The sequence below is a fragment of the Amphibalanus amphitrite genome, unplaced genomic scaffold, assembly GCF_019059575.1.
Source record: "Amphibalanus amphitrite isolate SeventyFive unplaced genomic scaffold, NRLGWU_Aamphi_draft 000286F_arrow, whole genome shotgun sequence".
Lineage (NCBI taxonomy): Eukaryota > Metazoa > Arthropoda > Thecostraca > Balanomorpha > Balanidae > Amphibalanus > Amphibalanus amphitrite.
This window is the reverse complement of record NW_024881781.1, coordinates 96,160-150,644: the sequence shown is the minus strand read 5'-3', so window position 1 is coordinate 150,644 and position 54,485 is coordinate 96,160. Positions and strand designations below refer to the sequence as shown.

At 47.7% G+C, this 54,485-nt stretch overlaps 3 protein-coding genes and 1 long non-coding RNA gene across 4 annotated transcripts; 1 reads left to right on the top strand and 3 right to left on the bottom strand.

Moving 5' to 3' along the window:
- Positions 1–18,008: 18,008 nt before the first annotated feature.
- Positions 18,009–23,571, bottom strand: LOC122387430. The gene is made up of 4 exons (XM_043377613.1): positions 22,629–23,571; positions 22,145–22,327; positions 21,758–21,885; positions 18,009–19,742 (listed from the first exon to the last, which is right to left on the bottom strand). The coding sequence occupies exons 2-4, from the start codon at positions 22,324–22,326 to the stop codon at positions 19,399–19,401; spliced, it is 654 nt and encodes a 217-aa protein (XP_043233548.1). The 5' UTR covers position 22,327; positions 22,629–23,571; the 3' UTR covers positions 18,009–19,398.
- Positions 23,572–28,631: 5,060 nt separating this feature from the next.
- Positions 28,632–38,827, bottom strand: LOC122387429 (degenerin unc-8-like). The gene is made up of 9 exons (XM_043377612.1): positions 38,599–38,827; positions 38,335–38,456; positions 37,925–38,088; positions 37,510–37,632; positions 37,146–37,287; positions 31,198–31,328; positions 30,702–30,845; positions 29,126–29,288; positions 28,632–28,941 (listed from the first exon to the last, which is right to left on the bottom strand). The coding sequence occupies exons 1-9, from the start codon at positions 38,715–38,717 to the stop codon at positions 28,805–28,807; spliced, it is 1,245 nt and encodes a 414-aa protein (XP_043233547.1). The 5' UTR covers positions 38,718–38,827; the 3' UTR covers positions 28,632–28,804.
- A 4,276-nt stretch (positions 38,828–43,103) lies between these two features.
- Positions 43,104–45,352, bottom strand: LOC122387428. The gene is made up of 3 exons (XR_006257586.1): positions 45,272–45,352; positions 44,919–45,098; positions 43,104–43,240 (listed from the first exon to the last, which is right to left on the bottom strand). It is a non-coding gene; the product is annotated as an uncharacterized LOC122387428 (long non-coding RNA).
- A 2,962-nt stretch (positions 45,353–48,314) lies between these two features.
- LOC122387444 (isatin hydrolase-like) lies at positions 48,315–49,184 on the top strand. The gene has a single exon (XM_043377638.1). The coding sequence runs from the start codon at positions 48,315–48,317 to the stop codon at positions 49,182–49,184; it is 870 nt and encodes a 289-aa protein (XP_043233573.1).
- Positions 49,185–54,485: the final 5,301 nt, after the last annotated feature.

Sequence of the window (54,485 nt, the reverse complement as noted above, 5' to 3'; positions counted from 1 at the left end):
CCATGATACTGATGGACTGAGAGGCCCTTCTATTCATACTGGCCACAGGGGACCCCCAAAACTTTCGGTCTGGGAGGTCCCTCAATCCGGCACCAGTCAGAAGAGTCACCTGAGACTGATGGCCTGGGAAGCCCTTATATTCACACTAGGCAGAGGAGGCCCCTGAGACTGATGGTATGAGAGGCCCTCATTTTCACACCAGTCAGAAGAGGCCCCCGAGGCTGATGGCTGTGAGGCCCTTCTGTTCATATAACTGGCCACTGGAGGCCCCTGAAACCGGTGGTCTGGGAGGGCCCTCTATCCACACTAGTCACGAAGAGACCCCTGAGACCGATGGTCTGAGAGGCTCTTATATGCATACTGGCCACAAGAGGCCCCTGAGACTGATAGTCAGAGAGGTCCACTCGTAATGAATCTGAGGGGGCCCTCTATCCACATTTACACTTTTCTAGGGAGGCCCCCGGGACTGATGGTCTGACAGGCCCTTTTATTTATACTGTCCACAGGGGCCCCCTGAGATTAATGGTCTGAGAGGCTCTTCTATTTATACTAACCAGAAGAGGCCCCTAGGATTGATAGTCTAACAGGCCCTTCTATTTATACTAGCCAGAGGAGGCCCATGAGACTGATGGTCTGAGAGGCCCTTCTATTCAAACTAGGCAGATGAGGCCCCTGAAAATGATAGTCCGAAGAGCCATGCGGCGGCAACTGGCCGTGGCCATATTTCGGCTCGGTAGGGCCCCACAGAGCTCATGAGAGCACCTCAAGGGCTCCTAAGTAGACACGCTTATCCCCATAAGGGTGCCACGCCGGCTTCTGAAGGCTTCTTGTAGGCATCTAAGGGCCCTTTCCGGCCTCTAACGGCTCCACCCGCCTGTGATGGCTCCACACCAGTGTTTATGAGCGCCACACAGCGGCGCCTTTGAGGGTCATACTAGTGTCTCTTAGGGCCCTATATCGGTGGCTCTGGGGGCCCCACACCGGCGCCTCTGTGGGCCACCACATTTGTGCATCTCAAGGCTCTATATGTACATCTGAAGGACCCACACCGACACCTCTAAGGGGCCCCACACCAGTATCTCGGAGCTCTGAAGGCCCCACACCGGTGACTCTGAGGACTCACCGGCTCCTGAGAGCACCATGTTGATGTCTAACGGCTCCACAAGGCCACTGAAGGCACCACACAAACTCTCACTGAGCTCTAATGTCCATGTACCGGCCTCTGAGGGATTTAACCTTCGCCCGTATTGGTGTTTTTCCAGCCGCGAACGTATAAGGGGGGGGGGGGTCCGTTGGACCCCCCCCCTCGCCGTTTCGCCCCTGATCGAGCTAGAGCTTCGCGGAAAAAACGATCGTGTTGCCCGTGACGAGAGGAAGCCGATGATACCTAATTTTAAGGTCCTAGGTCATTGGTTGACCTTGCAGGTCAGGTCAATGACCCAAAAGTCGGGAAAATCGGGACCTGTTAGAACGTCGTAAAGTGTGGCTGCATTAGGGTTTTTCGGGGCGCTGATCACGAATATCATGTTAGTTTTGATCACAGATAATGTCTTTATGCATTTAGTCCAGGTCGGGTCAGGTCAGGTCAGGTCAACCAGTAGGGGTCCTGCCGGGTATTCCTAGTAGGTGTCAACCGCCTCTGACAGCTTCGTAACATGTTACGAAGGCACCAAAACTACTTCGTAAATGTTCATATGGTTGCTAAATTCGAATTCAGCTCCAAAAACTGGCCTAGAAACATGTAAAACTCGAAAAAGTGAACCGAGGTCACCAAAGGTCATGACCTGACCTGACCTTCAGGTGACCTTGACACCCACCCTAATGAATGGGGGCAACATCATATCACATGTTTGAACGCTTGAAACCACGAAAAGACTGCAAACGCGCGGCTAATGCGAGCCGACATACGCCGAATCACGATTCTGGCCAAACATGGTCTCGAAAAGTAGGTCACAGGTCAAAGGTCATTGGGGTCAGGGTCATGAAATTTTCAGGGTAGGTGTAAAATTGATTAACGCGAGGGTACTGAATATTTCGTCGCGATCGGCCGCTTTTTACGCGAGTTATTCGCGAAAAACCATGGGGAGGGGGTCCGTTCGACCCCCCCCCCCCCTATACGGGCGAGGGTTAAGCCAGCGCATTCATAGTTCCACACCAGCAATTGTAAGGGCTTCACACTGAAGTATCTGAGGGTTCCACACCGGTGTCTCTAAGGGCCACATACCGGCATCTCTGAGGGCCCCAGACCGGCGTCTCCGAGGGTCCACATCTGGCGGGCACCCATCAGCGACTGAAGGTCCCACACTGTCGACTCCGAGAGCCCCATCTGCGTCTGGGAGCACCATGCCGTCTCTAAGAACCACAGCGGCTCCTCCGTACGAAAGATGGGTGTCTGCATGCCAAAGGGGAGCGGTTCTGAGACAGTAGGGCACCTACGTGCAATAGAGGGGCGCCTATGAAGCCCATAGGGGCGCCTCAATGCGAAAGAGGGGCGCCTCTGAGGCGTACATATATGGGCGTCCACATGAGATAGAGGTCTGCAAATTGCAATTGATCAATGCCATGGGGGTGCATTCATAAGAAACAGGGGCGCCGGCATGGCAAAGAGAGGCGCCTTCAAGTGTCCATAAAAGAGAGACGCCTATGATAAGCGCACATTGTATGCGACATTGTATGCGACTGTGGGACATATAGGGATGTCTCTGATGACTATAGGCACATAGGGCGCTTATATGCCAAAGAGGGCGCCTATGAAGCTAATGGGGGCACCTGGGAAACGAGGAAGACATTTGTGTAAGGGTTTTCAGGGGTCATGCGCCGTTTGCGGCAAATAGATTCTAAAAAAAAATCGGGGGGGGGGAAGAAGTTTTAAAAATGGTGCGGACTTTCCACACTGTTCGCTTTAGCGGTTACGCCCCTGGGTACATCTGCCCGATCTCAGAAGCTAGATTTGGAGGTCATACTTGAAAGCAGCCAGCAGAATGAGGCAAAAGTTGGAGGCCCCTGAAAATAGGAGGCCCCTGGAAAAGGAGGCCCCTTGACAGGGTGGCCCACCCACTTTTCATGACGTTCCTACGCCCGTGGGTTTCGCAATGTATTTGTGCTCATCTATGCAACATCTGGCCGTGGCTGTGCTCTTGATACCGTTTTAGAGACCTGTCGACGCAGAAGGGGCTCTCTCTCAGCGCAGAAAACAAGCGTACACCGTTTATATGCTATTTACTTCGACTGTCTAGTGTCTATTTCGAAATGGTTACATGCCCATACATAGGCGCGGGAGCCGGGGGGGCAGTGGGGGCAGCTTGCCCCCCCAACTCTGGGGCCGTGGGGGCGGTGCCCCCACAGCTTTGAGACGGAATACCACACTTTTTTTGCAAATGTTCTCTTTTTGTTGAAAAAGCCGAGGGGTGAAAAATAAGTGGCCTAAAACCGGTGAGAAAACTAGATTTGGGGGTACCCTAGGTTGATCTCTATTATGGTGTGCCCCCCCCCCCCCCCAGTCGGAAAGTAGTTCCCGCGCCCCTGTGCCCATAGGGTCGTGTCATATGAACTCTGCTGCTGGTGCCAGCGGGAAGGCACTTATTCGATACAGGCAAACCCCAGGTGCTGTTCATTTGTCATAAATACTCCATTATTGAGCGTTATTTGTCCGAAAATACAATGTCTCTGACCCCGAAGAGCTAAATGATATCTTATGGTTTAGCTAAGAGCCTACAACGAGCCTAAGATCAGACTTGAATGGACATTACCTAATCACTCGTCACCTGAATTCTGTTCGATAGTCTGTTGCATGGAAAGAATGGGACCATAGGTCGGCAGTGCCCCCCCCCCCCTTAAAGGGACCCTCCCACCTTAACATTAGATTTGAGTTGAGATAGCCAAAATGGGGTCCCTGGCTCACAATTACCGGTTTCGGCACTCACACCATCGAGAAATGCCTTAAATCGGAAATATTGAATTTCAAAATTGCAGCATTTTGATTCAGAGGGGCTAATGCATAGGAATACCCCTCTGAATGTGTGACGTCAGTGCAGATATCTAACGATTTTTAAATGTTTGACTAAAACGTTTTGTAGCACGCGGTGGTATATGCTGCTTTGCGCGCAACAAATGCCGCACTTTCAAATAAAGTCGCTAGGAACAGCGGGGATCCCAAAATGTAAACAAAAGTAAAAGTCTAATATCTTGAAAACCGGTGAATACTTTTCGATGAAATTTGGTAGATATTCGTTTTTGCTCTTTCTGAACCGAGCGACATCACTTTCATGCCAATTCATTAACTTTTTTGAAGGTAGGAGGGTCCCTTTAATTGAAGGTGTTCCGCCGCTACTGGACCTCCAGCTCTAACAAACCCCGGCTTAGAAGGCCTTCCAAAACCAATCGAATACGCGCAGGAATCCTTCCCAAGTCCTAAAGATGTTGACAGTTGATTCCAGTGACCTGGAGCCCTTCCGCAGCCAAGACGGCCCCACCTGGAGCGCCTCCACAGCACGGGTATTAGATCCAGCATACCAGCCGAAGGTAGTTACCTGCAACCCCTCCCCAGGCCCCAAGGAAGAGTGCTCGTCTTACCAGCTGACAATGGAGAAAGACGATACCGGTGTTCTTATAGGTATGCATGCTCCTAGATTGGAGCATGCTACATACACGCTTCGATGTGGTTGAACCGCCGTCGAATGCCCGTGATGTTGAGTGCCTGTGATGTATGGCGCATGTCCTGAAGGATCAACATTATTTTCAGTGCAACAAAAGATATGATCAAGTTGCGTCGAAAAACAACTGCCGCTGGGCTTCAATGCTTCAATGACCTGACATGTCCTCAACTCTCATGGGCATAACGTATGTTAAAGGGACCCTCCCACCTTCAAAAAAGTTAATGAATTGGCATGAAAGTGATGTCGCTCGGTTCAGAAAGAGCGAAAACGAATATCTACCAAATTTCATCGAAAAATATTCACTGTTTTTCAAGATATTAGACTTTTACGATTGTTTACTTTTTGGGATCTCCGCTGTTCCTAGCGACTTTATTTGAAAGTGCGGCATTTGTTGCGCGCAAAGCAGCATATACCATCGCGTGCTACAAAACGTTTTAGTCAAACATTTAAAAATCGTTAGATATCTGCGCTGACGTCACATATTCAGAGGGGTATTCCTATGCATTAGCCCCTCTGAATCAAAATGCTGCAGTTTTGAAATTCAATATTTCCGATTTAAGGCATTTCTGGATGTTGTGAGTGCCGAAACCGGTAATGGGGTTGGGAACTCGATTTTTTAAGAATGCATGAAAATGATCAAACTATTTTCACAGAATTTATGGTGCATACCATTGCCTCATAAAATCAATAAGCTGAGAGAAATGGGGGAAGAAAGATAGGAAACTTGTTTTGAAAAGTTCTTGAAAAAGATGCTCTTGATGCTGTTACGTCACATGTCACCTTCTGCGGTTGACAAATAATGGCGCATCTGGCGCACCACAGATTACATGTTATATCAATGGGTGAAAGATGTTGTTTGCTTCACTCTGCCATTCGCGCTGTTTTTAACTATAAATTATGCTAAAACATTTACGGATGAAATGTTCAGTGTCAAAAATTGATGTGTCTGCCGTGTACTATATTCCCACTTAACATGAGCGCGTGATAAACATTTTATGTACCTCGAATTTTCAAATGATAAAGATGATGAATCGGAGGATGCTGAAAAGCAAAAGCTCATTCCAATATTTGGACTACTTTACGATTAAAATGTTTACATTCCTGTCATCTTTGATCTTATTGATCATTTATTTGTTTTTTTTTTATGAAAATAACTTAAGGCGTTGAGAATCGAGGTAATTTCTATCTACCGTGCCTTAACTTACCAGCAACAGCAATCTATCTACGCCCTACGGTGGCAAGGGAGACTGTGAAAGAAGCGTAAGATGGATTCTAAACAATTCTTTTGTGATATACTGAAGGGCAAAGTGCAGAGAAGAGCGTACAAGTCCTGTTTTGTGCCAGGCTGTTGCAGTAGCACTTATGAAACTCCGAAAACGATCTTCGTTCATGTCCCAAACAAGGCATTACCCTGAGGAGATGATCGTCTGCAATAGCAGGAAGAGCTGATGCAAGTACTTTGAAATCCACTATCAAGTCGGTGCTATTGTTGTAATGATCACTGTGAGGTGAGATATTTTGTGCAAGGGCTGAGTGTAATGCCCAGGAAATGACCTCCATTCGCCCCCTGACCGGTCAGGGTTATAAAATTTGAGTGGATGGCGGTCCGTTTGGGGTTCAGATGTCAATTGTATTTTGTTCCTGTCAAACAATACATGTTATGCTGGCAGCGAATGTGTGTAACGTCGTTTTTCGAAACAGAAGTTAGAACTGTAACGGCAGAGTGCTTGCTGGTCTCATCGTAAGTATTGTAAGTGTTGTAAGCAAAAGCATTGTCATGTGAGCATTGATGTATGGTAGATATCACCTCACATGATCTCGGCTCAGATAACCCTCTCCGGTGTCCCTGTCAGTAAATGGCACCTGGATCATTACAGATAAGATAATTTGTCATAATTCTTAAAGAATTGGGTGGTTTTGACTCGTTTACTCGAGGTCGCATTTCAATACTTTTCCATAGGCTTGCAATGTAAAGGTCACGACTCTGACCTAACCTCAGGTCACAGATAAAAAATTCTGAGATATACAAACGACACATACTGCAGGTACTGTTTTGAAGACTTGATGAGAGGAAATAACTTCGTGAAAAACTCAAGCTCTGACGTGTTTGCAAACTTTTCTGAGGTGGGGTCAACAAACCCGCTCTGGTTACCTGACCTGACCTGACCCGGCATTTTTTTTTTTTTTTTTGCTGAGATGTGCGCAATGAGCATTTAGGAAAAGTCACCAAATATGAGCTGAATGTCTCGCGGCGTTTGGCAATTGTACAAGAAAATCCTGAAAGGTCTCCCCGTCCGAAATAGGGTTAATGTGTATATGAAGAGTTGCAGATGCCAAACATACCCAGATCTAAGACTGCAGTTCCCAGCGCCGCTGCAACGTTTTTAAAACAAACATACATAGGACATACAAACATGTTTATTTGCATCTGTTTTGGATAATAGCAACTCATGGCGCCATCACCCGCGATAACTGTTAGGATTTGAGATATATCTTTATTTAGGCCATTAGTTTGGCTGTAATGTTTATTAATATTAGTTGGGCGGAGTTTGGTAGTTTTTTATTTAACTTGTGGTATGTTGTGCTGATTGCGGGTTGTTCAAACCTTTCAAATGTAAGGACCTTATTGAACTCAACCCTACCCCTACACTACCCTACATACGACTGGACGCTTTCCAAGCCCACAAGCATCACGACGCCGAGATGGAATGTAGCCGAGAAATCACCCTCGCCATCTGCTCTAGAGCTAATCGTGTGGGGCGGCGTGTGGGGCGCCGCTTATCCTATGGGGGTGCACTTCTAGTGGATGGGGGACGGGGGTGCACCTGCACCCCTTTCATATGGGAAGTTACTTCCCTGATTACAGCTCCCCGTATTGCACCTAATCAGGGAACGGCCAGCAAACGAAGGAACTATTTCTGGATGACAGGCGAATAACCGCTCACGCAAGGAGCGGAGCTCCGCCCCGTCCAAAGTGGCCAACAAAGCAGAGACCAGGGTTGTATACCAATCAAGTCGATTGAATTGATTGATTTGATTCAACGCGTATTTTGAGTTGATTGGATTGAGTCGATTGATTTTTCGAGATGACTGGTTGACTGACTCGTTTGACTTTAGCGACTGGTTGACTGATTTGTTTCCCGAAAATTAGAGTGACTCGTATGATTGAGTCGATTGAATGGAAAGTTCAAATAAGTTTTAGTTGACAAAAAATAATGACACCAATTGATGACATCAAAGATCACAAAACTACACTGAAAACTGCTTGTCAACACCACTGCAATATGGGGTAGATGGTCAAATAAAGAACAGGGCCTAAACATGAAAAGCCAACTTTGACTTTCAACTGCAATAACTGCTCCAATCCTGGTGATAGAACCTGGCGAGGCACCTACCTACCTTTCTGCACTCAGCAGGAAACGTTTTTTTTTTTAATCCAGATGATAAAGTGTAAGGCCCTATATACTAATAAAGTGTGATTAATTAATAATTCACATCTCCACATCTCCTCAAGAAACAACCCACTGAACTCTATAAATATCTGAAACCCCTACAAAAATAACGGAAACAAAAGCGCCGTTTTCGTCTCGCTAAATTTGCTGCATTGTTTAATTTGCAGCAGAACGTTTGTTGATCCTTTTCTCCTGAGAGCCTAAGCATAACATATTTAATATATTTCATTTTCCTTAAAATATTTTACCGAATATTATAAAGTGGTTTTATTTCAAATGAAATAATAATTAAAACGAAATTGGTGTTGTACAACCGATTTATTTTATGATGATCTACCATACAACATGATTATCAATGACGTCATCTTACCAAAAAATCAAAAGACGTAGAATAAGGATTTATAAAAGCTTAGCATACTTGTTGGCAAAACGAGTCCCAACAGTTTCAAATTGTATTGCAATAAAATGTTTTGAATTCTTCACATATAACCTATCTACCTTCGCTGGTACTGTTGGTATAGCCAGTGACACATCTAGGCAGGTAAGTAGGTACCTACCTGCTTTCCTGCTGTCTTCATAAAGCATACCTAATGAAGTTGTCAAATTTGTAGCACATTTTCAACACTTTCATGTGGTGTCAGTGTGGCATGAAAAGCTAGGTTAATTATGTTTAGGGTTCATTTCAGAGAGCTCCTCATAACTCACATAAGAGACAGACAGGGGCTTTACATGGGGTAGATGGCTTGATGACTTAGCTGGAATATGGCCAAAATTAAATTGACAACTTTTAGATGAAAGGTGGTGATTTGGGTTAAGGGGCGAGTCAACTACTGGGTTATTTTGCACCCATTAAATGAAACTTCTGCTCCAATTCTACCCATTGAACCTCAATATCATGATCCACCTGTCCATCACTAGGTATCCTTCCTTGTTGCATAGAATCTTTGAATGGCATGGCAATTTATAATTTTAAATGACAATATTTTTATGTTTCTTCTGTAGGTAGGTAGGTAGGTAGGTACACCAGACTGCTATGGACACTTTTCCAAGTTGGTGGGGCAAAAAACCTAATGTATGTCTTGGTTTGAGTCGTTTGATTGAGTTGATTGATTCCTTTCATTGTCGCGTTTGAGTCGATTGAATCAATTCCCGAAAACTGCTCTGACTTGATTGATTTGATTGGTTTCCCAAATTTGTCGTGATTGAATTGATTGCTATTGATTGAGTCGTATACAACCCTGGCAGAGACAGAGGCAGCATCACATCTTCCATCAAAGAACTGGTTTCTGGCTTGGAAGATGAGCTCCATCTTTGCATCCGAGTCGGTGCTGTCAGGAATCAGCTGGTCTAATGGAGTGAGAGTAGTGAGACGACTAGCTATTGTATCAGAGCTGCCTGGTCTTCGTAGCATTTGCACCGATTCTTCTCGATCGGACTCTGAATTCTGTCCCTCCTGCGTATTACTTGAGGCATTGCTATGTAGCTAAGTCTTTGGCAGAGTTTCATTATCCATGCTTTGCAAACAGTGCCATAACAACACAGTTAATTAATCCCCAAGCTTCTTTGCAAGTTCCAATACAGTTGAATCGCACGCGATTTGAGTGCAAAAATCAAGAAAAGTGCCAACTTGTTCCCGTAAAATATTTTGAATATTGACCTAAAAAAAATGAGTAATTTCCAGATAAAATAACAGCGAAATCAGTTTTCGCTTGCCAATAAAACTCACAGATATTGAAGCTCCATTATTAAAGGAACATTTTAGTATATGCCATTCTTGATAAAACTTCTTAGCCACGCAATACCAGCGCAAAATAAAGAGACACTGAAAACACGACCAATCACTCCGATTTACCATAGGAAAATACATAGAAAATGTATGTCTCAACTGCGCCAAATATACAGACAGTTATATACCTACATGTGACGTCATGATTTGCCCGACCAATCAGAAGCAAGTTGTTTTCAGCCACAAATAATTAATTTCTGAACTAACTAGGCATTTTTATAACAAAGTGATTTTAAATTAAATCATTAAAAATTCTGAGCTTTTTTATTTTACCAAAACATACAGAGCATGCAGATAGGTCCCAACCCTATTGTGAGCCAGGGACCCCATTTTGGCTATCTCAACTCAAATCTAATGTTAACACGCGCACTGCAGGGGGGGGGGGTTGTTTTCAACCCCCCCTGTGGTTTTTCGCAAATTGCGAGAAAACGGCGGCGCGTAGCGCCGCCAAATTTTGCATACCTGTTCTCACAACTTTTCCACACCTTGAGTAAAAATTTTGACCCCAGGTGACCTATGGTCAGGTCACCAGGTCAGGTCAAGTGACCCTACCTCGAAACGTAAATTTCGAAGTTTGCAATCCCACCAAGCCCACAGTTGTTGAGATATGATCTTGAAACCCACAGGAAATATTAAAGTCATCACGAGCTACAACTTGTATATCTCGGAATTTTTATATCGATGACCTGAGGTCAGGTCATTTTTGCGACCGGCCCATTATAAGTCAATGGGAGAAATTTCAACTTACTCTGAATGCCATCCTATGACTTCAATACGCTCAGGATCATAGTATTACAGGTCCCTGTTGGTGATTTAACCGAAACATATCACTTATGACCTTTGGAAGGTGATCTCCAGGTCATCTTAGGTCACCTGAGGTCACCAGCGGTTTTTCTTCAATAACTTGAGATTGAGTAGAGATAGAGACTCCGTTCGACGTTTATCGTGTTTTTCTCGTCAATGCGGATCGAATGATATGCAACATGACCTATTTCGGTCAGGTCATGACCTTGACCTGAGGTCAAATTTTCAACTTGACCTTTCGAGGTCATATTATATATCATTCGATGCGCCTTGACGAGCTAAGAACGATGGCGTTCGAATCGATCCTCTGCCTTGTGTGCAAGACAAGTTATTCAAGAAAAACTACTGCGAAATTCCTGTTGTGAAAATCGTAACATTTTGTCTTCGGTGACCTCTGGTGACCTCGTTTTTGACCTGACCCAAAAATGATCTTTGTATTTCTTGTCGATCTCATCTTAACCTATCCAACGCCGTTTATCGCTTGTCGCTACGTTGCGCCGTTTTCGAGATCTCAGGGGGGGTTGTTTTCAACCCCCCCCCTGCAGTTCGTGTTCGGCTCAGACCCGCTGCAGTGCGCGTGTTAAGGTGGGAGGGTCCCTTTAAGTCACGGACTCACGAGTGCGACTTTTTGTTCAGTATTGTATATGATAGCGAGGAAAATGCACGTTGTTTGTCTGTGTTTATTACGACTTTCGTCTAAAATAGTCGCAGTGCAATTTTATAAAATAGTCGCAGTGCAATTTTATCACATCGACTTACGATGAATAGCTCGCCTTGGTCTTTGGTCAGCAATACATAAATTGAGATTTAACTATAACTATACCTTCTTCTCATTCATCCTTGATCCTGTCGCCTTTATCTTTCACTGAAACGTTCAAAACAACCGTTCAATCGGTGAAGCAATCAAAAGCACTTCAATTTTCCCTTTGCTTGTTTTTAAGGATTCTCGACGTGACGGTACGGTCCCTAGAAGTTTCAATGACTTGGGTCTAACTTATTCACATGTGCAAGTAAGGTCTATTGATAAAGGATGTCATTAACGGTAAACCTCATTACTTTGCCATTTTTTCGAGATATTCGAGAGCAAAACATGAAGAGCTCAATATCCCCACGGCGTGGGATAAGGTACGCCTCAGCACACCACGTCTCACTTTGTATTTCACGTGACACTTCGCATGAGCGCGTGGGGAGCTGGCGAGGGGAGGGGCGGCGCCTGTGGCAGATACGAGCAGCCACTGCACTGGCCTGTCAGCCAGCCGACCCGGAGCCACCGGACGCCACCAGCCCCCTCCCATCCCCAGCCCGGCACGGGTCAAACCGACGACACCGACCCACCCCTCCCCCGCGGCCCCTGCCCGGCACGAGACAAGCTGCCCCGGACGGTCTCCGGTAACAGCATGACACCGGAGACCGCGCCAGAGACACCGGGAGACGGCGCTACCAGAGACGGCGCCAGAGCACTGAGAGACTGGAGACAGCGCCGAGTCCGGCTCCGGAGTCACATTGGGAGCGTCGAACGGCGGCAACACGTGGCGTGGTGACACGGGTCATGCTGGTAACACGGATGTCAGGCACGGATGATGGTCACGGGTAGGCGCGCACACAGGATTTTTGAATGGAGGGGCACGACCTGCAAACTGGCCCCCTCATGCCGAAGGGCCCCAGGTCCCAGCCGAAAAAGTTGTCCTACATGAACTTATATGGGCCTGCTGGGGCCCGAGATGGGCCCTCCTGGTTTTCAATCACCATTTCAGCTCATTTTTAGACGGTCTTCGGCTTTCTTAAGATTAGGGGCCCATTTGTAGACAATTTGGGGCAGCCTTCGTGGGTCCCCTCAATTCGAATGGGGAGGACACAGGCCCGTGTGCGTGCCCCCCTTACCCTTGTGCGCCCTTGGTCACGGGTGGGAGATACGAGCACCAAGGGCGCATTTGTGATTTTTAAGGATCAGTTTAAAAAAAAAACTGGATTGACTGAATTCACTTTTCAAATCACGATTCATTTCCGAAAAGAGTACAGACCCAACGCAGATGGTCTGTCCCTCTGTCTGCCCCTCTGTCTGTCTGTCTGTCTGTCTGTCTGGCTGTCTGTCTGTCAGTCAGTCAGTCAGTCAGTCAGTGAGTCAGTCAGTCAGTCAGTCAGTCAGTCAATCTGTCTGTCTGTCAGTCTGTCTGTCTGTCTGTCTGTCTGTCTGTCTGTCTGTCTGTCTGTCTGTTTGTCTGTCTGTCTGTCTGTTTGTCTGTCTGTCTGTCTGTCTGTCAGTCTGTTTGTCTGTCTGTCTGTCTGTCTGTCTGTCTGTCTGTTTGTCTGTCTGTCTGTCTGGCGATGCTGGCTCAGCCCCAACAGAGGCGGCCGAGTCCGCTCGGCGATCTGAGAGGTCGAGCTCACTGGATCAGTGGGGATGGGGAGCGGGGGTGGGGCTCGAACAATGGCAGGACGCCGCTGCCCGAACCGGAGACCGGTACAAAGTCCGTCTGCCGCCTCAGCACCGGGTGACGCCCGCTGGCGTCGCCGGATCGGGTTGCCCGCCGGCAGCGACGCCCTCGGGGCACCCCGCCGGCACTCGTCAGACTCTGGAGGGAGCCGGAGGGCCGCTGACGGGTCACGAAGCTGGGACAGTACAGACGGGATCTGAAGTCTGGACGGTCTGCTGGTCGGCGGATTGAGCAGCAGCTTGGAATTCCGCCATGACAGGTAAGCAGCCGCAGCGACCTCGAAAGGCGAGACGCACTTCGCTGGTGTGAAAAAGAACACTTTTTTTTGACAGCGATGAAAAACATCTCAGTATTTATTGATCAAATGAAACATGCAGCTTGTCCGAACCGTAAGCTATAGCGAATCATGATACATAAATCGTACATAACGTTTTTCAAATCGCTGTCCATTCTATTATTGTAATTTTTAATTTCCCAATTACACTTCACCGGATCTTTTATAATGTTTTTATCTCAGTGCAATCTCTGGCTCGTAAGCACTTTTTCTTTAGCTTTGTGATCTGCTTTTATTCTTCGCTCATATCTGCGCGGACCTCACGTGAGATCCTACCAGTTTCACCATCCTCGGACCGGTGCAGCCTTTGGAAGAAGCCGCTTCAGCGATTGGTTCAAAGTTCATGGGTTCGGGTGTAATGTATCGTTATTTCAACTGATATTATGCTCGAAACTATGGATTTGATGCCATGCTCTCTGCCACAAGTCGGCAATCTCATCATCCCGTGAATCGCTCAGCGTTTGGCGTGGAGAACAGGCGGATTGACTGACTTGAAGAGTACGGATGGACTGACGCCGGCTCTCACCGCGAAAACCTTTACTTACATTCTCGCTCACACCCAGTTAAGAACAGTGTGAAGTGTGATTGAAATATTGCATAACCCGGCACATTCATTCATCCGCTAGTGGCCATTCATTCGCTGTTTTATTCACATTCACAGCGATGTTTTATAAAACATGGTTAATAATGGCGACAACCGGTGGGGCACGAGTTCCCACATATTTAGCCTTGCACAGTGTTTGCATCTGCATGATGGTGCAGGAGGCTCCGTCCAGCGAGAGCAGATCGGACTCATGGGTTTTGGCATGATAGTCGTTATTGAGCTGACATTATGCTGAAATTCGTGACGTCTGAGCTGACTCAAAGTCGACAGGAAGGCTGACTGTTGAAGGAAAATGCGGCTGTGGTTTTCCTAATTAATTTGGCAAGTTGCGATTTGATGCTTCCTTTGATTCAACTGAGCTTGGACCTTAGCGCAATGCAGTTAGTCTCCAGAGTTAAAATAATCTAACGTTTTTGTGGATGCCTTTCATCTGCATTAACATTTGATGCACACTAATTTCAAGAAATTTTAGATCCAAAGCTAGCAAGGTACAGATAACAGAACTGATTCAACATGAATAGAGTCGTCGAATGAACAATAAATTAACTGTAAAGGGCAGCTTGTCATTCTTCATGCATATTTTTTTCGCGTAAAACGTTTTTTTCTCTTGCGTTTCTTAGTTTTTCTTTCTAGCGTTTTCTTTTATACTTGAAAACATACTTTTCATTAAGTGGAATGAATGTGCATATGGACATTTGACAGGAAATAGCCACCCTGTCGTGGAGTGTCTGCTGACGTAAATTAGGTACCAATAGAAAACCTAAAGGGGCCCTGACACTTGTACGATTTCATGGCACGCATTGGCACGAATCGAATCGTGCCCGTGCGCATACTAGTCGTAAACTGACGTGAAGTGTGCGTTAGCTCGTCGTGACTTCGTGCCATGTCGGGGCGAGAACTTTGAAATGTTAAAAGTTTTGGTCACGACAAAATTTCGTGACCGGATCGTGAATTATGCGTAAACTGTTCGTGAAGTCGTCGTGAACTCGTCGGGACGATGCGGGAAGTGCGTAAACTATGTGCAAACTATGCGAAAAGTATTCGTAAACTCGTCGTACCAGCCCTTGCCAATGTGTGGATCTCGGCTTGCTTCGCAGCGCGAAATTTGGGATTGTTTGGTGTTTTTCCAGAGTCGATTGGACGCCTAGATGGGAAGTCATAACCGAAAATGTATTTGACGGGTCATTTCAGGTCAAAGAGGTCAAACTAGGTCACACGGGCTCAGGCTAGGTCACAAAGGTCAAATTAGGCCACACCGTGTCAGGTTAGGTCACAGAGGTCACCATGAGGTCACGATGGGTCACGCCAGTTCACAGAGGTCAGCCAAAGTCACGATAGGTCAGTCCAGGTCAAACTGGTCACATTGTCCTGACCGTAGTCAGGACATTTGTGTCACTGGAGCTCACGATGGGTCAGGCCAGGACACGGAGAAATTGGTAAATGGGAGGTCCCAAGTCGGCATGCCCAAGTCGGCACAAATTGCGCAAACTTGTCCTGCCAATGCGGGAAGTGCGTAAACTATGCGCAAGCTATGCGGAAAGTATGCGTGAACCCGTCGTACCAGTCCGTGTCAATGTGGACACTGATGGGCACGCATTCGTGAATTATTCGTGAAATCGTCGTGAACTGGTCGTGCACTAGACCCACCTTAAGATGGGTCACGCCAGTTGGGCATGCCATAAAACATGGTTAATAATGGCGACAACCGGTGGGGCACGAGTTCCCACATATTTAGCCTTGCACAGTGTTTGCATCTGCATGATGGTGCAGGAGGCTCCGTCCAGCGAGAGCAGATCGGACTCATGGGTTTTGGCATGATAGTCGTTATTGAGCTGACATTATGCTGAAATTCGTGACGTCTGAGCTGACTCAAAGTCGACAGGAAGGCTGACTGTTGAAGGAAAATGCGGCTGTGGTTTTCCTAATTAATTTGGCAAGTTGCGATTTGATGCTTCCTTTGATTCAACTGAGCTTGGACCTTAGCGCAATGCAGTTAGTCTCCAGAGTTAAAATAATCTAACGTTTTTGTGGATGCCTTTCATCTGCATTAACATTTGATGCACACTAATTTCAAGAAATTTTAGATCCAAAGCTAGCAAGGTACAGATAACAGAACTGATTCAACATGAATAGAGTCGTCGAATGAACAATAAATTAACTGTAAAGGGCAGCTTGTCATTCTTCATGCATATTTTTTTCGCGTAAAACGTTTTTTTCTCTTGCGTTTCTTAGTTTTTCTTTCTAGCGTTTTCTTTTATACTTGAAAACATACTTTTCATTAAGTGGAATGAATGTGCATATGGACATTTGACAGGAAATAGCCACCCTGTCGTGGAGTGTCTGCTGACGTAAATTAGGTACCAATAGAAAACCTAAAGGGGCCCTGACACTTGTACGATTTCATGGCACGCATTGGCACGAATCGAATCGTGCCCGTGCGCATACTAGTCGTAAACTGACGTGAAGTGTGCGTTAGCTCGTCGTGACTTCGTGCCATGTCGGGGCGAGAACTTTGAAATGTTAAAAGTTTTGGTCACGACAAAATTTCGTGACCGGATCGTGAACTATGCGTAAACTGTTCGTGAAGTCGTCGTGAACTCGTCGGGACGATGCGGGAAGTGCGTAAACTATGTGCAAACTATGCGAAAAGTATTCGTAAACTCGTCGTACCAGCCCTTGCCAATGTGTGGATCTCGGCTTGCTTCGCAGCGCGAAATTTGGGATTGTTTGGTGTTTTTCCAGAGTCGATTGGACGCCTAGATGGGAAGTCATAACCGAAAATGTATTTGACGGGTCATTTCAGGTCAAAGAGGTCAAACTAGGTCACACGGGCTCAGGCTAGGTCACAAAGGTCAAATTAGGCCACACCGTGTCAGGTTGGGTCACAGAGGTCACCATGAGGTCACGATGGGTCACGCCAGTTCACAGAGGTCAGCCAAAGTCACGATAGGTCAGTCCAGGTCAAACTGGTCACATTGTCCTGACCGTAGTCAGGACATTTGTGTCACTGGAGCTCACGATGGGTCAGGCCAGGACACGGAGAAATTGGTAAATGGGAGGTCCCAAGTCGGCATGCCCAAGTCGGCACAAATTGCGCAAACTTGTCCTGCCAATGCGGGAAGTGCGTAAACTATGCGCAAGCTATGCGGAAAGTATGCGTGAACCCGTCGTACCAGTCCGTGTCAATGTGGACACTGATGGGCACGCATTCGTGAATTATTCGTGAAATCGTCGTGAACTGGTCGTGCACTAGTCGTGAACAGTGCGGGAGCCATCCCAGTTCGTGCACGAAAATTACACGGTTTGCCACGACAAAATCGTGACCGAAAGTCGTGCAAGTGTCAGGGCACCTTAAGATGAAGGGGTAAAACGCCCTCCCCGGCGGCCGGCGTGGTCAGGGCTGATATGATGGTCATAAAGGGTCGCTAAAATAAACCGTTAGATATTTGAAGATCTTGTAATACTTGCTTTTTAGCTACATGTTTTTTGCGCGGTAGCTGAACTAAAATTTCAAAAGCAAATACCTACACAAGTCTCTGCATATGGTGCGCACGTAGCTCAAAACTGCCCGTGCGTAATCACTTTTTATGAAAAATTAATGTGTCTCAAAATTATTTCGATATAAGTTTGTGTTTTGTCTAATTGTCCATATTACATTTTTTGTCTTTGGTCACCAATTAAATTTATCAACTTCTTCACAATCTGAAAACATGGCAAAAAGAGGGAAAATGGCCGGGGACGGAGGCTCCAAAAGACGTCCAGATTCAGTTCAGCCAGTCTCAGCAGGATCTATTCGGAATGAGCTGAACTTCCTCTTCGAAACTCAGGAACTAAAGAAAAAGAAGGAAGCTAAGAGGAGTTTAAAACCAAAAGCTCGATTAAGAAAACAAACAACATCGACTCCTGCCAAGGGAAACAAAAAAGCACCGAAGAACGCAACCGATTTGAAAGCTTCTGAGACCTTGTCGAAGAAGTCGAGGGAAAAAGTTCAAAAGCTGTCAGCACAAGGTTGCAGTGACGAAAAAGAGCAACATAGTGTAGGTCTAATTCGAAATGGTGTCAAACCATCAGCGTCAAAGCGAGTTGTTCCTTCTCGCGTGAAACAGCTCAAGCGATTTTCAGTACCCGATGATCCCTCGTCTTCACCGTCAAACACGTCACTTTCACAATGGTCTGATTTCGTGCCAAGATCTTTACAGAGCCGTTCCTGCTCATCCATATCGAGCTGGGCTTCGGGATCGGGTAATGCAAGGCTTGATAGATCAAGACCTAGATATCAGGTAGTTCAAGAGACAATGCCATCTACGTCTGGACAACCAAGTCGTCCAAAATTCAAACGGCGCAACTCTCCCCATCCACGTCTTTTTAGAACAAAACGGGCCAAAATTCAGTCGTGCGTCAAACGGTCAAGGTCAGTTTCTACCACGTCTTCAGCCAGTAGGGTCTCGGGCACACCTCTGAAACGCAAGATCAAACAAGGATGCACCAGACCTATGAAGCGTGGTGCTAAATCGAAAAAAGCTATGGCCAGCAGAGCTCCAAAACGAGGCAAACAGTGATCAGTCACTTTTGTTATGGCTTTAATTTCTATTTATTTACTGTTCCAGTTTCAAGGTATGTCTTATAACAGGAAAGCAAAAGTATTTATGAAGAGCGATTAAGTATTATGACCAGTGCAAAATGTCATCACCGTAATATAACATCAAGTAATCCGTTTACTCGTAATCAATTAATAAACCAACGGATTTTCTAGTTAATTTTTTATTAAGTTTATTTAAAACGGTATGTAAGGGCGCACACCATAATCAAGTGATGATTGACAGGATAGCAAGTTGCAAACTGTATATACAAAGTAAAACGCTTTTTTATTTCGACAATATTCAATCACACCTCAATAAAGTACACACTGCTATATTCTCATGGATGGACCATTCATCCACGGAACAGTGAACACCTGTTTGTGGCTTTGATAATAACCGCGCTTATTAAACAGCAATGTCTGATTGGCACCGTGTCTTTCTTCTGCGACACTTATATGTCATTTATAATCATTCCCACGCCATACAGACGTCACAGACAGGCAACAAGAAATGCCACGATCCCTTTGCATCATTTTGAAGCATTACAATGGCAGCGTCGAAGCACCCCGCCAGAGTTGGCATTTTCGCTTAAATGCTGATGAAACACCCGAATTGAATCAGGTGACAGAGCTCATATCGCTTGACAACCACTCATTTATGTACTTTGCTGGCAGCATCGACAGCACAACTGCAGATCACATTGCGACAGCAGCAATAAATACGCGTCTCAGTCCACCTCAGTCCCAGCCTACTCGTGTTTCTTTTTATCATCGGCTTTGGCGCTCCTCAGTGCCACGACCTCCTGAGGCTGATCGGCGGCAGCGACCGAGTGAGGTTCATCGAAGGAGCTGCGGCCCAGCAGGGAGCCGATGATTCCTGTGAAAATGTTTCCGGGCCGGGGGCGGTAGGGCACCGGCCGCGGCCGCACCGGGCCCTCAGCGTAGTCGGCCGTCTTGCAGGTCTTGTGCCGGAGACAGACGTCGTAGCAGCAGAGGTCGACGGTGGAGCACTCAGAGTCCGAGTAGCACTCGGTGGGTGCTCCGAAGGCCGAGTAGACGCGCGTGCACACCGCAGGGGACGGCGGGCAGATCTCTACAGGCGCAGAGGGCCGAACGGGTGGGGGTGGGGGTACGGGTACGGGTAGGGGTGGGGGTAGGGGTGGGGGTAGGGGTAGGGGAAGGGAACTTTGCGTCAATCAGTCGACCTGTACCCAGATAAAACATCTTACGAACATATGGACATTGACACCAGCAACGCGTTTTATGGCATTCATAGTCATTCCACTGAAGCATGTTCTATTCAACTGCAACACCATCACACAATGTATTATCTGGCGCCCCTATTCAATGGCCCTTTTGATCACTGAATATTTTTTCCCTTGAAGGGGAAGTGAGATTCGCTATGCAAACTTGCATCGATCTTGACCATGCATATTGCATGCTACAAGGTTTTGGAAGGCAGCAATGTGCTTGACATTGATCAGGGAGAACAAAGGGCTGACAGACGACGGTTAGCGTCGCTATCGAACTTCACTCGGGCGGGGGCCCATGTTCGTTCGATCAACGTGCATAGCATGACTTCTTGAGGCCGGGGTATATTCCCTGGCGATGAATAAATATGTGCACGTCTAAGACCCCGTGCACAGGTTCAGGGTCATGGCCGTCAGATGTTTTATTTAAATGAGCAATGGAAAAATTAAAAAGGGCTGACAGTTTTGAATGGATTCTCATTGCTCACAAAATTTCCGGAATCGTGAAGCTGCACTGAAAGAAAAAATGACACCCTGTACGGGGTATTGACGGTCATGTCAAAAATAACACCCGAGTGGGGTGTTTTGAGGGGAGTCGCTGAGCTATTATAAATGGGGTGTTTGGCGTACACCCCAGGAGGGTTTTGACGCATAGTGGGGAGTCGCAGCCGCTAAAGGGGGGTCAGCGCCGGCCCACATGGGGTTCCGTTAGACTGCAGGTGACACCCCTCAAATATCAGCCGAGCACCCCTTTTTGGTCCCTAAGCACCCGACAGGGTGTCAAACTCCCAAATTAGGGTGTAAAATATAGCAGCTCAACTTCCCTATTTTTCTGATATAACTCCCCATATTGTTCCTGACCCCCACGCGGGGAACCGCGCGCCTTCAGCAGGGAATCTCTCAGAGAAGTTTCACTCCCCTATACTTCCGAAAAACTCCCGGCGAGGATTAAATGTCCTTCGGAACTTGTTTGTTTTGTTGGGTTAGGCCCTTTCGGTCGACAAGACCATTGCAGAGCCGGAAGGATGATAGGAATTAGGGGGAGACATTGGTCTGGGCAGGCACCCTAGTGAGTCGCCGGGGCTGAGCCCGTCCAGAGGACAGGCCACCCAGCCCCAAGGCACTCACTGCACCCGGCACGAGTGCCGGGTGCAGTGAGTTCCTTCGGAACGAGAATCTCAGACTATATTTATAACCGGGTGAGGAGTTACTCTTTCCGTTCGCGGCCTTGCGGCGCCCTGTAGTGTGCACGACCAACGTATGACACGGTAATCAGTCTAGATATCATCATGATATAGTTGGCCACTCTACGCTATGCACGCTTTTGCCTTAGCTCCAAACATGCACCAGCCATTCGTGAAAAACAGGTCCCGATTTTACCAACTTTAGTTTGCGCCATCTATCGGTAGGATTTGAAGCTGAAAACACGGGGTGTCACTCCAGGATAATGACACCCCAGAGGGGTTTCAACGGGGGTGTCTCAGCGACACTCCAATTTTTTGGCCTGCAATTTTTGGGGAGTTCGCTAGCCGAACCTCTCCCAAGGGGGTCATGTACATTTTTGCGGCGTCAAAAGGTAATGGGGCTCCCGTGTCGGGTGTCACAACACCCATGACATCCTAAAATCATGAAAACGGAGCCTAATTTAGGAGTATTTTGGAGTATGTGGTGTCAGATTGTAAGAAATGAGGTTCCCCGATTTTTTTCAGTGTGTGCTATTTTCTAAACTGAGACGACACCTGACTCTCCCGTCACCATGAAGAGCCCTTTCAATCGGTTCACACCAAATTCGTAAAATGCCGGCCGCTAGACCACAAGCTCAGGTGTTTCAGAAAGGGTTACGATTATGACTACTTACTCTGTCGCGTCGGGTAGGGGTACGGTGGCCTGGGGTAGACGACCGGAGCGCTGTGGTCGCAGCAGTAGTACCGGGTTCGGCCGTGGAAGAGGCCGGGACGGTAGTTGTCGTCATAACGGCACCAGTTTCTGTCGAGCAGATAATGGGAACGTGTCAGAAAGGGCACAGGTGGAAATAGTCACTGGAACACTTCAGGTCCAAAACTATTTTCGTAGGTACTGCTCGTAAGGTCTGAGACTAGGTTTCAATGTTCTCATTTTATTTTATATGATCGATAAGGTAGCGTGTTTTGGTTATCTATCATTTTTGTTCAACCATTTTTAATCTTCTCGCCACTCATGATGCTAGCGGGGACCGGCCGAGCATAAAAATTATGATTGTACGTACTTGCAGCCGGAGGGGCGCACGTAAGGGTTGCCGGTGCCCGGGTAGGGGTCTGGGTAGGGGCCCGGGTAGTGTCGATCTGGGTAGTAGCTGTCCGGGTAGCTCTGGGCGTGTCTCAAGGCGTGACGGTCTTCGTGCTCGCCCAGCACGACCACCAGACTCAGAGACAACAGCAGCAGCTTCATCCTGAAAGAAGATCACGCGGGCTAGATGTGAAGACTGCAGGAGCGAGAGCAGAAATGGTAACCTAGGGAAGCCGTAGGTAAATTATGACCCGAAATGATTTTTACAGTGTTTGTATTAAAAATTGCTATCAAATAAAGCGGCAGTTTAACTTCTTAGGTAGTTTTGATCAGAGTGCAGACCGCAGAGTGCTTTCCTAAAATGGCAAATGTTAGCGCCGCTCTACTGAAAGTTCAAGCAATTCTTACTTAAACCTTTGCTATGCAAGTCAATAGGCAAGCGGCACACGTATCCCGTACACTACCTGTTCGCTGTCTCAGTAGGTATGTTCTGTCTCTTCTGCAGCGAGTCACCTGCACGCCTCTGAGGTATCCACTGGCGGCCAGCGGACAGGTGCCGCCTTTATCTGCCCCTCTGCACGGCGGCGCCTGGGGTCAGGGCCGGCCCTGAACCGGCAGCAGCGCGACTGGGACTTCCAGCCGCGTGGTGACGGTCCTGGAACATCCCGCCCCCTCCCGGCGCGGCTGGACAAGGTGCGATGTTCCCCCTGATGACCCTGAGACGGCCAGTGGGCTACTGACCGAGTGCCGCCCAGCCGAGAACGATTGTATTCTCTGCAGCGACCGTCTGCATGGCACCGACCGGCATAGTGTGTAACGCAACTGAGCTGTAAATTTATCATCGCTCTTTCTCTTTTTTGATGCCATAACATGGATATTGACAACCATTTCAGTAAAATGTAAAACATGACCCAAATGCATTAGCATTGAAATATTGGTAAATGTATCTTAAAAACGAATAGGCACATTTTGAGTGCCTTTTAATCGCCTTAAAGTTAGAAAATAAAAATCGTAAGCCAAAATGTTACGTGCGACAGTCTTGCATTCGTAGAATGTTCGAAAAAATCATTTTCTTAAGCAATGATCCGATGACAAATTAACAAATACAACTTGAAATGAGGAACTGCTTTTATAAATTGTTAACACGAAAACGACCACCAGATCTTAAATATGGAGGTTCATCATCCATAAGTCATATCTCCATGGGGACAACGAACCCCTGCATCCACCGAACCCCTGATATAGCTATCTTGCTGTAGGTTTATTCCCGACTGCATCAAACCGGTGTGTACTTAACTCAGCTCCGGGTCAGACTGAGGCCCCGGTCCGCGGGGGTGCGGGGCGGCACTGCAACCTCACGCGACCTTGGTCACGAGAGGCCTCAGGTCACCACAAAAACTGTCCTCCATTCTGTCACTCTCTCTCCTCTCTCCTTTGCTTCTTCCTCTCCTCGTTCTCATTCCTCCCTCCCTGGCACCTGTTCCAGCTAGCTCGGGAAGTGTGGGAGTTTCCCGATGAGTGGCCATAGTACGGGATTTACGCGGCGTATGTGGTGCGAAGGACGTTGGCGACGGCGATGCTTGAATAGGAAGTGAGGGAGGCGAACACGTTTTTTTATAACGTAGGCAGTACGGCAGTATTGAGCAATGTGTGTAACTGGCACTGCCATTTCACTAAAATACTCAGTACCAATTGGGTATTGCAATGCAATCAGTAATCAACTATATTTACATTTTATGAATAGAAACTCACATTTACATTTTAAAGATATTATGAAATTAATGGTAATAAGATAACAACTGTGATGCATCAAAGTAAGGAATGGTGTATGTAAGTGACGCTCTGACTTCTATCTTGCAAGGCATGGCTGATGCAATAACGGCAATATTTGAAAGAAACAGGCAAGTCGCGAAGAGCTAAGACAGCCACACATTCCCACTAAATCGCAATACCAACAGGCAACACAATGGCATATGTTGCTCGTCGACCACCGGTCTTTATAATTGACCACACAAGTCGCATTTTAAAACGGCGGAGCTGTGCTGTGTGTCCTGCTGATAACAAGAAAAACGTCAGAAGCAGAAACGACAAAACAAGGTTGGATTTCTATTTATGTAGAAACTGCCTCTGTCCCAAGCTCTGTCCAATGTCTGTGTATACGTGAGGTGGTTATTGTCTAGCAATTTCGTCCTTTTTTCCAGTAATGCCATTGTTTATTTTCTTATTGCATGGTTGATATGTTCCATTATTTGATAACTAGGTATTCTTGTTTGGACAATAGGACCAGTTTTTAAAATTCCGAGCTTACTCATTTTAGGTATTCTGAATTAGTATTGACTCACCTGGTGCACATACTTTTCTTAATTTAATCGCCCTTAGGTATATGGGGCTTTCGAACATTTCGATAACTTGTTATTTCCCTTGATAAATATTTTACGATTTCGATCTAAATAATTAAAACGTAACAATAATTACAGGGATCTAAGCATTACATAAGAAATAAACTTTCAAGACAGTAAGCAACAGAAATAGCGATAACAAATAAATAAGTTACAGTTGCAAATTTTCTTAGGATCATTGACATTTATCATTCTACCACCTATTATATCGTTTTGCTTGTTTTCAGCCTGTAGGGCAAATGGCGATTGCCCACTAAATTAGCTCGTCACAAACCTCACGAAAGTCGGTAAAATATAGCTACCCTCGGTAATCAGGCATGCGGTGAGTGATCACCGAGCATGCACACTATTCGCGCTTATAATGACGCAAACATGTTGATCTAAAGCTACGCACAAAGCTGGGGAGCTATACTTAACACATTTATACCCACACATATGTATGTAACAAATGTCCTTTTCGATGTGAATGCAATGAACATGCCGACGCCGTCTGATCATATTCACAATTGAGCGCGGATAAAAATATGTAATAAACACATACGGATCTCCACCTCACTGCCAATCAGGCCGCTCTTGAAGTGCTGAAATGTATGTTGTAGATAGGTTCTAATTGAAATTGAGAAATTGTAGTACCTTAGTGAATTATGTAAGACTTTGAATAGGCTTTGAAATGGACACAAATCAGAATCAATCTGCGTCCCGCGCGTATCAAACTCAGAAAGCACCCAAACTCATGACAACCAAACTCACTACGAATACAGGCTGAGATTAACTGGCATATGCTCCACTGAGCAGCCGGTAATCCGCTGCAGTACCTATGTATTGGGCATTCCTCCCCCTCCCCCTCCCCGCGACCTCGCCAGACAGGGTGGGCCAATCCCTACGCCGATGACGTCACGCGTGCTGACGATTGAGCGAGGCGGAGACGGCCCAGCGTTCTAGAGCCAGCTCGGGTAACCACGACAGGGCGGAGGGATGAGGCATGAAAGAACGGAGAAATCCCATCGGCAGATCGTCGGCTGTGGCGTGACAGGTGTGGGACGACATACGCATTACGCAGTACTATGACGTCGCACGGATGCGTTATGTCGTGCTCAGTCTTAGAACGCAACACGGATTCTTTCACCTGCTCAGAAATATTGCTGGAATTTCTGTACCTCTCCATCTCATTAGCACGGACCTTAGCATGCCCCCTGCCCGTGTCACTGCACAGTGCACATCTCTGCCATTACGAGGTCTTTGCACCGTCTTGCACGCTCACCACTTCCCCTACAATTAACCGTTCCATCAGCGTTACAACGATGGCACCTCGCTGCCGTGAGAGGGTGGGAGAGCGATCGTGACCTTGCCGGCAAGCCCTGGTGGCCCACTCGGGGGTCACTGCGCAAGGGGCCGACCAAGGCTACCGGGGCACCTGCGCCGGTCAATGCGGGCGGCGCAGTACCTATGGGAAGGCGATGTAGGCCGAGGGTGGCCGGTTGGTAGGAAGACGGGCGTGGCCCGTACCAGGCAGAGATTGGTGACGCATGCTTGGACGGCCATAAGCGGGCGCAAAATCCCCAGCACACGGCCATGATGCAATGAGGAAGCAGAGAACAACGATGCCTCACAGCTGTGGTTTCGCCGACACCGGCGCTGACGAACTATGATCATTCTCAATACACCTCTCGAGTTCGACCCGTTCAGACGTGACTCTCAACTTCGGTGCCTCCGTGACATTACTGCTGTTTTTCCTCAGCTCTCTTAGCATTTCAATAACTTAGTGATCTGCCAGCAACGCCATGTAGTCGGGTAGAGACAGGCGAGCGTTTTTTAAAGCTTACTTTTTTTATTTAACGATTTTATGTTTTGCTTTGCTTTTCCGTCACACGGACTGAGATAATAAATACAGTATATTGCTATGATGTCAGGTTCGGAGAGGACTCGCCTTGTGATAAGCGGTGGCTCACGGGAACAGACCTCTAAGCTATTCATTCATTCATTCATTCATTCATTCATTTACTGGCATTCATTTTGTTATTTGAAGCTGCGCTATCCAATCAGTTTTGGTGGCACGAGACATCAGATCGTTCCGGGCGTCACAACTCAGTCCAGCCATCACTGATCGATCCAGAACGTCACTGATGGGTTCGGTCTCTCGTGGCGCAGATGTCACTGATCGGTCCTGGGTCCAGTGGCGCCGGGTGACTGATTCAAACCACACGGGGCGACTGATTTAAAAAGTCTATTTTAGCGCAGTCCACAGACGTCACCGCTCGGTTCTGGGCCCAGTGGCGCCCGTCTGGCGGCTGATTTAAATAGTCCTTGCAGGGTCCCACTTCCGCGTCATGATAGCGCCTCCTCCGCCGTCTATGCTGCATAATGCAGGTGTCCCAAGGGCGGCGGTGAACCGTCCCGCTTGGCTGGGTCGCAGCGCTTCTGCGTCTCGAAAACTCACAGCGGCGGTGTCAGAGGGGGGGGGGGGCTGGAAACACCCACTGAGCAAGGCTGGTTCCGTGAAACCCAAATATAGGGCACGGCGTGTCCGATTGGTCGGTGACGTCACACGCGAGAATCGCGCCGTAAAACAAGTCTGAGAAATTTATACCAGGCTAAGGTAAAGGGATCCAGAAACAGGATATTGTGAAGAAACAAATGCGTTTTATTTGGTCTTAACCCGCGCCGGGCCGGTGCTCTGAGATTCCGCGCCGGGCCGAGTTAGAAGGGGTGTCTGAACGCCCCCCTTCTAACTCGGCTCCGGTAACACGCGGTAAGCGGCAATCGAAAGAACGTCCAAAATAAGGACGAAAACCTTTCGGTCATTTTTTGGGTCAGGTCAAAGGTCAGGTCACCAGAGGTCACCAAAGGTAAAATGTTGACTATTTCAACATTTTGGAAACTGCCAACGAATATCTCGGGAACCGATAGAGCTACAGCGCCGCGGAAAAGCGCGTTCGATAGCCCTTTTACAAACCTTTCTGAGCAATGTTCTCAGATTTGACCTCAGGCCAACGGTTTAGCCTCCAGAGGGCAAAAACTCCAAAAATAGCCGTTTTTACGAAAAGCGTTTTTTCGGCAATAGCTTTTGACTCAAAAGAGCCATGACATTACTTTTGCCAGCATCGTGTTCCTCTCGTCGAGACGCGTCGAATGAACTATAATTTGACCTTGAAAGGTCAACTTGAAAATTTGACCTCAGGTCAAGGTCATGACCTGACCGGAAAAGGTCATGTTGCATATCAGTCGATCCGCAACGTCGAGCCGAACACATCTAAGGCGTTTTCAGCGCTCTAGCACGCCTCTATCAGAAGTTAGCGAAAAACTGCTAGATTCTATTCGTGACCTGAGATGACCTCGTGGACATAACGAGGGGTCACAGTTGCCATTTTCCGGTTCAGTGTGTCAATTTTACCTACATATCGATGTTTGAGAGTTTCTAGAATAGCGTTCATGCAAAACAGACGCTTTTCAATTTTCACCCATTGACTTATAATGGAGAGGCCGCAAAATTGACCTGACCTTAGGTCACCGCTATCGAAATTCCGAGATAAAAATTTGATAGATAATGTTGCTCTAATCAATTGCTGAAAGTTTCAAGGCGATCGATCAATCGGTGTAGCTATGACGAGCATTCTTTTTTTCTTAGGTGTGGTCACTTGGCGTGACCTGGTGACCTGACCTAAGGCGACCTGGGTCTGAAATTTTCACAACATGTGCGGAAAAGATGCATGAACAGGTGTGCGAAAAACGGCGGCGCTCCGCTCCGCCGTTTTTGAGATATCTGCGAAAAACCGCAGGGGGGGGGGTGTTCAAACCCCCCCCCCCGGCCCGGCGCGGGTTAATTCTTGAAGACGCATAGATACCAACTGTAACCCAAAACCGAGGAGACGACGGTTAACCCTGTATTACATTAACATGTTCCTCACATTTTTTTGCATTTGTATTTTTGAATAAGTTACGTGACACACAACTGGATATAGATAAAACATGTCAATAGATGATGACGGTAGAGCGTGAAACGATATGCAGCGCAAACTATAAAATGAGTCACGTCAAAGTTGTACATGAATAATGAATATGCATGATGCATAGTATTTAAAAAAGCATATGTATTTGCAACACACTTCATCTTGCACCCCATGGCCATCATTTTCAACCCACAAATCATTGAACATTTATAAATGACTGTCCTGAACTCTTGCAGCAGGACTGGACAGTGGTCAGTGGACACGGGACAGAACATGCATTCATTTCACACTCTGTTACCACTTCAGGGCACGTGGCGACTTCGGAGGTAGATACAGGGCTTTCGACGGCACTGGGTACAGGGTCGTCTGGGCGGTGTAGGACGGTGGTACTTTACCAAAGTCTTCTGGCATATTCTCGGCCAGTTCCGCTCCTGGCAACAAAAGTCCCATGGTTATAAGAGAAGAACGTATGTACAAGCTTTATGACAAGTTTTAAAGTTATCAGTTGATTGTGTTTTTGTTCAAATAATGGAAAATGTCATTTTCATCACCATAATCATCAGCATACAACATGTAGAACACTCATTATTTGATAGGCATTCACTCCTCACCGACCGGGCTGTACTTTACGGGCTGTACCCTGACGGCTTTTCGTGTAGAATTTAGCCACGGCCCAGGCCAGCAGGATCAAATACTCGAATAGTTCGGCGACCATGACCAGCGATATCCCTAGGTAGAGCGACATGGCGCCTCCGACACTGCTCACCAGGGAAATGTACTGTGAAAACACAGCCCATCACGTCAGTTGCCGACGGATCGAAATATGTAGTGACAAAAGATGTAATTATTATCGTTAGTTGTAAGTTAATATCAAATGTATTTGCAAATAAACTAATTCCTCTTCGTTTTCTGTAAGTCAAGCTACATGTGCTGCACGATAAGAGTCGAAAGTAAAGAAGAGTCTGCCATCCTCCTCAGCGCGGCGCATTCGGCCGAATGCCTGATCAGGGTGCAGCAGGTTAAAGGGGCCCTCCCACCTTCAAAAAGTTAATGAATTGGCATTAAAGTGGTGTCCCGTGGTTTAGAAATTTCAAAAATGAATATATACAAAATGTCACCGAAAAATATTCACTGGTTCTCAAGATATAACACTTTTACTTTTCTTTACCTCCGCTGTTCCTACGACGTCATTTAGAAGCAATAATTTGGCATCCTAAAATTGCGGCAGATGTTGCGCGTAAAGCATGGTATATGCCACCAATTTTTACCGAGGTTTTAGTATAAGATTTAGAAATAGTTAAATCTCCGCTGACGTCACAAATTCTAAGGGGCTAACTGCATTAGCCCCTTAGAATCTGAAAACTGCAAGTTTGAAATATCCTGCTTCAATCTCCGAATTGAAGCAGTTCTAGCCTCGATGTTGTGAGTGCCCAAACCGATAAGTGCAAGCCAGGTACCCCAACTTGGCTATCTCAACTCAAAACTAATGTTAAGGTGGGATGGTCAGTGGTCACTAAGTTACCCGAGAAATAACCTATCATTTGGGTGTTTGTAGGATCCCGCTGGAGGTTTACAGGTTTACATAAGGTTTGCAGGCTGCATCAGGTTTACAGGTCTACAGGTAGCTCTAGGACTTTAGTTTACATTGGTTGGATTTACAGTTGTTTAAAGGGACTATCCCACCTTCTAAAATGTTGTTAAAACCAGTTAAATTGTGCCCGACTTTATAGATTGGATGACCAGGAACACGGTTCTGGCATTTATTTTTCATTAAACATCTTAGGCTTCACCTATATTCCAAACACAAGCTTTCAAATATGTGACGGCACAGCCCAAAATTACCTCCTTCCCCAGGCCACATTACTGTCATAAAGCTGATTCTTTTTACTCGGTAGGCACCACTACAAAGTTCAGACCAAGTTTTAAGCGATTTTTCAACGAACAAACCCATTTAAATCAGAATGACTAAACGAGGTGACGTCACACTAACGGTCGCTCCATGTTGAAGATAGGGCCTTGTACAAGGCCCATTTTCAAATGAAGGGAACGAATTTCTTCAACACCAAGAGGCCGCGGGGGTTGCAACCTAGATAGATAGTGGTTTCTGAACCTCGCCGCAAACTTAAGGCTATCTCAACTCAAACCCCATGTTAAAGGTGGGATAGTCCCTTTAAGGGCGGGTTTACGTTACCGAGTATTTGGGTGTTTGTAGGATGCGCTGCACGTCCAGCGTTTTGTAGAACACCTTTAGTTCGAGGATGTTCTGAGGAAGTCGTTCAGCATCCTCCATCAACAGACTGCTGAAGTTTAGCTTCAGACGTCCAATCAAAGTGCTCTGTGAACAGGAAGAACGTTGAAGGGGTATGCGACTCCTATCGTGGCCAATGTACATACTACATTTCGCGAGCAGAAATACAGAAGACTTAATATCATGCCAGTGGGAATCCAGATAGTTTTGTGTGACGCTGCGAGAGGTATACTTGCCAAAAATTTCCTTGTTAAAAAACATCGGATGCCAGTGCCACTTCCTTATGCATTGCTGTGCAGCTTTGCAAACTTTGAAAATTTGTTTCTTTATGCACAGAAAGAAGACGACGGACGTGTTATTTGTTGGTGTCTGAAAAGTGAGAATAATATGTGCAGTGCCGCAGAAAAAGGCCGGATGAAGAGACCCATCACATCCATACCAGGTACGACTGTCTGGGCCACATGGTCATCGACTGTTGCGCGTTGTAGCCGGTCTCGTAGCACGGCGACGGACAGTGGCACGTCGTGTTCTGGCGCTCGAAGAGCTCCCGCACACACAGCAGGTCGTCACCTGCGGTGAGGTGATTGGTGAAGGAGGTAAGGAGGTACGGTGATCGTAAAAAAAACGTACGAGCGGAAATGGTCAGGCACAAGAACGGCATGGTGCTCCCGACGTACTTAATTAAAGGTAGTGTGCCAGCTTTCCTGGACCGTATGGAGTTAATGGCCCAGATAAGGAGAACCGGATTTTTAGAACTTATCCATACCTTCAAAACTCATGGAAACGTCTTAAATTCTTCAAATTTTGAGTACCCCAGTGCGAAATTCGCCCCGACGGGTTGTCGGTCGTACCCCAACCACATTTCACAACACTATGAACAATAAATGCACACACTGAAATCGCTATTACCGATATACTCATCCAATCAAGTTTCGATAAACCCGTTCATGAACATCTCCTGCGGTTTCGAACACGCCTGTTAGGTGGTGCGGCAGACCGCGCCCAAAGCCAGGGCCCCGGTAACGTGAGGTAGCCGAGTCGGGGCAGCGTGCGCTGACCCAAGCCGGGGCCGCGCGTCCTCCCGGTGTCATGTGATAGCCCGGGGCTGCCCGCGGGGATGCGGTAGACCGCGCCCAAAGCTGCGGCCCCGGCTTGGGTCAGCGCACGCTGCCCCGACTCGACTACCTCACGTTACCGGGGCCCTGGCTTTGGGCGCGGCTTCTGCTCATACTTTGTGGTGCGGTGGTGGTGCGTCGGGCCGCCGCGCTCTGACTTCAGCCAAGAAAATGCGTCAGCTGATCATTGTCATTTCTGCCACTTGCGTGTGGTGAAATGGGGTCATAACTTAACTCACTTAACTCACTAACGCCGAGTGGCAACTATAGTTGCCATCTACAAAAACCTACTGCTGAAGGCAAGTTAATGACGTCAGAACAGCATTTGTGGGATGCCTAATCAGCATATTCCCTTCTCATCATGATCAGACGGTTTTAGTCACGTCCTGTGCGCAACATGCTTCACAAATCAAGAAATAGTCAGACGTTGCAGAGACGGCCGCCATATTGGCTTGACGGTCCCGAAGAAAACGACGCTGTTTTTCCAGAGTGTCCGGTATTTCCGAGCATTTTCGGCTTATTTTGATCCAGAAAGGATGTAGGCAGGCTACCAGTGTCTCAAAACTTGAAAGCACTCTACTCATTTGTAGTTATTTGTACTAGATTTGTACTTGGCAACTATAGTTGCCACTCGGCGTTGGCGTAGTCAAAAATATGAGCGGTTCATAGTTAAATAGTTGTATTTACGGATATACTGTAACGAAACATATGTTATTCAACCAGACTGTCCCCGTGTATACCTTGGGACATAGTTACATGGACTTTTGCAAATAAATTAACAATTAAGGCAGAAATTAATTAAAAAATACATGCATGTCTATACATTACCATAGTGAACCCTACCCCCATCCATTGTTTTCTTGGTCTATTCTCGACATTGTTAAATCTGTTTATGTTTATCATCTACTGAAGATATTTTTGTGGAATGGGATGCAATCTCGCTTTCTCTTTCCTCTCTCCCTCTCTCTCTCTCTCTCTCTCGCTCTCTTTCCCTGTTCCTCCACTGGCGGATGCAGGAAACATTACGGACATTCATAGCTCACAGAGTCCGACTTGCCCGATTTTGTTTCGTTTTCTTTGTAAAGAAAGAGAACTAAAACGGCATTTATACGATAAAGATTGCCTACGATTGCACAGTAATGCATTTATAACAAACCGAAATCCGAGAAGTTTAGGTACGAGAATTTTCAAACCCTGCTGCGTGTGATATCACCTATCACCTTTCTGGATAAACCAGAGTCGCTCTCGCTTTCTATGTCGAAGACTATGCTTTGCTGGTTTTTCCTAGCGTTCGTTAGTCGCGCCACTTGCAGTATGCATAACCAAACTCAGGCATGCTCATCTGCAGGCACCGTGCCATGATGCTAAATCGTGTGACCAGCTCGTGTTTCAATTTGGAGGGGCACGTAGGTATTAAGCCTATTTGCATCAACAAATTAAGTTTTTAGCATCGTAAAGACGCTGTATGACGTTTACAAACAGGGACCCATAAACGAAAGCTCCCCCACCTCCTCCGCTGAGCTCCCATTGACGCCGATTATGACCTTGACACAGTCGTGATACCGAATTGATTCCGATGAAGCTGCTTGCTATCTGAACTTTCACAGCAGATGCTGGTGATTCAGCTGAATGAGACGGTGGAGGCGGCTTTGTGCTTTGGGTTTCGTGCGAGGATAACAGCACACGAAACTTTAGGTTACGATCACGTAGCTGCACTGGCGGATCCAGGCTTGCGTTTTGGGGGGGGGGCCAACTCATGCTGGAGCCAAACCTAGGGTACCCCCAAATCCTGTTTTCTCATCGGATTTAGGCCACTTATTTTTCGTCACAGCCCCGACACTATGATTTTTTTTTTTACTAGAAAGAAAAATATATAAATGGTAGCCCACCCGACCCATGCCTTTATATTACTTTGTAAGCACTTACCATCGCTTTTGTCGACCATTAACCCGCTTCGAGTCAGTGCTTGGGTCCCTTTGCGAACTATGTTTCATTATCGTTTGGGGGAGGGGGCAAACGGGCCACTTTAGACCTCTGGGAAGGTGGCATGGCCCTAAATGCCCCCTCCCTGGATCCGCCAGTGTAAGAGATTATTGGAGCTGCAGTTGGGTACCTCAGACGTCAGGGTACGCCCTCAGATGTATAGGACTCGCATGGAGACCTCTTATGCTATAGTAAACTGAAAGGACCCAAAGGAGCCTGTCAAGGGCTCCCGGAGATAGACGTGGGCCCTCAGGAGCCCGCCAGAGCCCCCAATAAGGGATAAGTGAGGCATACCAAGTGCCTGCAATTGCATATTGCACAAGCCATAACGCCTTTACAAATCAATATATTATGTATCAGTGGCAGATCCAAGGGGGGCCACATGGGTCATGACCCCCCTTGGTGCCCGGGGGCACCACAGGCGTGTCAGGGGCACCACCGGCCTAGCAGGGGCACCACCAGCCCGCCAGGGGCACCACAGGCCTAGCAAGTAGCAAGGGCACCACGGGCCTGTGAGGGGCCCCACAGGCTTGTCAGGGGCACCCCAGGTCTGTCAGGGACACCAGAGACCTGCCAGGGGCGCCGCCGGCCTCGCAGGGGCACCATGGGCCTGTCAAAGGGGCACCAGAGACCTAGTAGGGATACCACAGGTCTTACAGGGGCACCACCGGCCTTACAGGGGCACCTTGGGCCTGTCAGGGGCATCACAGTCCTGTCAGGGCCCAGGGGCACCAGCGGCCTAGTAGGGGCACCACAGGCCTGCCAGGGGTACCACCGGTCTAGCAGGGGCACCACCGGCCTCGCAGGGGCACCATGGGCTTGTCAGGGGCCCCACCGGCCTCGCAGTGGCACCACCGGCCTCGCAGGGGCACCACCGGCCTCGCAGGCATCACGGCATCACGCAGGCCGCAGGGGCACCTTGGGCCTGTCGGGGGCATCACGGGCCTGTTGGGGGCACTTAAGGCTTGTCAGGGGCACCACAGTCCTGTCAGGTCCCAGGGGCATCAGCAGCCTAGCAGGGGCACCCTAGGCCCGCCAGAGGCACCACAGGCCTGCCAGGGTCCAGGGGCACCACAGGCCTAGCAAGGGCACCACAGGCCTGTCAGGGGCACCTCAGGCTCCCGTGCTACCCCCCCCCCCGGATCCGCCAGTGATGCCACACCACGCGAAACACCGCCAACTACCAGCTGCCGCGCCATAAACACGTGCCAACAACAGTCTTTTTTTGAAGGTCGACTCCGCTTGCGCAACTTTTGACTGACCCTCACTGCTACCATATTGCTTCCATATTATGCTGTGGAAACTTTACTTCACCAAGTGGCTAAAAACCTCCATCAAGGTATATTTTCTTAGAAATTTTTCTGACGTTTTGGGGGGGGGCCAAACAGGCCACTTTAGGCCTTTGGGGGGGGCCATGGCCCCCGTGGCCCCCCCCCTGGATCCGCCAGTGCGTAGCTGATGTTGTCTCATGGGACTGAATGAAAATTGTGAACCAAAGGCGAGACATCGCCTGACTTGGGGCAGTGCTGATTCCTGGCACTGCCAGCTGGAAACGAGGAAATGGGGATTCAGGTGGTAGAAAATATGTGGGCCTGCTCAGTTGTCCTAAACTAGATGAAATTGAACTATATTTTTATGACACGTGGAATGTGTTCAAGTGCAATTAGTGGTGGTCGCCTTGTACTTACACCACTTTTACTCGTCAATCAACATATCCCCCTTCTAATTCTGAAGTACAACCGCCAGTGTGTGCTCGAGTCGTGATCACGAAAGGGATCCAATTTGTCCAGACTCTCGTCCGAACAGTCTAAAAAACATTCGAAGGCGAACGGATTTACTGGTTAGGTAAGGACAGCAGAAGTACGTACGTATGCGGGAATCAGAAATATACTATACAATTCCATGGCTCCGGTAGGCCTGTAATCAGCGTGCTCGCAAATAGGCATGAATAATCGAGTTGCTTTGTACCCCGAGTTTTTACAAATGTATCATACCCGGTAGAAAGTTTTGTGATAGGACGGTATACCTGCCACCAACCATGTACGAGTAAATAGGGATCTGGTGAGAACTACGTATGAGATAATATGCATTCTTTGTTGAATTGTTTTCGAGCAGATTTTATTTATGCATGTCAAGATAAATGGTTAAAAAGGACTGGTAAAGAGCATCTGCTTTGGTACAGAAAAACACTTATTGATGGATAAATGAACTGTGTTTCCTGGATACCAAGGACTGCAGCTGCTTTGGGCACAGGCTACAGGCTTATACCATAGGGCATAGTGTAGATTCCACTACTTAGACGTAATTATCTTATTAAAAATTTATATTGAAGTGGCGTAACCACTTTTTTCTGTTTGGAAATTGGATTAAGGCTCGTGGGGGATAAGTTGGGACATAAATAGATTCAATGCATCCCGGCGATTAGTATTGTTTAATGAAAAGTTACGATAGCGGCAATTTTTGACTACGCCAACGCCGAGTGGCAACTATAGTTTCCAGTCCAGAAATATATGTTAAAAATATTTTTATTTTTCAATACACCGTATGTGCATTTCTAGTGCATGTAGAAGCACAGGGCATCAAGAAAAACTGCCGAAATTTGCCCACGGAATTATCGTCGTTAATGAGTTAAGAGACGGCTTTTTCATATCAATTATTTTACATAAAATCATATTTCAAACCATGAATAATGTTCGACAGCCAAATAAAAGAAACAATACCAATACAGGCTTACAGTTTAAGGCTCGACATTGTGTTGTCTACGATTAGACAGCTGATAACTCATTCCCGTACGCCGTAACTCTATAATGACCTTTGCTTATTGTCACATGTGCGCCGCATTCGCGATTGTTGCCGACGCCTGTTTGCAGCTCAGCCCACTACAGTTGTTATACATATCGAAAAACCGATAAACTTTTAGGCGAAAAAGGCACTATTCCAGGCCCATTTTTGATTTTCTTTGCGATATTAGGTAAAAACAGGAGCTTCTTATCCTAGGAAAAATAAAATGGGAAATCTTTCAAAGGTGGCACACTACCTTTAACATGATAATAAAAGCAAATAGTTCAACTATTGGTACTAAGTTAATTGGAAAAATGGATAAAACTATAGAAGAAGATAACAAATAAGCAAATTGTTCACGCCAAGAAAAAATTGCATGTTGATCTAATAAAAACTGGTGTCATACCCTGTTGCACATTCAGTTCTAAAAAGCTCAACACCGAATCTTAAAGCTGCCTCTTATTCAGTTTTCACATATTTAGTTAATTCATCTAATGAGCTCCCATACTCTCGGTGGTGAGGAGGCAGGGCGGTGACACCGGCGGCGCGGCGTCGCCCCTCCTCCTGAACCCCTCCGGCGCCGCCTGCAGCGGATGGAAGCAGCCGCAAGTCTTTATCAGGGCGTCCTGCAGACACATGCTCTTGCAGCGCTGAAATACGCCAAAGAATGGTACAGCTTTGTACATACGTACGCTGATAGCCAAAGCTATTCGTAATAAATACGGTAGGGAATCGCTGAATTGATTGGCTTTGACCTCAGTCGTCATATATACTTGTAACGTCTCGATGCATCTACTATACAGCAGGGCAAGTACCGATCTTTCGCTGACATTGAGTGAGGTCGGCTTGGAATGGACACTGATTCAACCTACCGTGACAGAGTACATTTCGTGTACGCTGGAGTCGTTGATTCTGGAATACGGCTCGTAGTCCACCTCCTTCCACCCAAATGCACACCCGGCCTCGAAAGGGAGCGGAAGACGCTGAACGCTCCACTGAAGTGAAAACAAATCACATATTTATCCACTTACAGCGCACTTGATTAGTGCTACTGCATTGGTACAAAGACTGATGACAGCATAACTACATATAATTTATAGGTGGAAATGTTTGCGCAAATATGTGGCATAATTTAGGGCCACTGAATATCGTTTGAGACCGATATCTGACGTCTAGCCATATTGTCATTGTAGCTTGCGGAGGACCAGCATGGCAGACCCTAACAATAAGACCGCAGTGTCCAGCTCAGTGGCTCGCGCGGACTCATCGGTAAAGATCCGACTTCACCTGGTCTATGGCGACAGAGGTGGTAGTCTGGGGGTAGAGGTTGAGACCGCTCTGCTCCACGGCCGGCACCTGATCTGGATTGTGGACCACAATTCTGGCTCCCAGAGACGCCGTTCGCGACGGCGGGTACACGTACTCCTTCATGTTCAGAATCAAACTGAAACCTGCGAAATGGTCAGCCGAAGTTGTGATGATTAAGTGCCAAAATTTATCCAGTTGTCAGAATTACAATCGAGGCACTGATGATCGTAAAGTAGCTGAGCAAGACTAGTCTTGGACTAGCCATGTAGCCCATGGGGGCTGCTACTAACTGAGTGAGACGATAGACTTTAGGTATGTGTTCTTATACAGGCGGCCTTTCATAGGACGTCACTGAATCGTTGGGGTGTGTCTGGACCGCTGCAACTCACTGAACATGTCGCCAGTGAGACTGGTCTCGCGCATCCCGGCGTACAGATCCTCTGACTCGGTGACGTTCGAGTTGAAGGTGTAACAGTTGCCGTACTGAGGCGAGGTCACAGTCCGGAACAAGCTGCAACAGACAAAATCGACACTGTGACAAACACATCAGATATATCCCACTATGTTGAATAAATTTAACGTGGTTGATCGCGTGGTTAACGGCATCCTTTGCATCGTGTAAGCCTTAGCTACGAGGACGGAAAGGACCTCACCGCTGGTCGCCGCAGTCGGAGCCCATGTAGGAGCACTCGATGATGAAATCCTCAAACGACAGCCCGATCTCGCCGCGCACACTCTCCGGAAGTGCCATGTAGTGCGCCAGGAAACGCATGCTCTTGTCGTGGGTCTCACTGGGAGTCTGAGGGTCGGGCAGCGGTGGCCGATCGGGCCTCTCGAGGATGCCAGGCCCAGAAGGGCCCGCGTTCCGCCTTCTCCTCGGTGCCTGTGGATAAGCATGGTCATCTCTGTACACGGGACTTTATTGGAGTTGGGCCCGTGTGGAGTCAAAGATGCGATGGCAAGTGTAGATATCTAAAGCACATAGTGGATTGAATGCCGGACTCCCCTGTGAGAGGATTCTATTCCCCTTGCCGCTCACGTTATATTCGGATCTAGCTGTCACCCAGGCCCCCAGCAGCAAAGCTAAGAGTCGTCCCACCGCCCGACCGATGGAGAGAGCTCATCCCACTACTTTCCGTTCCTTAACCCTCGCCGGCACAGGCCATTTTGCGTCCTTCGACGGCACAGGGGGGGGGGGGGTTGGTACGACCCCCCCTCGCGTTTGGCCCCTGATCGAGCTAGAGCTTCGCGGAAAAAACGAGCGTGTTGCCCGTCACGAGACGAAGCCGATGATACCCAATTTTAAGGTCCTAGGTCATCGGGTGACCTTCCAGGTCAGGTCAATGACCCGAAAACCGGGAAAATCGGGACCTGTTAGAAAGTCGTAAAGTGTGGCTGTTATGTGGTTTTCCGGGGTGCTGATCACGAATATCGTGTTAGTTTTGATCAGAGATGATGTCTTTAAGCATTTAGACCGGTCGGGTCAGGTCAGGTCAGGTCAACCGGTAGGGGTTGTGACGGGTATTCGTAATACGTGTCAACCGCCTCTGACAGCTTCGTAACATGTTACGAAGGCACCAAAACTACTTCGTAAATGTTCAAATGGTTCGCTAAATTCGAATTCAGCTCCAAAAACTAGCCTAGAAACATGTAAAACTCGAAAAAGTGAACCGAGGTCACCCGAGGTCACCAAAGGTCAATGACCTGACCTGACCTTCAGATGACCTTGACACCCACCCTAATGTATGGGAGCGACATCAAATCACATGTTTGAACGTTTGAAACCACAAAAAGCTTGCAAACGCGCGGCTAATGTCGAGCCGACATACGCCGAATCGCGATTCGGCCAAACATGGTCTCGGAAAAGAGGTCACAGGTCAAAGGTCATTGGGGTCAGGGTCATGAAATTTTCAGGGTAGGTGTAAAATTGATCAATGCGAGGGTACTGAAAGTTTCGTCGCGATCGGCCGCTTTTACGCGATTTATTCGCGAAAAACCTTAGGGGGGGTTGCATCAACCCCCCCCCCCCCTGTGCCGGCGAGGGTTAAATGGAATGAAACTGAACGTAGAACAACGGAAGGAAAACTAATTCTTACTTGAGAGTCAGTTACTTTGGTCACCTGTGTGTTTTCTCCGTATGAAATGTGATCCACGAGACGTCGCGGCACACGTGACTGTATCGTGGTGTCGTCTTCTTCTGTGACGTTCTCTTGCTCTTCTGTTGGCTGCTCTTCGCCTGTGGTCACCGTGACCTCGTCTGCTTCTGATGTGATGGTAGTGGTCTTAGCTCCCCTCAGCGCAGGCTCTGTCTCAGCGTTCACACTAGGCGACCTCAGTTCATCGCTGTCCATCAGTTGATTACCATGTTCTGTCACAGGCTCAGCACCATCGCTTGGAGGAAAGCTTCTGCCGGATCCGAGGACGGTGTTGTTCTGGAGGCACCTGGAGCTGCAGCCCATCTGTTCGTAGAGATCTTCAAACCGGTCCTTATCGCTCCTATCCAGGCCGTATTTCCGGACACCCGCGCAGCGTCGCAGAGGAGACAGTGGGGCCGCAGGTCGCCGATCCACTGTTCCGTGGCCAGGCCGGCCAGCGCGTCCCACTGGTACGGGCAGCGCGGACCGCGCCGGCTCAGACAGCCCGACTCGCGGAGGACGGTGCGCAGCAGCGGACGGTGCGCCGGGTCCCGCAGCTCGCGCTGCGCCAGCCGCAGACAGTCCAGCCGGCTCTGGCTGCAGACGGTCACTGCCGGGAACGACAGCGCGCCCTCGTGCACCACGTCCAGCAGGGTGTCGTGCGGGTGGGTCAAGAAGTCGGACACCACTCGCTGAACATCCAGCACCGTCAGCACCAGGCCCACGGCGAACAGCGCCATCCACAGCAGCCGCAGCGGCGGCAGACGCGCCGCGTGCGCCTGCGACAGGCCGCCCACGTTGGTGTCCGCCCAGAACTGACGACTCACGTCCCTCACCGCCTGACGTAGAGTGGCAGGACCGGCCATCGGACTGGGCTCGGCAGTGGCCATGGCTATTCTGAGGACCGGCGGACAAGCGCTAAGGATGGGCGATAATGCTCCGAGGACTGCCAGAAGCACCCATGAGGAGCTCTAGACGCACCTGGGGACCGGCAGTTAGCGCTCTGAGGATCGTTCGGTCGATGACGATCCTGAAGGCCACGTCCTGTCCTCGCCGGCTGGCGAGGGCTTCTGGCATTACTCCTTTTCCCTGTTGTTTGCGAAGCGTGCTGCTTACGCTCGGACCCGGTCATAACTCACCTTAGACTTATGGCAACGTCTTGATTACAGCCGTGTATAAAGGCGTAATCACCACATCAGAAGGCACGCTGTTTTCAATCACGTGCCCAGGACGAACAGTGTTTGGCGAAATGGTCAATAAAGGGTATTTGGGCCAGCGGTGATTAGTCGGTGACTGTTGTAAAACCTTTTGCTGATTAGGTTCCCTCATGCTGATGTAGGCACGCACAGCGATGCATTTGTCCGCGATGAGCACTATAATATACATATGTAAATATGTAAATATGTAGTACATATGCACTATGTGTAATAATAATGTGCGCATTTCGGACGTCAGCGGACAGACTACGGACAATTCGTGCAAACAAATAAATCGCGAAACAGCCATGAAAGGAGCCCGTTTGGAAGGTTTGACAATACAAGTTGTATTACCTCCAATACGTCCTGTGTAAATCCACAGTGCATTAGGCCATTAGCTGCCATTAAGTTGCGTATTATACGGTCATTTTTCAAGTCCACAAATAACAGCACATTTTTTTGTCTTTTGCATTGTATTATAAAGAATTGACTGGTATACGTATAGTTCTGGTTTCGTAATTTGATTTTACGCTGATTGTAATCGCATACAAAGTACGCGATTGGGTACGTGATTGGATTTGTACGTTTGCCAACCCTCTAGTTTGATGTCATTTTGAACTCGATTAGGAAGTCCAGAAAAGTCGTTCAAGGTATATAAGGTATACCTACCGTCAAAGAAGACTTGTTAGACATTCCATATAAAAATGCTTTATATTTACAACATGCAACAATATATATAGATGGCAAGGAATAGTTGGCATATGTATTTGTATTTACAGCACATGGAAGTTAGAAGCACAACAAAATATTAATAAACACCAGTCAACAAAACTCGTATGCTGCTCTTTCTTTAAAATAAAAAAAAAATCATCATGATTAAGCTAAGGGGAACATTCGACAACTTAGCGTCAGCAAAACTGCCATCCTTTATAAGTATCACGGCAATATTATCAACTAAAATGAATAATACATTTATATTATCAATAAATCAACACCTTCCGGCAATGCTGTAAAGCTGTCAGCAGTAGTTGGCGTTCTCTGTGTTGGTTATGATCCAGTCGAGGTATTTAGGAATCTTGACAAATACGTCCGGGCTGGGAGTGTGGCACGGTCGAACGGTCCAGATGGCCAGTCCGAGCAGAATTCTACGGAGCGGCTCGTCCTGGTCGGCAACTGTCAGCGGGGAGCCGAGTCGCCCTATGGGGAGAGGGGAAGGGAGAGGAGGAGAGAGGGAGAGAGGAGAGAGAGAGAGAGAGAGGAGAGAGAGAGAGAGAGAGAGAGGAGAGAGAGAGAGAGAGAGGGAGAGAGAGAGCGCAGGAGGAGCGAGAGAGCTGAGGAGGGGAGGAGAGCGAGAGGGAGAGGGAGAGGAGAGAGGGAGAAGAGAGAGAGAGAGAGAGAGGAGAGAGAGAGAGAGAGAGAGAGAGAGAGAGAGAGAGAGAGAGAGAGAGAGAGGAGAGAGAGAGAGAGAGTTACAATGTTAAAGATGTTTGAGGCCGTGAGAAAGTGTTGTAATGCTTATCTGGAAGAACCCTCATTACGCACATATTGTACTGCGCCGTAATATGCTTTTCTTCATTCATGGTACGTTGCTGATCGATATCATCATAAACTTCCCCGCACTTAAATCCCTTCTTAGCCAGGTAATTATTGCAAACGAAAATTTTGGAAACGTTTCAACCACTCTAAGTGAATCGCACTAAAATACCTATCCATTGTGCGAATAAGTTAAGCGTTTACGTACTCGTATAGCTACTGAATAGCGAGGCTCGCGCAAGGACAGAGCTCACCCAGCAGGCCCGGCGGCTGTGTCGATGGCCTCCGCACACTGTGCTCGGTGTTACAACGAAGATCTTCCCAGTCGTTTTTATGATGCGATATGAACAGCGGCCGATGCGCATAGTCCTCATTGGCACACTGCGCAGAACGGGTGGACGGCTCTCCTCGCTCGCTGGATTTGCTTTGAACTGTGAGAAGATGATGGTTTGTAATTGTTTCAAAGAGTAGGTAGACTGCAAGTGCATAATGGCGGATCCACGAAAGGCGGTCTTGGACGTTGCGGGGAGAGCCTTCCCAAAAGTGTCTTAAAATTCATAAAAACTCATTGACTTTTGATTCCTTAAGGGGCCTTGACACTTGCACGATTTTGTGGCACGCATTGGCACGAATCGAATCGTGCCCGTGCGCATACTAGTCGCAAACTGACGTGAAGTGTGCGTTAGCTCGTCGTGACTTCGTGCCATGTCGGGGTGAGAACTTTGAAATGTTCAAAGTTTTGGTCACGACAAAATTTCGTGACCGGATCGTGAACTATGCGCAAACCGTTCGTGAACTCGTCGGGACGGTGCGGGAAGTGCGTAAACTATGCGCAAACTACGCGAAAAGTATTCGTGAACTCGTCGTACCAGCCCTTGCCAATGTGTGGATCTCGGCTTGCTTCGCAGCGCGAAATTTGGGATTGTTTGGTAATTTTCCCGAGTCGATTAGACGCCTAGATGGGAAGTTATGACCGAAAATGTATTTAACGGTCATTTCAGGTCAAAGAGGTCAAACTAGGTCCACGGGCTCAGGTTAGGTCACGGAGGTCACATTAGGTCACACGGTGTCAGGTTAGGTCAGAGAGGTCACTATGAGGTCGCGATGGGTCACGCCAGGTCACAGAGGTCAGCCACAGTCACGATAGGTCAGTCCAGGTCAAACTGGTCACATTAGGTACGGTCGGGACATTTGCGTCACTGAAGCTCACGATGGGTCAGGCCAGGACACGGAGAAATTGGTAAATGGGACCCATTTTTAGTTGGCATGCCCAAGTCGGCACAAATTACGCAAACTTGTCGTGCCAATGCGGGAAGTGCGTAAACTATGCGCAAACTATGCGGAAAGTAAGCGTGAACTCGTCGCACCAGTCCGTGTCAATGTGGACACGGATGGGCACGCATTCGTGAATTATTCGTGAAATCGTCGTGAACTGGTCGTGCACCAGTCGTGAACAGTGCGGGAGCCATCCCAGTTCGTGCACGAAAATGGCACAGCTTGCGACGACAAAATCGTGACCGAAAGTCGTGCAAGTGTCAGGGCACCATTACGCACCGATATTCAGTTTTAGACAAAATTGTCCTCATAAAAGTTGTTTAGCTCTCGTTTCATCGTAAAGAAAACGTAAATCTTCGTCAATTACGGGCGCAGTGGAACATTCGCCCCAGATAGGTACCCCTCGCTCCTGGATCCGCCAATGGACTGAGCGTCAGTCCGTTGCGCCTGATGGTAAGAAGAAAAAACTAGGAATATACAAGAACACTGCCGTCTGAGGTATTTCTTACAAATATCATTCCATATTGGCGAGGTGTTCTTTTAGCGTAATTTTTGCGACGTGTTTCAGTGATTGATGCTGCTCATCTTTCCTAGTACGTCTTTGCTTCCATGCAATCTGAAATTGATTGTTCTGTTTATTATTCACCTGTTCGCACAGACACCCAAATATGTACTTCGATCTCGTTCCCTTACTGGTACATGGTTATCAGTTCACGCAAATGGACCGTACCAGAGCATGTAGGTGTCAGAGCACGTCTTTATTTCTAACTGTAGGTGTACTTTTGAGACTTGACCAATCTGACCTATGTACATTACGGCCTCGGCTAGACTCACCCCATGAAGGCCCCATCCGACCATCTGGGCCTCGTCATTGTAATATTTTCTCCGAAGTTGTGGCATGCAGATCGGTGCTATGAAATTATCTCCCACCGGCAGGTCCAGCGGCGTCTCCAGCTCCAATAGCGCTATGTCGTTGTGCAAGATATTCGCATAAAATTCCGGATGGAGAATTATCTGTAACGGAATAGTTCGGGATACGAAAAGGGCCGCAGAATTGGCTGACATCGAGATACGCACCTCGCCAGACTTCTTGTCAGTTTCCAAGAAAACTAATGTGTTTCCGCCGGTGCTCCAAACATTTCAGGGCACCAATGTCATCCATTTCCCGTTTGCACACGTCAGCTCACCCTCAAGACGTTGAGACGCAGCTCCGTCTCGGAGGAGCGGAAGGTCTCGCGCTTGCCGAGGATGACCTGACCCCACTGCGGACGGCCACCAGTTTACGCAGTGAGTCGCCGTTAGGATGTACCGATCGTTGATCAGAGCTCCTCCGCAGAAAGGTGTTCCGCCCCAGTGCTCTCCTGAGGCGTCCACCAGCGCTGCCTGCCGACAGTCAGATCATACCGATCTAAAGTAAACTTGACATACCGTCTATCAGCGTCGGATTTTTAGACGCAGGCTTAAGGCATGCCTCGGTAATGATGTCCAGAAAATGTTTAAAAAAGTTTCCATTGCTGTGGCATGTGCAGCTACAACCCATCGCCGCTCTCCCACCCACCTACCATCCACGGATAGTGATCATGCCCCTCGATCGTGCCGTTGACGGTGCCGGTGCCGTTGGACCGGTGGTCGACGATGCCGCAGCACGTGCTGTTCGGAGCCGTTCCGGGGATCCGGCGCCACTGGTAGGTGAGCTCCACCAGATCGGGCTTCTCTGAGGTTGTCGAAGTTGTCTGTGAAGCTCGTGCTGGTGCTGTGATGCCCCGGGGCGGCATCTGCCGGATATGTTGGCGGCATTTATGGAAGGTTTTGGTGATAGTGAACAATACGAAGGCAGCTTATTCGGGGCAGAGAGCAAGCGAAGACCACATCGCGAGTCGTGATGTATCGCTAGATCAAGGATTCCGTATTGGTATCGCCTGTATCACCTGTCTATTCCTGATCCTGGGGTCTCCTGTCGCCCGACTGATCAAGTCCTGCCACCTATCAGGACACTCCTATCCCTGTCTGGAGCTTTATATCGTGTCTTCCGAGTCTTTTATCTTCCGTCGAGTCCTGTATCACTTTTCTGGCCTCCTGTATCGCCTTTCCAATGGCTCACCGTGTCCGTGTTAGGCGTTACTGGAAGGACGGTGCCGCTGACGCCTCCCGGACCCACGGCGCCGGAGGAAGACGGCTGGCAGCTCAGCAGGGGCTGGCAGTGCAGCAGTAGCAGGAACAGCAGTGGCAGACAGGCCCAGCCAGGGAGAGCCTCCATTGCGCGACTCCACTGCGGCCACAACACAAAGTGCAAGATCAGTGGGTTCAAACGAACGATGCCAATGCCATGCGTCCCCAATGTATGTAAGTTAAGCTTTATTTCCACGTCTTAATAAATGCTGTGTGCTCCACGTCTTATGAAGTGCTGTACACTGAAAGTTCAAGTTACGATATTAGCATTATTTTAGGAGGTATCAAGGAAAGAAGATCAACCCCTTTTGAGGAGTAGGGTGGCTCAAGAACAAATCGGAGCTTTTATCATATATCGAGATAACAGTAAACCCGATTTTATTCTCAGCCGTTTTATCTAACAGAGAAATCCCGATGTCAGGAGCGTTCAATAAAATTTGAAACATAACTAATCCTATGTAGGAACTTACCTGCCTTACTGAGCAGCAATCGACGATTGACGGCGACTTACAGGGAACGCCAACAGACACTTCCTTGAGAAATTATGCATAAAATAACGATGCTTAATTAAGTAGTTGGGGCGTGACTGAAAGACGTCACCAAACTGAACTCAGTCAGAACCGTGCACTCAGACGAGAAATCAACACTCGACTGAACGGGCGATATCTGAGCTGTCTGCGACCTTCATGATCAAGGCCTTGTGTAGTTAATTTGCAGCGCATGGTAACGTCAATTCATTCAGATATCTCGTCACTTGACCTATGCTGATAAAAGTTTGGTCTGTTGATACTCATGGTCGTCAATGGTCTTAGTCTAGAGTAACGATGCGATCACTGTGAGTTTTTTGAATTAGACAAACTAATTCATAAATAAGTGAAGATAAAAGCACCATAACCACCCAACGTTTCGTATTACATAGGTATTTACTTTCTCAGATCTCAAAGTTGATACGGCATATTCTTACACACAGAGTTTGGAGCCTTGTAAGTACAGAGTCGTCGGTACATTTTCGTCGTTCTAATACAGCGCGACACTTTTTCACCGTTTCCTCTATCTTGCATGATGTAGGTATATGAATATGTACATTTTCAAGTTACAAAATACAAATTAATGTCTTTCCTAAGAAACAAAACGGACATCGAAAGTAGCATGATAAAACCATCCGAAGTATTTGCTAATTTTGTGATGAACGCCGCTTCTGTAATCCTTCGTCGAGTTTTTAAGTTCTGATGCACATGACTTGAGTTGAGTTTTTGAGCCCGCGACCAGCCAAGCAGACGCCCTTCTTTTTCAGCGTGGATAACAAAAAAAGATTTAGAAAATCTGAGATTGCGTAAATCCCGCCTGCTATGTTCGCAAACTCAAGTTTTGAGACCCCTGCTACTTTCCCCGTAGTACACGCGCGGGCCCTTCAACACGGAATCTTGTAAACTACGCTGTTGCTGTCCGGAGGCCATCCTGCATACTTACGTTTTAAACATGCTGATCCATGAAGATCTCTGAAAATCTGAACAAATTAAGTAGTCTGCACTAGCTCAGAAATCTACATTGTATAAACAATGTCAACTAAAAACACGAATTTCACGTAAGATTACTTTCGCGAATTAATCCGTGAAGATTGTCATATACATTGAGCAACTATCTGACCCACAAATAGTTATTAATAATGTCGAAAGGGTTAGACCAAGTATGAAATTCATAACACGACAATCTTACCAGCGATTTTGAAATATTTATATTGCACAACAACTTACACAGTGAGTGAACCCAAGCACATTTGGACGTTGGCCTTATCTTTAGACACTCTGGCTCTGGCAACACGTGGCTCTGTGTATATATATAGAGCGACTGTATCTGCTTTACCAGCGCAGCGATTCATTAGTGGTGCGGCAGTGACACGGAGGCACGTGCAGCAGATGCCCGGCAGTCCGGTTGCAGCCGGCGGCGGTCACTGGCTGTGCTCCTGCAGGACAGTCAGTGGGCCACCGACATCTACAGCGAGACGGTGACACCGGGCCGGCGGCCGTACTCGAGCGACAAACTTCATCCAGCTCTTCTGACATGTGGGTTGGTGCACAGAGTTGGAGCTGGTGTTGGTGTTCGGTAGTGTTGCTCTTCTGCGCGCCGCCGCTGGAGGCGCTGCCGCTGGTGCACCCTAGCGCCGCCACCCCGCAGTGGCTGGATCTCAGCCACCCCCTGGACAACACCAGCCACCACTGGCCCGGCTTCCTCGGCTTCAACCTCACGCTGATGATCAACGGCTCTGTGACCCCGGACGTCTGGGCTGCCCTGCACAACTTCGCCTCCTCAGAGCACACGGGCACACACATGGACGCGCCGATCCACGTGGGGCGCGACGGCACGTGGAGTGTGGACCAGATTCCCGCCGACCGACTGGTGGGACACGCGGCGATGATAGACATCGCTGACCGCTGCCAGGCCGATCCCGACTCCATCCTCACCACAGAAGACCTGGCCGAATGGAGAAAACAGCACGGCCAGTTTGTGTACCCGACCATCCTGCTCGTGCGTACTGGACAGGCGGCACACCGCGACAACATCAACAGATACCTAGGCCTGCCTGAAGGATACCAGTTCCATGAGCAGGGGTTCTCTTTCGACCCCCACGAGCTGCCGCCGCTGCGTTTTCCGGGCATTGGTAAGGCGGCGGCCGATGAGCTGGCCGCTGATGACGCCGTGGTGGGTGTTGGAGTCGACTGTCTGTCCCTGGACCAGAGTGCCAACCTCCGTCTGGAGGCGCACCACGCGCTCTTCGCGCGCAACAAGTTCGGACTGGAGAACGTCGCCGACCTGAGTCGTGTGCCAGCCACCGGGGCCACCGTCATGGCTCTGCCGATGAAGATACGTGGTGGTACAGGAGGACCAGCCAGAATTCTGGTCCGCCTTCCAGAGGAAGGTAGCCAGAGCTAGGACACGGCACCCCCACGGCAATCTACTGACTGACATCGACGAGAAAAACCATGGTGTCCGAGCTGAGCGAATGAAGCAAATGACGAGCCCCCTGAACCGTTGACCTGACACAGCCGATGTGATTGCTCGGAGCAGTTGTGCCGACATGGAATAAAGTTTTGACCTCATGTGGACTGTGAACTGATGGTTTGGAATAATTACGAGCGAGCGAGCGAAGCGAAGTCTTTTGAACATAACGCGGACAAATCTCAGCATGAGCGGCCCGGCCCGGCCCGACCCAGCCTGTAACGGGTTTTGAGAGGCTTATACCACAGCAACCGCTGGGCCGATTGGCCTACGGTCTTTTTTTGTCGGGTAGTCCCATCCCTTCTACCCTGTACCTAGTTGACTACTCCAGATGCAACTAGGTGACTGTATATTGTATAACTATCTTGACTTTTGGCCTATACTAAGACATTACAAAAAGTTATTTCAGAAAAGTGGCTAGGTACCGTAAACGGGGGTGACTTTGCCATGTCTTCAACTTTAGACGCTTGTATGTTTTAAACTTGTTAACTTATTGGGATGACTCTATGTTTAAAACACGGATGACGATTAGCTCTTTGGGTTTTGTTATTATCGTATTTATATCTTGACTAAAAATATAAATTTTTAAGGAAAATGAGTCGTGGCAAAGTTAAACTGAAAAGGGGTGACTTTGCCACTATGCCAAATAATGGTTTTTTAAAGGTAGTGTGCCACCTTTGAAAGATTTCCCATTTTATTTTTCCTAGGATAAGAAGCTTCTGTTTTTACCTAATATCGCAAAAAAAATCAAAAATGGGCCTGGAATAGTGCCTTTTTCGCCTAAAAGTTTATCGGTTTTTCGATATGTATAACAATTGTAGTGGGCTGACCTGTAAACAGGCGTCGGCAACAATCGCGAATGCGGCGCACATGTGACAATAAGCAAAGGTCATTATAGAGTTACGACGTACGGGAATGAGTTATCAGCTGTCTAATCGTAGACAACACAATGTCGAGCCTTAAACTGTAAGCCTGTATTGGTATTGTTTCTTTTATTTGGCTGTCGAACATTATTTATGGTTTGAAATATGATTTAATGTAAAATAATTGATATGAAAAAGCCGTCTCTTAAGTTATGACCCCATTTCACCACACGCAAGTGGCAGAAATGACAATGATCAGCTGACGCATTTTTCTTGGCCGAAGTCAGAGCGCGCGGCCCGACGACACACCACCACCGCACCACAAAGTATTGAGCAGAAGCCGCGCCCAAAGCCGGGGCCCCGGTAACGTGAGGTAGCCGAGTCGGGGCAGCGTGCGCTGACCCAAGCCGGGGCCGCAGCTTTGGGCGCGGTGTACCGCATCCCCGCGAGCAGCCCCGGGCTATCACATGACACCGGGAGGACGCGCGGCCCCGGCTTGGGTCAGCGCACGCTGCCCCGACTCGGCTACCTCACGTTACCGGGGCCCTGGCTTTGGGCGCGGTCTACCGCACCACCTAACAGGCGTGTTCGAAACCGCAGGAGATGATGATGAACGGGTTTATCGAAACTTGATTGGATGAGCATATCGGTAATAGCGATTTCAGTGTGTGCATTTATTGTTCATAGTGGTGTGAAATGTGGTTGGGGTACGACCGACAACCCGTCGGGGCGAATTTCGCACTGGGGTACTCAAAATTTGAAGAATTTAAAACGTTTCCATGAGTTTTGAAGGTATGGATAAGTTCTAAAAATCCGGTTCTCCTTATCTGGGCCATTAACTCCATACGGTCCAGGAAAGCTGGCACACTACCTTTAACGCTAACAAATACGTTCCAAGCATTTTTGTTCCATTGTATGGGGAAGGGCAACCATCTTTTATTGTTTTATAGGAAAAAAAGCAATTCGAGGTTTTTTGCTCTTAAACGATGTACAAAAAAGGAGAGATGCCTTACTTTTTATAATACATTATATCAAGGCCTCGTCTAACATATTAACTGGGGGGGGCACCCCCGCAGTCATCGACCTGGCCCCCCCAGTCAGGGCAAAAAGTCCCTACTGGGGGGCCGGCAATAGTCAAAAGGCAAACGAATTTTTATTTCGCGGCGTCTGTGCACATAAAAACAAATGCGTAAACGAAACGATGCAATGTGACCACATTGAAATACCCCATTACATAGGCCTATTATGTGTTTATTTTGTTTACCTGAACCTTTTTTCGCTCAGCAATACGTTACATTTCGTCTTTTCAGGCGACCAACTCCGTGTCCCGGGTATTCTTTTTTCATTAATTTTGTCCGAACCTTTTGAATGGAAGGATTCACAAGTACAGAGCCCCCGCCAAGCAGAGCTTTGCGTTGGCCCTGCCCTCTACCCTCCGATCGCGCAATTCGTGATCTATGACAGAATTTAGAGCCCAAAGTTTAACGTATGCACATAGCCGCGCACGGCCGGTCCCCTCACTGACTTCGAATGGCTACGGCCTGCCACCAACCGTAACCATACTCGCCAGGAGGCTCATAAAGATCGTGCGATGTCGCGCTTCGAACCTGGACTGTTATAACCGGGACGCGTGCCCTCACCACGCGGAGTCCAAGGCTCTACCGGCAAAAATTTCTCCTTTAGGTATCAATCTGTTGTTTCTGTCCTCGCCCCTCGGGGCGTCAATCTCTTCTTTTTGCCTATCGTCGTCCTCGCTAGCGGCGTCCAACTTCTGGCTGGACGGTCACCGGTGTGCGGCTAGAGTAGCTCCATAATCGTAATGAAGCAGGCTCCCGTTCTGAGTGGTCAAACGTAGGCGCAGATGCCAGATTGGTGGTCTGTCTGTGGGGACGGGAACTCTGACAGCTGGATTATCTTAAGAAGTCGGCATGGAGTCCTGGAGGGCAAATGCCAGCCACTTCGTGTCCCAACTTCCAACTGGCCTCAAAGCACTACTACCTTCATTTTTGTTTAGTTTATAGCCTCTGACGAGTGACGACCTTAAGGTTGTGTCGAAGATCCACGGCGATTACGGAGAATCCACCTGAGAAGACATCAGTCTCCATGTTGATACACAGGCATTACACTGGTCTGAGGGGGCCCTAGTGGGAAAATACGGTCTCCACTCAGATTGACCCTTAAAGCCTGGTATGGATCATATAAAACCAGTGTGGGCTACCATAGAGGCCGACGTAGGTCCAGAAGCTGACATTAGCCCTCAGAGATCGGCATCGAGCGCTCAGAGGGACCCATCAGAAACCGATGTGGTTCTAAAAAAAAATGCGTATGCGGCCCTCGACATAAGGCTCGGCATGCAAATTCCTTAGACACGGCTGACGGCACTGCCACTCAAACACACGCTCAACAACGAGAAGTGTGAAAATTATTGTCTGACGAGGCAATGTGAGGAGGCTATAAACTAATATACAAGCATGGGTCGGATGGCCTACTATTTTCTTTTAGTTTTCAAAAAAAAAAAATATTCATGGTGTCAGGGCTGTGATGAAAAATAAGTGGTCTAAATCCGGTGAGAAAACAGGATTTGGGGGTACCCTAGGTTTGGCTCCTTCAGTCTTTGCCCCCCCCCCCCAGTGAAAATTCCTTAGACGAGGCCCTGCATTATATTTGTTGAGAATAATTGACATTTGATAGTAAATAGATACTGAAAATGGTTCAGAATCGATAAATAAGCAAATATACTATTGTATCGGTACTCTAGGACCTTGCCGCTTTTTTCCAGCGGCATAAAGAGGAACAGAAAGAGGACGTTCTTGCGGGAACTGTCCGACACAATTGTTATCAGCGTTTTGATCTATAAAAAGATACAGATTTCTTTAGCCAGTCTTACTGACAAACTCAGGAGTTGTAGATGCTCATGGCTGTGCACTGAAAAGTTGGGTCCAGCTTCATCCATTTTTTTTACTTTGGTATTTTTTGCCTTTCTATACTCCCACTGTGCATTCCTGTGCTAACTTTCAACATATAAACTTGTACTTTCTAAAAACCAGTTTGGACATCAGAATGATGCTATATTGAAAACTTATTTTGAATTGCATCGGATAAGTATTTCATTTTTGCATTGATAACATGGTGGCAAAGTCACCCCATGTGGCTTGCAATTCACTTGGAAGAATCGCCACAAAAAAAAATAGCTAAATGAAGTGACAAATGCCAGTTTTGTTGGATATGCTAACTTAACAGCCTTGTCATGATCAACCATACCAAGTTTCAGCATCGCGGTTGGTCTAGAACATGGTTAGATAATACAAAGTTCGGACCTCTTCAAATTTGACCATTTCAATGACTCCAATAAAATGGAGCCCAGTTAGGTATTTAGTGGTAACTTATCTCTCAGTGTTGGTTATTTTGGATGGCCCATCAATTATCTTTCATTTGTGCATTAAAAATTATTACATTCTTCGTAAAATATCACTAGAGATCACCCTAAAGCATTTTTTGAGAAGCATGTCAAAGTCACCCAGCAAGGCAGTCACCCCCGTTTACGGTACCTATTTTTTATCGTTGGGGCATTCCACGATAGATCGTACACCAGGCCCGTCACCCTTACCTCTCAGATTCTAATGGAAATTGCTACTAGGGGTAATCATAGGCTCCAAAAACACCTGCCAAAATATCAGACTTTTCAGATGAAAACTTTTTGAGCCACATTGCATAATATTTTCTAAACTTCAGATTGTAGGGGTGAGTTTGAAGAGCTATCACTCAAAAACGAGCTAAGCAAGCAACAAACTGTAAACAGCTTTGAGCTAACGATGAATCAAAAATTAATACAGCTTTTTTAAGATTGGAAAGAAAGGCTTTACATATTGGAAAAAGTCGTAATATTTTTTTTAATTGTCTAAAACGGCCCTTGGGACCAAAATTTTTGCCATTTTTATTCCTTCAAAATAAATTTCAGGTCATTTGAAATCGACATGCAAAAAAAAAAAAATTAGAAAGGTGTTTTATAAGTTCCTCATTTTAATGCATACAAAATGGGTTTCCGGGGGGTCGGTACGACCTCAGCTCACCGTTTCGCCTCTAATGGAGCTAGAACCTTGCGGAAAAAACGAGCATGTGCGCCGTTACAAGATGCATCGAATGATACCACATTTTCAGGTCTGGGGTTCATTGGTGGCCCCTGAGGTCATTTCAAGTGACCCAAATTACGGGTCCGGTTTTTGGTAGATAACTTCGCAACAAATGGTCGCAGAGCCGCGATTTTAGCATCTTTGAGTTTGCATAGCTCCGGCGCGTCGAATGGTATACTGTTTGTTCTGGTGAGGTCAGCTTAGTCGCTGACCTCGGGTCAGCACACTGCCGTGCATTTGGC

Bases quoted from the DNA above. Each gene is read 5' to 3' on its own strand.
- LOC122387430 (XM_043377613.1), bottom strand. From the start codon at position 22,326: ATGAAGCTGCTGCTGTTGTCTCTGAGTCTGGTGGTCGTGCTGGGCGAG. The intron at 21,886-22,144 runs GTACGTACAATC...TCTGCTCGACAG, and splicing joins GTGCGCCCCTCCGGCTGCAA to AAACTGGTGCCGTTATGACG. The intron at 19,743-21,757 runs GTAAGTAGTCAT...CTGCGCCTGTAG, and splicing joins CCCCTACCCGACGCGACAGA to AGATCTGCCCGCCGTCCCCT.
- LOC122387429 (XM_043377612.1), bottom strand. From the start codon at position 38,717: ATGCGTTTCCTGGCGCACTACATGGCACTTCCGGAGAGTGTGCGCGGC. The intron at 38,089-38,334 runs GTGAGTTGCAGC...ACCATTTCGCAG, and splicing joins TCTCACTGGCGACATGTTCA to GTTTCAGTTTGATTCTGAAC. The intron at 28,942-29,125 runs GTCGGTGAGGAG...TTTTGTTGCCAG, and splicing joins AGCCCGTAAAGTACAGCCCG to GAGCGGAACTGGCCGAGAAT.
- LOC122387444 (XM_043377638.1), top strand. From the start codon at position 48,315: ATGTGGGTTGGTGCACAGAGTTGGAGCTGGTGTTGGTGTTCGGTAGTG.